Here is a 72,089-nt window from a genome sequence, read left to right on the forward strand (position 1 = left end):
AAAAAACCAATCACTACTACTACTATAATTATTCTTAGTAACAATACAATTCATATCAATTAATTTTTATACAACTTTCGCTATTGAAATGGTTGGACGTGTACATTTCTTCTATTACAAAGTGTCCAACAACCATATAGACACGTAACCGTTGTGATCTGAATTTAAAGTCAACCCTAGCAACTAGTTCATATCATCACAATAATTAATAGCAATCGCTCTTAGGAAAGAATTAAAATCAATGGATAATACATGTAGTCATATTAATACGAAAAATACTTGAGTACGTCCTAAATAGTATTTGTTTTTATGTAGTCTATCTAAATCTTCAATCATAAATTACCACATAACAATTTTTTTTTCTTAAAAATTAAATATATGTTTTTAACATGTTTTTCCAATATAAGAAAAGAGATTGTACGGACATAGGTACTTCGACTACATTCGAACATTATTCTATTAAAGTAGTGTATCCGTCTTGAATTGTCCAAAGTTTTATTATGTCAACGACAACATGAAGCCGCCCTCCCAATAGTTTAGTACGATAGAGCCCATCGGTTGACTTTCACAAACCCTATATTTCAATCATATTTAATTTCCCAAACGTTAAAAATTTGAAAAATCCCAGGTGCCCAAATATTTCTCCTAATTCAATCTACATAAGGTGTGAAAATGTGAATTAAAAAGTAATCAATAATTGAAACAAACGTGTCAAATAGCCACTGTGAGCAGGTGAAATCTCCACCCTTCAAACCTCACAGCTTCCAACACGTGTCGTTTTCTCACAGCCGTCCATTTTTTGTGGGAAGCTTTTTCAAAGTGTAGTTCACCAACTTCTCTGCACTTAATTACACACCCATTATCATTATCCTATTTTCTATGGGAGAGACGTGTCTTTTTGAAGTAGTTTAAAGCCCATTAATAGCTGAAGAATTATGCCCAATTGTTGATCTTCGTTTATTTTTTTGGCCTTCTAATGGCTGTAGGCCGTGCCAATTCTTTGTTTTTGGCTTTCGCTTTTGCATGGCTCATTAGGGCTTGCATGGCCGGTCAAATTGGTTTTAGATCGAGGTTGCTAGCTAGTGATCGAAATCAAGTGTGGTTTTCTGATAATGGCACATTTGCATTTGGATTTAGTCCGGTGAGTAGTAGCGGTGGCAACGTCGGTGACCGATTTCTACTTGCCATTTGGTTTGCGGAGCTTCCGGGGGATCGAACTGTAATTTGGTCGGCTAATAGGTTGGTCATTATTGAAATAGTTGTAGCATGTTTATTCAAGCTTTGAGTGTTGTTGTTTTCTTTGTTAACCTTTTTATGTTGTTATACATTAAATTTTGTATGGTGAAGTTTCATGGAAAAAGTAAAGTTTGTTCATTTTTAGCTTAGTTTGCAACACAAACACTCGTTCATTCCAAAAAATAGGCTTAGTTTCTAGAGGAAATTAAAAATTAGATTAGTATCATAAGCTAGAGTTCTGACTTTTTTCCTTCTTATTTTTTCTTTTTATTACAATAAAATAAAACATATGACCAAGAGAGACGTTTATTGCTGATATCGTTGATATTTCGACGATAGGGAGAAAAAGACTTTTTCTACCTATATCTTTGTTAGAATCATCTAAATTCATCATCGATAATATTGAACAATATTTCAATCCCTAGTTATAGATTAATATACTCGTTAACATGAATATAACTTAACTAATTTATGCATGCATTATAATTTTTACAATGAAGTTGGAGTTTCATATCCCTACTTAGTATTCCCACATATATCGTTGTGCTAACAATAATACACATCATGAATTTGCAAACCTATAAATAGTAATTTAATTATTTCACAATTTTAACACAAAATTATATACATTTTCAGTAAACTAAATTAAATTTTCAGTAATCTATTTGAATCTTTTTTAATGACGAAGATTTTGATAAGATTTTCAGTAAACTAAATTAAATATTCAAATTTTTATTTCATCAACCATTTGAATGTAACTCAACTAGTTAAGATAAGAGTATTAATTAGGAAGTTAAATATCTATCCTTTCGAATGTGATTAAACTTTATATATATATATATATATCACTTTTATTCAATGAAAAGAAAAATTACAATTATTTTTTAAAAAAAAAAAAAAAAAAGGGAAAAAACACACAAGTTACCGAACCTATACTCAATGAAATATCCTTTTCAAGATTTATTGAAAAATATTCACTGTTTGTTAGAACTTTGGACTCAACTGATATATTACTTTTTTTCAAAAAAGAAAAAGAAACACAAGTTCAATTATTATTAACTTTTTCTTTTTTTGACGGAAAAGAAAGTCCAAATGGTTTCCAGAAATAGGAGTTTTCTTTTTGTTAGTAACAAACTACAAAGGGAAGAAAATAACTTTTTTTTTTTTAATAATAATAAATGTGAATAAATTTGAACTTAATTATTGTAGAATATAATTTTGAGAAGAGTATACGACAAAAAGTCCAGAGTCCACATTCTCCCAACTACCTGCTTGCTAAGATTGTTGATTTTGTTACTTGAAATTCATGCGAATAACATAATTTGATCCAAAATTTTGAGCGATGGTTTTAAAAAAAGTGTTTTTCTAATGCCAAAATCTTAAAAAATAATAATAAAAAGATGAAATAAAATAAAAAGATGAAAAATAACCATAAAGAGATGAGTTCTGATGTTTGAACTTCATCAATGGAAGAACACAGTCGTTCCATTCATCTTTGAAGAACAAAAGCTTATTAAAATCTGCCTTTTTTTTCCAGTTCCTCTGCTCTTCGTTTAAGCGACCATGTTTCATTTCTTTCTCAATCATTTACTTATAGAAACTCTCCAGTCTCCAAGAATGCGATTGTGGAACTCGACGGCACCGGGAACCTCGTCCTCACCAACGACGGCAGCGCCGCCGTCTGGTCCTCCAACACCTCTGGAGATGGAGCAGAGTTTGCTGTCATGTCGGAATCCGGAAATTTCATTCTCTTCAACGCTGAACGAAGCCCTGTTTGGCAGAGCTTTTCACACCCTTCTGATACCCTTCTCCCAAATCAACCTCTATCAGTCTCTTTAGAGCTCACAACATCCAAATCCCCTTCCCATGGCGGATATTATACCCTAAAAATGCTCCAACAACGCACCACTCTCAAACTCGCCTTGACATTCAATTTGCCTGAAAGTTACGAGGGTTTGCCTGAATCTTACGCAAATTACTCATACTGGTCGGCCCCTGAAATTTCCAATGTAACGGGGGAAGTCATCGCTGTTTTAGACGAAGGTGGAAGCTTCGGTGTTGTGTATGGGGACTCCTCTAATGGTGCGGTTTATGTTTACAAAAACGATAACGATAATGGCGGATTATCGGCATCGACAAATCAGTCTATTCGTAATGTACGGACACAAGTTGTTCGACGATTGACCTTAGAGAGTAATGGGAACTTGCGTTTGTATCGATGGGATGATGATGTTAATGGGTCTCGTCAATGGGTGCCGGAATGGGCGGCGGTTTCAAATCCTTGTGATATTGCTGGAATTTGTGGAAATGGGATTTGCTATTTGGATAAAAGCAAGACGAATGCGTCTTGTTCTTGCTTGCCGGGGACTTTCAAGGACAACGGCGGCAGCCAATGCTTTGAAAATTCATCGTCGGTTGGGAAATGCGGTGGCCAAAATCATCAATCTCCCTCGACTCAGTACAGGATTTCTCCTGTTCAGCAAACAAATTACTATTATTCTGAGTTCTCTGTAATTGCAAATTACAGCGATATCAACACAGTATCGAAATGTGGTGATGCTTGCTTAACTGATTGTGAGTGTGTTGCTTCTGTTTATGGGCTTGACGATGAGAAGCCTTACTGTTGGGTGTTGAGAAGCTTAGATTTCGGTGGATTTGAGGATGCTGGTTCGACTCTCTTTGTGAAGGTCAAGTCTAATGGCTCAATACCAGAAGCCAACGGGCCAGGAGCTGAAGGAGATTCTTCAGGAAGTGCTAAAGAAAAGGCTACGGTAATTCCTATTGTTCTGAGTATGGCTTTTCTGATTGGGCTGCTGTGTCTGTTGTTATATTATAATGTTCATAGAAGAAGAGCTATGAAGAGAGCCATGGAGAACTCTCTCATCTTGTCTGGTGCTCCCATGAGTTTTACCCACCGTGATTTGCAGGTCCGGACGAACAATTTCTCCGAGGTTCTTGGAACAGGTAACCCATTTGCAGTGTTTTTAAGGCCTGGTTCAGTATTTTCTCGATGATTTTGATTGAAAGGTACTTTTGGTTTTGGCTATGGAAAAGTCTTTTTTGCATCATCCAAATATAGTGCATGGCTGGAAGTGATTTTCAAATTTTTAAGATCACTTTTGTCAAGTTTAAAATCACTTCGAAACACATCCTTAATCATTCCAAATCAATTAAATGTTTAATTATTCCATGAAAATTTCACTAAAAGGCTATTATGTATTTTTTTTAAAAAAAAATAAATAAATGATAAGGCACTCAAATTTAATTTATATTAATTCTTACATTTTAAAGAAGTATTACATATTAACGACATTTCTTTCTTTCTTTTTTTTTAAACCTCCAATATTTAGCATATAAATGGATATTTTATCTCAAATAAAAACGATACCACTTTTTTTTTAGAGTTCAATTTGGACCTTAGAGGAATAAGCTATGATGAGTAAAGAAATATACTTTAAAATGTATTTTTCGTACTATTAAAATTGATTTTGAATAGTTAAAAACACTTTTCGAGTGATTTTGAAAATGACAAAGATGATTTTAATCATTTTTGAATACTCTCAAACATGACATTCTCTAGGAAGAAGAGCAAATCTGAAGTGCTAGATGCATGCTTTAGGTCCTTGTTCAGTGTTTTCATGGGAAGTTTTGATGTTTTGTTTATTTTTAGGGGGATTTGGTAGTGTATATAAAGGAAGCCTTGGAGATGGGACTCTGGTAGCTGTGAAGAAACTTGACAGAGTTTTCCCTCATGGAGAGAAGGAGTTTATAACCGAAGTTAACACAATTGGATCTATGCATCACATGAACTTGGTTCGGCTCTGCGGATACTGCTCAGAAGGATCGCATAGGTGAATTTTCCTACCCCATAGCCCATAATTCATAAAAAAAACTTGTTTCAACTTTCAATGATTGTTGTTTAGAAGCTGTTTTCTCTTGTATTCAGCAAGTTCATTTTCACTGCTGACATGTCTTTTTAAAACGATTTAAGCCCTTGTTTTCAATGATCTCACTCTTTACTACTACCCAAAAGCTTGTTTTAATATAAGTTTCAAAAACAGATGCACAAGAAGTTAGTTTTGATGGCTGTTGTTAATAAGTTGAGTTGCTTTCTCTTGTTTTCTTTAAGTTTGTTTTCATGGATTATTGAAGTAGTTCATACTTTCAAGGATCATGTTCTTTATAAGTTATCTGGAAGTTGAGTTTGCAAAGAGTGTCAAAGACATGCAAAAGTTCTTTTTATCAAAACAATGTCCAAATAGGCTCAAGCGTTTCATATCAAATTCTGGATTGCATGTAGAATTTGAACTGTATCTAAGTACTCATTACATTTTTCAGGCTTTTAGTTTATGAGTTTATGAAAAATGGGTCATTGGACAAGTGGATATTTCCAACGCATCATAATCAAGACAGAATTTTAGATTGGTCGACTCGGTTTCACGTAGCTGTTGGCACAGCACAAGGGATTGCTTATTTCCATGAGCAATGCAGGAATAGGATCATACACTGTGATATCAAGCCAGAAAACATTCTATTGGATGAAAACTTTTGTCCCAAAGTTTCAGACTTTGGTCTGGCTAAGCTGATGGGAAGAGAGCACTCACATGTTGTAACAATGGTGAGAGGGACAAGAGGATATTTGGCTCCAGAGTGGGTTAGTAATCGCCCAATCACTGTTAAAGCCGATGTTTATAGCTATGGAATGCTTCTCTTGGAGATTGTTGGTGGCAGGAGAAACCTTGATATGTCTTTTGATGCTGAAGACTTCTTCTATCCTGGTTGGGCTTACAAGGTTAGCTTCTAAATCTTGCTATCACTTCAAACCATATAGTTTAAGTTGTTTTCACCTCGATCACTCTATATTGTTTCAAAAGTTCCATTATAGTTTGTTATCAAATCAACAATGAAAGGTAGATAGAAATTGTAAACAGTACAAGAAATAAAGATTTACGTGGTTGACTAACAGTGTATTAGTTATGTGTAGATGGAGGGAAGGAACTGCTTTATTATTAAAGAGAAACTATCAAATTTTAGATTAAAGAGGGGCCTTAAGGTTAAAGAGTTTATATTAGATAATAGATTCAAGACATTTTAACATAGTTACTAGATTAAAATTTTCAAACATTCTTGCTGCTGCCAAATGTTAATAGTTTTCTTACTTGCCACATTTTGAGGGGAAAAAAGTGGATTTTGCGAATAGGATTTCGTGCAAGACTCAAATTCTTATAGAGTTGGGCAATTTAACTTTCACATGGAATGGTTACAAACTATTACCATGTGGTAATAATTGATAACTAAACGGAGAACAACTAATACTACTATGGTATTTTAAGCAAGATGTGGCATTTGAAGTTGTCGAAATGTCATCAAGCGATTCCTTGGTGTAAGGTTATGATACTAGAGAGATTTGCTGTCCGGATAGAACAACCGATGGTTTCACAAACTTATATCACATGGGGATTTTTTTTCTGAACAGGAGATGAGGAATGGGACGCATTTCAAAGTTGCAGACAGGCGACTAGAGGGTGCAGTGGAGGAAGAAGAGCTTATGAGAGCATTGAAAGTTGCATTTTGGTGCATTCAAGATGAAGTTGTCACAAGACCGACGATGGGCGACATCGTGAGGATGTTGGAAGGATCGATGGAAGTTGACATGCCGCCAATGCCACAGACAGTGGTGGAGCTGGTTGAGGAAGGATTGGATCAAGTCTATAGAGCCATGAAAAGAGACATCAACCAGTCAAGTTCCTTCACCATTAATAGCCATCCTTCATCTTCTTTGGCTACCTGCAGTCATTCCACAATCTCTCCAAGATAGTTAAAATGTAACACACAACAAAGTTTTGTTTAGAACATCAGAAGTAGGATCCTGCAGTCATTCCACAATCTCTCCAAGATAGTTAAAATGTAACACACAACAAAGTTTTGTTTAGAACATCAGAAGTAGGATTCTGCTCTGTATCTATAGCCAATATATATTTTTTTTTAAAAAAAAAAAAAAAAAAAGAAAACTATGCGTAGATGTCTATTTGGAATGACTTTATGAGTACTTAAAACTTATTTTAAGATTTATAAAGTCATTTCAATCAGATCATTGGTCATCATCTTTGACCCATTTGTAATGTAAAAAGTTGATTGCATTATGCTCTTACACCCAAAGATAATACAGTTTTGGATGTTTCTATTATATTCGGCCTAACCATTTTATTATTTTACTTATGTAAAATTAGATTGATAATTGAGCTAATGAGATTAAAAAATGACGTTCAACCTGCTATTTTGTTGATATCATATGATTACTTTACGATGAAAATTACATAAATATAAGTACATAAAGAATAAACCAATAAGGAAGCAACTAAATTAGCCAAGATTTTGCTAATGTACAATTTAAATAATAGACATACGGTTGCATCCACCATAAAATTCAAGGTAGTAAAGTTGAAACCAACGTAGAAACAATAACCCTATCTACGATGATATTGTTTGACATATATCTATCATTTTGATTTTCTATAAAGAACTTTGGACTATTAGATTCGTTTTGGATAAAATTTTCATAAATCTTTAAAGAGATTTGTCTTCCTCCAAATAAAGACTTCATATACTTCATTTTGATCATTTTTTTAAGGACAAATTATTAAGTGTTTGTTTAGAATTGTTAGTAACTCAAAATTGTAAATTAGTTTTGAATTGGTCTAGTCAATTTCTAGTTTTTAGGAAAAATAGTTAGAGGTTATTTTTAGTTGTAATCAAGTCTTCTTATCTTGATAGAGTCTGGGATTAGTTGCTAACATTGTGGAATCTATTTTTAGATTTAAAATTGTATTTATATGGAACATTTTAGAATGAAATGAACATATTTCCCAGTTTCTCATTTCTCTCTCAATAGTTAGAACTATAGTGGTATCAAAGTTGAATTCTTACGGGACTTATGAGTAAGAGTGAGATATCTCTAAGAGAAACTGAGTGATACACTTGTGAGGATTGAGTGAGATGGAGTCAGGACTGAGCAATCTTTCTTCATTAACCCCACTTGTGTTTGATAGTGAGAATTACCAAGCATGGGCTATCAAAATACAAGCCTACATAGAGGATTGTGATTATTACGAAGCAATTGAGCAAGACTATGAGATTGCTCCACTTCCTGATAACCCAATAATACATCAGATCAAGACTCACAAGAAGAGGGTCACCAGGAAGGCAAAGGCTCGAGCTTGCCTATATGCAGTTGTGTCTCCCACCATATTCAATAAAATTATGGCCTTGAAGTCGACAAAGGAGATCTGGGAGTTCCTCAGAAGTGGGTATGAAGGTGATGAGAGGATTAAAGGCATGAAGGTGTTGAAGTTGGTGAAAGAATTTGAAAGAATGCAAATGAAGGATTGCTAACAAGGCAAGAGCATTAGGATCGATTTATCTAACAATAGATTGGCTCAGAAGTAGTCAATGCTTTGCAAGCACAAGAGTAGAGAAGATTGATGAGGCAAGAAGGAAGTATTGAGGGGGCACTAAAAGCTAGAGTGCAGCAGAGAGAAGAAGTGGAAAGAGAAGAAAGGAAGTGGCAATAGTAGCTCAGAGTCTACTGCAAAAGATGTTGGTGGGGAAGTAGAATCATCCACATTTCAGGTGCTGGAGAAGGCCAGATGTGAAGTGTATGCACATTGAACGATTCTGTAAGGAAGCAATGACTCAACAGCAAGGAGAAGCACATACCATAGTACAACAAGAAAAAGATCAACTCTTTGTGGCACTTGTTTCTCATCAGTTACTCAATGTGATGGTTGGCTGGTTGATAGTGGGTGTACCAATCATATAATAAGTGACAGCATTGTTCAAGGACCTTGATAATGAAGGGATAAAAGCCCTAATACAGCAAAAATCACATAACCAAACTCGTTATTGATTTAGGATTTTTGAAATATCCACACACTAGGAAATTCAGAAAAAAATACAGATACCAAATTACAGCCTACTGCAAAATTTTCCTAGCTTAAGCGTGCAATTAACTTTTCTATAAAAAAGGGATAGAAACCTTACCTTTATAGAACCAAATGAAAATCCAATTCTCCAATGGGATTTCATGAACACCACCAAGAGAGTGCACTCTATTCTTTGAAAATTCTTAAGATAGAATTGGTTTGTGGGAACCAATTCTAATTGGGATTGGATAAGGAGAATTCGAGAGGGAAAAGATTTACAGAACTGTTCTATATATTGTGTTACCTATGATAAAAAGCACAGTGCCTTTTGATTAAAAGAGAGAGGAATGTGAAAGAACCCAGATTCATATAACTTCCTATGTGAGAGTTATCTAATTTTATTAATTAATTAAATCTAATTTAATTAATAATTTCATTTAAATCGTATTTAGATGAAATATCTTTCACATAACCTATAGTTTTAATTCAGTTAATTTAATTAGATCAAACTAAATTAAATAAGTATTTAATTCTTCAATTAAATAATTACCAAATTAAATATCAAATATTCAATTTAACTTTCAAATGAATCATAATCAGTTGTATTTCTCTCATAACCTATAGTTTTAATACGCATCAAATACACGTTAATTTTAATCTATTGTTTTAATATGAATCTAATTCATATTATATTAATATTTGAACTCCTTCAAATATTTAATTCTCCTATAAATTAATTTTGAATCATATCTATAATTAAATTTATATTATAAAGTTTAATTAATTAAAAAATAAACTTTATATTATAATGTATCATTATACGTTATATTATTTCCCTAAGTGAACTTGAAAATTTCAAACTCTATTCAAGGCATAGTTACCTCAATTCCAGCTAGGAAGGAAGGGACCTCATGAACCTACAGATCAAAAGTTTCAACGATGTGAGATATTGACTAAACTCATTAATCAAATTAATCAATATTCGTTAACTATGGGTACACTCCACTAAAAACTGTGCACTCTTCTCACTGCAAATATAATTTTGTGTCAATATAGACCAATAATAGTAAGTTAGTCCTTCACGAGTGTTTGTAACACCAGTTGGGTCAAATTACCATTTTACCCTTGGGTTACCTCTATATCCTTAAGTACCAGTGATCTTTAATGAACAACCTGTTTATGATTCAACCATTAAATAGAAACCCTCTTGAGCCAGTGAGAGAGTAGGGCTCTTTGTTCAAGTTCTAGAGACACCACTTAAAGGAACACTCATCTATTTACCCTAAAGTCGGGAATGAGTGAAATTCATCTTGTATTATTATGTTCCCAGCTCCCCACTCGGTTTTGTCTCCAAAATGGTAGGCTTATTAAGTCAGTGAACTGGCCACTCTCACCCATACAAATCAAAGAACAATCCCTCATTAACAGGAATTCATAGTATACTCAGGATTAAGACTAAGTTACCTATGTCATCCTATTGAAATAGAAATATAACTAGTCAATAGTGTTACATCTAGTGATTACTATTGCATGGTCCGGTCTTATGCAAACTCATTATATAGGATACCCCACGCATGTCACCTACAGGAACGTATTGGATCATTGCATTTGTATCAAATACAAAGTGGATCGCATTCATATTGTTACCAGGATAAGATACCTAGTCTTATCCCTATACTATAAACCCTTTAGGTTATATCTTGAAAGTTGATCCCTGTATGTCGCCACATATAGTTATAATATGTAAAATAAAAACTAACATGTTAGTCATATCAAGTTACATATAAACTATATATCGTCAACGTTCAATACACAAGATATATATTAGGTATATTATACATATACGCCCGTATACATGAAACTTATAGAAGACGATTGTCACGAATAATAAGTAGAAAACAATCCCTACCTTTAACTCAACAAGAAAAGGGTAATGTTTCGTACTAATAACGTATTATGAAACTAGAATATCATAAAAACAACAAAAACAAAAACAACACAAAAAAATGGAGAGTAAAGGAGAGAGCTCTTTTATTTTCAAAATGTGAGAGGTGTGTTTCTAAAGGTTTGCACACCTTTTATTTATAGTATCTACAATGGAGTAGGCACCAAGTAAAGAGTGTTGAAAGATGAAGAGTCTAATGACTAATTAAGAGGAAGAACAAGTTAGTGGCAAGATTAAGTAATTAAATGAAAAATTTAATAAAAGTCATAATATTTACAACAAAAAAAATGTGATCTCAAACAATAAGGGAAGATTTTGTCGACTATAATATAGGAATGCCAAAATATAATTACGGTTTAATAAAGAAATCGGTGAAGGTATTTTAGGATTAACCAAAAAACTGTCTCACTTGCAAGGAAGACATTTTGCTATAATTCAAAATAGTACCACGTTTTGCTATTTTTTTCCAAATGCGAGAGTATAATGAGTGGTATAGGTCTGAATTTCCGCCTTACCCATTGTTGGGTTAGGCCCATTTCTAAAGTAGAAGCTTAGTGGGTTACGCTTCAAGGCCCAAGATGATAAAGCCCAGTTACTAGTCTAGTTTCACATTTCTAATAAAAGAAAAAAAAAAAAAAAATTCATCGTCTGATTCCGCTGCCTTTCCCAGCTCTCTCGTTCTCGTTCGTCCTGCGTATGAACATCTCAAATCTAAGGCATTCTGATTCGTTTGGGTTCGACTATGTTCAATTCTTCAGCAATATATGGAGGTAGGGTTGCTAAACGTGATTTTCTAGTACATTATTATTTCCATTTATATGTCTATTTGTTCTTGAATTTTATCATGTCATGAAGTTGAAACGTTTTGCTAATCTTGCCTTCATTGGTACTTTGGCATCAGTTGATTTGATCATGTTAATTTCCTAGAACTAGAAAGTGTTTCTTACAGCTGGTTGTCAAGATAATTAATGAAGTTTGACTTTGTTTAGTTCTGTCTTGCTTAATCATTTCTAGCTCATTCCTTTTTCTAGCAAGTAACCGTCAGTGTCTTGATCAGTCTTTGTGGAGTTGATTAATTTTAGGGGACAACTGAAATATTCTACAACATATGTTGTTGAAAAATTAGTTGAATATGCAATGTCATTAACTGCATGATTGAACCGATGACTGGGAAAATATGTGCTTACAGGTTGCTTCTTGATCAGTAGGCCAATCTTGATTTCTAGCTGAACTTATTTTATTTGCCATGCTGCCGATTTTCTTCAATTAACTTATACATGGTTTAACTATCTATGTGCAGTAGTATTTGAGTGGAAATCAGGCTCAAGTGTATTATTGACTAGTGTAGCCTAAAGGTCCTGTATTTTGAATTGTGGACCGTAATGGAGAATATGCAGTATGCTGAGGAGCTCGTGAGGGAGTTCCTTGTCTTCAGGGGGTTTACAAGTTCTCTACAATCTTATGAGAGTGAGCTGAACACAGATATTGGAAAAGGGTTCCAAGTGGACAGGATTTTAGATTTAATCTTCTCAATTTATATACCCAAATTTGAGGCAGAAAAGTTGGTGGGGCTACTAGGTTTTTTCAAGCAGTGCCTTGCTTCATCATCTGACAATACACTTCTATCAACTGTGTCAAAATTGGAGGTTTCCATCCTTCGTTATTATATGGTACATGCCATACAATCAGGAAGGACGGATAAAGTTCTGGAGTTTCTGAAAATAAATGGCAATGATCTACTGCAGAGGACTAAAGATTGGACTCCATGGTTTGGTGGGTAGAAAATTTCTATTAATCGAGCTTAAATAAACTAATTTTTTCTGTATTCATATGAGTGGGTGGACATTTTGCAGCCATGCCATACCTAAAGAATCCGAAGTTTGATCCCAATTTTCGAGTTTATTTTACAAAGGAGTGGTATGAAGCGCTGCATGTTTCTGTAAGGAATTTCTTCAGTGAAGTCTTCAATGGTACTCATATCCTGCATATAATTGTTGTAATGTTCGTAGTCTTCAATATCAAGAATTATGATTTTTATGTTTAAGCTCTCTTTACTGCTTGTTATATTTCTCTAGCAGTCAGATTTGATTTACTCTCATGAAACCTTGTCTTTTAGGGTGTTTGTATTGGTAATTCACTAATTTTTCCTTCTGTAGCTAAGATTAGGACTGTCGGAGCAGTCCTTGGCATTCAAAATTTAAATATGTTCTTTCAACTCTGTTTCTGCAGAATAGTTTTTTGTGGAGTAAATTTAGGTCGATACTATGGTTTATGGCTTTATGCAATGGAGACTGGAGAGTTCTTTCTGGCTTATGTTTACCACAGAAAATATGTATTTCATTCTAATGGAAAAATAAATAGAAAATCAAATAATAGGAGAGAGTAATTTAGGGAACTATTTCTCTCAAAATTTGTTTGTCCTTTCTTTTTTTTTTTTTTTGTATTTTTCTTTTTACTCATTCCCTCCTCCAAACATAGATCCTTCATGCAAAGCAACATATATTTGATAGTATGGGCATTAGGTTATTATTAGAGGACTCTTAAAATTGGTAAAATGAGGTTTATGATTTTACTGGAAGTCAGAAAAAATTTTCTTAACAAAACCACGCATTCCTGCCCTGCTAAAGCTCAGTTCAGAGAAGAATACAGTCAATCATCTGAAAAGAGATATAAAGCAGTTAAATCTTAAATTGGCACAACTTCAGGCTTTATTGGAGGAAAAGGAGGCTCATCTTTGCCACTTAAGAAGGTAAGTTTTTTTTTTTTTAATTTTTTAAGAGGATACAATAAGTTCAAAATCTGAAAGATAGAATTTTAACCCCTCGCTAGAACTAGTCTTAATATCTCATTGATGCCAGCCTGGTGAACGGTTCTTCTAGCATGATGAACGAAGAGAATGCTACTTCATCAAATGACGCTCAGGAGACTTGTCCCCCTCCAACTACACAAGTTGGGGAAACACAAGTGGCTCGAGATCGGGTTTTAGCTGGCTCTGACAAGTATACTGCTTCAAATGAAGATTCAAGTTCTTTGTTAACTATTTGCTCCGGAGACGGTGAAGTTGGTGACCCGAGTCATAGTTGTGAAGATGGTCGTCAAATGGGTCTGTAGCTCTACTTTAGAGTATTTTATTTCTTCTATTGACAAGGTTTTTTTTGACAATTTTATAAAGTATTAGAACAAAAAAATAAAGGTCGACTGCACATTATATTATGAAAAGAAAGGTTCAATTGATCTTGTTACAAAATATTTAAACTCCTAAATAATGAAAGTAATAATTTCTTTTGTCGACATATTCTCAATATTTGATTACATTGAATCATAAAATAGTTAAATATGATAATAAAAATGTGTTGATCGGTGATATCCTAACCCTGGAGCAACTTCCTGAAATTAGGGAAAGGGGCAGGATTTAAAATCCACAGGTGGTTAGGGATGGGGTGAATCCTTGACTCTAATGCTATAACATCGTGAAGCAATTAGTTTTTCATTTTAGTGCCAGTGAAATCTTACATTTATCAAAGAAGAAACCATGCATTTATGTATCAAATAGAAAAACAACCCAGTTTTGATCGATTCTACAATAATTTTATGCAATATTTTCCATCTTCATATTATTTTGATAGCCCCCTAGTGATTAAAGTATATTGTCGAAGAAGAATTGGGAGAAGAATATGTAAGTAGTATTTTTGTAACAGGTGAGTGGGACCCAGATTTATTTGATATGGATACAGTTGAGGGGAGGGGTTTATAGTGAGAGAGTGATTCTGTTGGAGATATTTGAGTCATTTTGTGGGTTGTTCTCCAAGTGAGACTTGGGAAAAGCAGTGAGCTCTCTAATCTTCTTTGGCTATTCTCTTGACACAAATAAAATGGGTTTCTATCAATCTTCAGCGACTTTTTGTTCTTTTCTTTTCATAAAGAGGTATCACATTTGTATGAATAATGTGCCAGTGAATAGCGGAGAAGTCCACGTACAAGAAGACTTTCCTGAAGTGAAAGTAGAATTTCAGGTAATACTACTACTAAAATTTCATATTGGCATTCAGATTCAGTTTAACCTATAACTTACACCTTTACAGTTCGGTAATTACATTTCTTGTGATTAGATATGTCCATATACTTCTCTATCTCTCCTTACAATGGAGTTTTTTACTCATATTACCGTGGTAAATAGGAGACATTTTTGGGCCACACAAGTCCAATCAGTCGTTGCCGTTTTTCTGCATCTGGAAACAATGTAGCAAGTGCTTCTTTGGATGGTACAGTCAGGTATAATACTCAAGGTATTTGAGGCGAAAAATTGAAGGGAGATACATTGAAAATGGGTTGATAATTAAGTAATCTTGTATCTCTCCTTCAACTGAGGGTGTCCCTTAATGGTTAAAATACCATTTTGGTCTTTGTATTTTGGATATAAATTTTAAATACTCAAATATAATTTAGCTTAAAGTTAGCCCTTTGAAGTTTATTTTTATTGAAATTGGTCAAATAATAAAATAATTTTCATATAAGACAAGACACTACATGAATATGTTTATAAAATTTATAGGGGGACGACTAAAAGAAACCAAATTGTTTTTGGAAAATCAACAATAAACTAACATGAAGAACTATTTTTAAGATTTATTAAAAGTAGACAAATAAATTTGGACATTGGAAAATATAGGGACTAAATTAAAACAAGTCTCAAAGGACAAGAACTGAAAGGGGATTTTAACCAAATTTAAATGAAGTCCAGATGGCTGTTTGTCGCTCCTTTCCCCCTCTCTTCTCTGCTGTTGGTTTTCTAATTCATTATCTTTTGATTCAATACGTGTAAAATAGGATATGGACATATGATTCATCCACTCCAGCATCTAGAAATGCAACAATTTACTGTGGGGCAGAGATTATGTCACTTGACTGGGAGTGTAAATCCGATCGCCTAGTAAGTTGATATGGAAGCTTGTGTTACATAGTGAATGCATATATTATTTCTGTATAAAAAAATTGCACTTATTTTCGTGAGTTTAACCAGAGGCTCTTGTATTTTGCTTTTGGCAAAAGCTTCTAATAGGCACTGCTGATGCGGGTGTTAAAGCATGGAATGTTGATGCAAAGAGAGTTGTGTGTGATCTCAACACAACTGATATGTTCCCTAGGTTCTTTCAGTTGATACTCTCTGTAATTTAATTCTTCCCTTTCCAAGTGTCTCATATATTATTATGTTGCAGCGTGTTGGATATCAAATGCAGTCCTGTTGAATCTATTTTCGTCTCTGCAGCAGCATCTAGAGGGTATTATCTTTTCTCATAATATCATAATCTTTCATGTGTTCTGTAAACTAAAATTGGTTTCAATTTTTTACATTGATTTTTTTTCCTTTTTTTAGTACAAACAATAGGGGTGGGAGATTCAAACTACAAAAGTCACTAAAACATATTATATGCCAATTGAACTATTGGCCGATTTTTGATATTGATGATTCTTTCGAATTGTATTTCTATGCAAGATTTTTTAGGGCATTGTTTCCCATCTTATACTTCATTATAAAATCATTCTTGCATTTCCTTTTGTTCCTTTTGTTCCTTTTCCCTTCCATGAGGAAAAAAGTGCAAGAGATTTTTAGGAATGTGTTGTCTTTGTAGGCATGGTTCACCTTATGTAGATAGTTTGGGGTTTGCTTCACTCACAGTTTGGAACATGAGAACTTGGAAGTCAATGGTATGGAAATGCTTTCTGTTGGAACTTAAGTTTGCTTTAGCTTCAATTTGCTATTTGGTGCCTTGACTATCTTTTGGTTTCTATGAAGACAGTCCTTCCTCTGGGTAAGGATCCACCTGCAATCACTTCAATGTGCTTCAATCATAACGGGAAGATTTTAGCAGCTGCTGCTACTGATGGAATGATTCACATGTTTGGTATCCTTCCAATACATTTTAAGTGCTAAGTTTTCTTGTAAGGCTATATCGGTATTCATTTTTTTAAATTGAATATTTTATTATTAGTGTCTTTCATTTTATTTTTATTTTTATTTTTATTTTTAATATTGATATTATTATTTTTACATTCTTAGTTAATTGGAACTAAAAAGTCAGGAATGATTTTTCTGTACGTTTTGAATGGATCTTGGAGTTTATATATGTGCTTTGATGGTTAGATGTAAGGTTGGACAATTGCCGGGTTAAAAGATGGGTTCCCCACTAGAAACCTAGAAATGGCAGAAGACTTCCACTCATTACATGCAGCTCTAGATCCGGGCTCGGACTAAATCACATGGAGAAGTGTGGAAATTTACTAGTATTTACTTCTTTTTTAGTGGATTATACAAGTAGGGAAGTCGTACAATCCTGGATCTGAACCATAAATGAGTGGATAAAACTAAGTGGTTTGTGGAACTTTGGTAGTCCCATTAGTGGTGAGCTGCATTAACTTTTTTGACTCATACGATTTCAAAATTCTAGACCTTAACTAGGTAAAGACATGTCTGCTTGTCTACAAATTACAGGGTGGCCGGCACATGATTCTGCCATTAACTCAATTCTTTTTGGGCCGGATGAAACTAGCATTTTTACCTTAGGGTCAGACGGGAAGGCAAGTAGTTTTATCTACTCATTGTTCTGGATTGAAGTTCTATTGATGCATTGATAATTTTATTTTGATCTTTTAACTCTTATTGGGTTGTAAGATGATATATATTTCTGTGGTCAGATATTTGAATGGAGCTTGCATAATCAAGGTCAAGTTCTGTGGTCAAGAAATAATAGCAGGTACTTTCATTGGTTAGAAATAAAATACCGTAGGGTATACAATTTTAACTCTTTATGAGGATTTTAGCAATAATAATAATTTATAATTAGCACTTCTTGTTGGTACTATTAAATTTTCTTTTAGATCATAGAAATCTTTTTATTGATGACAAAGACATACAAAGACAGAGGGGTGTAAAATCATCTCTCAAATGAAAGCCCTTGGACGTTGGAGTTACAGAAATGTATTTCAATTAACACTAAAGGGAAAAAAAGGAGTATTTTGAGAAATTGCTACTGTGGGAAAATCAAGTGGAAGTCACATGAAATGGAAAAATATGTTCTTTTTTCTACTTGCTATCTGTGGGTCAAATTTATAATTTTTGTTTGTTTTTGTTTTTAACTTTTTTTTTTTAATCCATCATAACGTTTCTGTTGATGGACGTTTTTGCAGTCCTGTTGCGTGCTCATGAATGTGAAGAAGGGAGAATTTCCTGATAGACGAATGAATCAATTTTGTGTTTGGCATGATAATGTTGAAGATAGCTAGTGAATGTCAATCTATGTTTGTACCATGTAATTTATTGCTAATCAATACCTTTTTATCTTCTTTAAACAAAATTTTTTCTGTGCATGTAAACATATCCTGAACTTCACAGAAAACTACACGTTTCAATCTTCTTTGACTACTGTCCACTTTGATGCTGTTTTCCTTGACAACATCATATACTAAACTATTCTTGAACTTGGCTTAGTAGTTATACTTTGTTCTGTACCTTGGCTCGGGGTACTTAATAATATGTTTGAGTCTCTTTTAACAGGTTTTGCGATTCGGAGAGCTCTCTATCTTTGAGACATGAAATGGCTTTGGATGCAAATGGGAAAAGACTCTTGGCTACATCAAATTCAGTGAGAGCTCCCATATACCAGGTTCATCATCTTCTCCATTCCTTTCATCTTGCATTCAGTAGCCCATAAAATTTTAATTTTGTTGGTACGGAAATCTTGTATATAAGTATAAATCAATTTTGAATTGTAAAGAGAAATTCGAAAGTGATCTTGAATATGACAAAAGTAATTTTAATCATTTTAAAATTGAGTTGTGAAAGGTAGCGACTCCAGCCAAAACTTGTTTAAGGACTATATCCTAGACCTATTTGTTCTTGAAATTGAATTCCTTCCATTCAATATAATGTTTGTTCTTGAAATTGAATTCCTTAGGTGGGTGGTCGTGTGGGCGGATTGAAAACTCTTCCACACACGGCAGCGATAACGACGGTTGATTGGCACCCAACTTTACCCGTGTTCTTGACTGGATCTGCGGACCACTCAGTTCGAGTTACGTCTATTTCTTGAAGGCCTTTCGTTTTGCTTTTGTTTTTGTGATCAGTGCTTTGATCGATTAGTTTGTGAGTGATTCTCGTGTTATTCTGCGTATGATTCGATCTTAAACCTTAATGCTGTCTCCTTGTATTTATTTTCATTAGTTCATTTTTCAGAGAGAAGTTCGCAGTGATGTATTATTTTTGGTTAATAGTGGGGGATTTGAATTGTATCATGTGATAATTTCTCACAAGAAACATTATAGAGCAAATAATATAGTGTTCTCGATTGGTGCTTTCATTTATTTAATATAATAATTGCAAAGATGAATGATCAAATTTCTGACTTAGAGGTTGATAGTAACAATGTTTTTGCCAATTAAGTTGAGCTCATTTTGGTGTTTGCTCTTACCGGCGCTGAGGTTGATTGTGTATAATCTTGTTTGGCTTTGTTAATTGGTTTAGGTTGGTCTTAATTTTTAAACTGAAATTTTATGACTCGTTCTTGCTCTTAACGTTTTGAAAGATGAGAAAAATGATAAATAATTTCGTAAATTTCAAGTGCAGATCCCTTGTTTAGCTCATAACTGCTAAGCAACATTCGATAAATTTCATTACTCTTACCCCCCAAAAAAAAGACATTTGCTTTCAATATTAAACCACCCTGTGGCGAGACTAAATACATCCAGAATATTCATCTTTTTAAATTTATCTATCAAAACAAACCTAATTTACTGGATTCTCTCGATTAAGGTGAAGGTTTAAATTTACATCATCTACATTGTAATGAATAAAAAAAATTAAATTTTCTGAGGTTGGTAGATTGGTAGGAGTTTGGTAGACTTTTGACAAAAAAGAAGTCACGTGGGTTGTTTATAACATTTGTTTTTTAGATAAATAACAGTTTTGGTATTAACTATATGTTTAATAGCCAAATAAAAACAACAATCAATAGTGGCAAATCCTAAATAAATAAATATATATAGACACATATACATTTGTTAGCGGAAATGATATATCTAAATTAAGTTTAATTATTACATTGGCAAAACATTCTAAGTCACACGTTAAAAACTCAATTAAAAAGTGTTGAGTAATGAAAATTTATTGTCATTCTCCTTTCTACCTTAATAATCAATTCAGGTTACTTTTCAAATGATAATCATGGAGTGGGGGTTAAAAATATGTTATTCACAAAAAAAAAAGAAAAAAAAAAGAAAAAAAGAAAAAAAACATTTTAGAAATTAAATTTAATGCAAAATTTCGTTATATATTGGGCCTTGAAAAAAGGGGAAAAGGGTCGTGGTCAGGCCCAAATGTAGGCCCATCAATTCGACTATTTGAAGCATGTGTCATCACAGAAAGGCGAGTTGAGTACACGTGCTGACAAGCGCCCCCAAATATTATTTGTAAAATGTTAGTTCTTGTTCTTTAAAGAGCCAAACCGCCGCTTTGAACGAAGAAGCCCAACCACGCTGCCAGCTTCCCCAATTTCTTCGATACAACCGAAGCTCTCACTTACTCTCACATTGTCATTGGTAAATTCGCCTTAGGATTGTGGCGAAATTTTCTACGTTCGACTCATCAACCATTTCTCCGTTCATTTCTCTCTCCGTTAAATCTCTCCTCCGGACCCTTCTCCTTTAGTTTCTCTCTCTGTTTTTGCTTCTCTTCGTAAAATGTCACAGGTGGTTGCTACCAGGTCGATTAACAGCACATTCCTGTGCCCTAGTTCGGGATCTGTGCAAGAACGAGTAGACAGGGCTCGGTTGTTTGGTATTGGCTCTAAAGTGTTTGCGCATGAGAAGAAGAGTTGGAATTTTGTTTACAGGAGAAGTCTAATCACATCCAAAAGAGCTGCTCAAGCTGAAGTTGTTCCGGTATCACCTGAGGATGTTCAGAAGGTTTGTGATCTTCTAGTTTGTTAATTTGTTTTTTAAAAGGAAAATATTTTTTATTTGCTTGTTACGAAAAAGATTTTGAGGAAAAATGGGGAGATGGAGTGGGGAGATTTGAATATTGAAAAGACGTGGCTTAAAAGATTACGTAGTTGTTTGGAAGGTACGTTGCATTCAGGAAGCAAAATGGTGTAGTGTTTTTGTATAGCAACGAGTTGTATGGATCCATAATTTCGCATAGCTCTTGCATTTAGTTGCGTTGAGTTTTTGTTTAGCTGAAAATTTAGTATTCCTGTTGCTGTCTCTGAGAAAGTAAAGATACAAGAACTGGTTTTTCTTTAATCTCTGAATTAGGAACATGCACGTGTCTACACACACATACACACATTCATACGGTTGCTCGAGAAGCATCTTCTAGTCTTCTAATTTTCACGTGTTAATACCATTCTGAATCTTGCTTATCAGGCAGATGAGCAATTTGAACATATACGAGCAGTTCAACAGCTTGGGGATACACCGGTTGGTATGTGGTCGAAGCCAACAGTTAGACGTAAGACAAAGATCGTGTGCACGATTGGACCTTCGACTAACACGAAGGAAATGATTTGGAAATTGGCTGAGGCTGGAATGAATGTTGCTCGATTGAATATGTCTCATGGAGATCATGCATCTCATCAGAAAGTTATAGATTTAGTCAGGGAATACAATGCCCAATCACAAGACAACTGCATTGCAATAATGCTCGACACCAAGGCAAGTTCGTTTTCATATTTCTGCATGTTCAATACATTCATTTCATTAACCTAGCAACAAATGTTTTCCCAGATAACTATTTAATTTTGCTGGAAATCACAAATACTGTATTTCCTTTATCTTTACCCTGCCAGTGAATAATAGTATAATGGTGTACAACTGAAGTTGCAAGAATTTTCTAAAAACAAGTCTGCAGTTTGGACACTACCATGGGTTCTTAATTATATTTCCTAAGTATTGTTTCATTCTGATATGTACCTTCCTTGTTCTTGTGCCTTGTGCCATTTTGATATGTACCTTGTTCTTGTACCTTGTGCTTTAACTTTCTTTTTTACTATTTTTTTTATTATTATTTTTAATTATTGTTTTTTATTTTGAAATTCAGGCCATTCCAAAAATACAAATTAAGTTTGTTAACTGATGAGATGCTATTGTGAAATGTCATTGAAAAACTTCTGTTTTTATTTACATTTTTTTCTCTTTTAAGGTTTATAGTTTTTCTTGTGCTCAGTTGTGTCTTCTAGATTTTTTTTTACTTGATGTAACTACTGAGCGACTTCAGTCCTGTTTAATTTTTTAAAATAAAACTTTAACTATTTATTTCATTTTGTCAGGGTCCCGAGGTTAGGAGTGGTGACCTACCACAACCAATATTGTTAGAAAGTGGACAGGAATTCACTTTTACCATACGGAGAGGTGTTAGCACTGCAGATTCTGTCAGTGTGAACTATGATGATTTTGTTAATGATGTTGAAGTTGGGGACATGCTTCTTGTTGATGGTATGCTGGTTTTTTCTAACATATTTGTTTTCCTTTTTTATGTACATTTCTTTTGCTACTAGTGTGAAACTTTGTTTAGATAGATTACTGGGTTACATTCCATGTGGTAAAGTCTTGGCTTTGAAGCATAGGAATATTGTGTTATATGAGAATGAGAGTCAAGTGTGCGTCAGTTCTCTTTTTCTTTACTTTTTTGATACATTTATGTTGCTTCTGTTTTCTCACGGTGCATGCTAATGCCTTTTTTTTTTTTCCCCTTTTTTGATCTCAAATGTGTTGTAAACTTGCCTTCCTATTTTAAAATAATGATTGATGTTCATTCATCTTACAGACTCACATCACAATGCTATTACTAGTTGAAATTATATAAAAATAAAAAACCTTTTCATGATCAACTCGCTCATTGTGCAAACATTGATTATAGGTGGAATGATGTCGTTGATGGTGAAGTCTAAGACAGAAGATTCTGTCAAGTGTGAAGTTATTGATGGAGGAGAGCTCAAGTCCAGGCGTCATTTAAATGTTCGAGGGAAAAGTGCTACGCTGCCTTCAATTACTGGTTGGACTTTGAATTAGCATATCCTACAGATTTCACCTTTTAATGAAGTTTCCAGTTTTCTTTTTTCTTTTTTCTTTTTTTGCCTGTGACTCAATGAATATATTGTACTGCTTCTTGCAGAGAAGGATTGGGATGATATTAAATTTGGAGTTGACAACAAAGTTGATTTTTACGCTGTCTCTTTCGTCAAAGATGCGCAAGTAGTTCATGAGTTGAAGAAATATCTCAAGAGTAAATAGCTTCAGATCTTTATGTTTGTGCTTATAAAGTCAATTTGGATGCTGCATTCTTGTTAGTCTGCTAAACTTATTAACTTCTCTGACTCTGCAGGCTGTGATGCTGATATTCATGTGATTGTAAAAATAGAAAGTGCAGACTCCATACCGAATTTGCATTCAATTATTACAGCTTCGGATGGGGTAATTATTTGATTTTTTTTCAATTTTGTTGATAGTTTGGGGCTTGGTTGCTAATTGAAGGACAAATTCATTTCTTACTATTTTAGGCAATGGTTGCCAGAGGCGATCTTGGTGCAGAACTCCCTATTGAAGAGGTTCCACTTCTGCAGGTAGTTAAATTTCCCAATAAAAGAAAAAGCAGCGATATTTACAGTAGAAGGGATGTTTAGTGTTTCATATGTCAGACTTTCTAAACATACTTGATCGGTATGAAGGAGGAGATAATCAACCTTTGTCGAAGCATGGGGAAGGCTGTCATTGTGGCTACTAACATGCTTGAGAGTATGATTGTTCATCCAACACCAACCAGAGCAGAAGTATCTGACATTGCTATTGCAGTTAGAGAGGGTGCTGATGCAATCATGTTGTCTGGAGAAACTGCTCATGGAAAGTGAGTTCTCTCTTTAGTTCCTTAGTATGCTATTAGTTAACCTGTGATTTGCTCATACATTTGGGGCCCATTATATCGCTTTTGAACTCTTTAGTTCCTGAAGATGCTATTTAGCCTTATGCTGTCTGGCTGAATGAAATTGTTTCTTATCCAAGAAATTTCAGGGAGTTTTGGTCCAGATTATGTTGTTTCTTTAGATCTTGCGATGGTTTTCAAGACTAAGTGTTCTGTGGTGGATTCAGCAGAATGATATGATTCTGCAAGTCAAAAATTCATATCGATTAATTAATTTGACCTGACCAGCTAGAATGCATGATGTGCAGATATTGAGCGTATTGCTTACAATTCCCAAAATAAAAAAGAAATAAATGAATTTTGAATAAATAAACACACTTCAACTGGCTTCTTTTGTTGTTTTGGTGTCTATTTGATGAGTTCACATAAATAAAGTATTTTCATTCATTTGATCAACCGGTTATGCCAATTTCCAGATTCCCATTAAAAGCTGTGAAAGTAATGCATACAGTTGCTTTACGGACTGAAGCAACTATAGAAGGTGGTCGAATGCCATTGAATCTCGGTCAAACATTCAAGGTTATTCAAAAATTAGTAAATTTATGTTACTTTGATATGAACATGATTTCTTTAATAAGAACATCATTTCTCCCGCTTCTGTTCTTTTATTATTTCATTTTTCATCATGATACTGACTTGGTAACTTTGCTTCTAAGTAGAACCATATGAGCGAGATGTTTGCTTATCATGCAACAATGATGTCCAACACTCTTGGAACCTCAATAGTCGTCTTCACTAGAACTGGTTTCATGGCTATCCTCCTCAGCCATTATCGACCATCTGGCACAACATTTGCCTTTACAAATGAGTGAGTTGCTTGTGTTCTTGAGAACCAGTTATATGCTATGTGACTTAGATATGTTTTCATTCAAGATTCTGATTTTTCCTTTCGTTGCTTTTGTTTTTGTCTGACAGAACCTTAACTACTTATGCTTATCAAACTGCTTCATTAGTCATTTGTTTCCTTTTTCTTTCCTTGATGTTTTGTGTTAGTACTAAACGATTTTGATCATTCCTTTCACTGTACTCAAAGTACGCGTGTGCTCTTGTGGGTCTGATGAAGTAAACAGCACACACAATTATACAAACAGTCAAGTTCATTGTTGATGAAAATGTTTGCAATTTCAGTATTAATCCACTGAGGTTGTTTAAGCTACTACCCTTAGGATCTAAAAAAAGGGCCAGTATCATGGATGAAAATGTTTTCTTTCCTGTATGCGCTCAATTGAGTTATTCTTATTCATGAAATTGAAATGTACCATTTAGTCAGATACTAGGATTTCAGCTGTGATAGTTTCCTTAAATACCCTACTGTGGCTTGCAGTAAAAGGATACAACAGAGGTTGGCTTTGTATCAAGGAGTGTGCCCCATATACATGCAGTTCTCTGATGATGCTGAGCAGACCTTTACTGATGCCTTATCTATGCTGCAGGTATTGGCCTATCCGCCAATTTTGTTTAATTTTTTTTTTCTACAGAAACCTTTTAATGGCTTCTCAATATAACGCACGTTGGTAGTGATTCGAAAAGAGTTAAAAATAACTTTTGTCATTTTCAAAATTATTTTGAAACATGACTTCATGACTTCATTCAAACCAACATTGATGAGAAGAAAGGGTAAAATTAAATATTAAATTAATTTCGAGTGATTAAAGACATATTTTTTAGTCATTTTGAAAACATGCATGGGAATGTCTCTGACTCATCGAGTTTGTCGTGTACAGAGACAAGGAATGGTGAAGGAAGGAGAAGAGGTAGCACTCCTTCAGAGTGGCAGACAACCCATTTGGCGGTTCCCATCTACTCACAATATTCAAGTCCGTAAAGTGTAGAGTAAGAGAGCCAAGAAACGTGAAAAACGCCACTTAACTATTCTGTCTTTGATTATTTTTACATTTCTCCCCCTCAGTATGTGAACCTCAACATTTCCTTATTCATTTTCATCTACGAATACGAGATGTGCTCTAGCTTGTTTTCTGGGTTATGTAGCCTAGCTTAGCCCTGATAAAAATTTTGGCTTACGTAGCTCCCAATCTCTTTTTATCGATAATTTTCATGTAATTGAAGTGCAGCCTCCGACTCTGAACTCGACCTCATTATTTTCTGTCAATTCAATTCAGGGCTTAGGCTTATCATACTATATTATTTTCTGATTTGTTTGTGCTGCTACAGAATCTAGTTGATCTTTAGAAATTCTTATCTGAAAGAAAATGCTAGTTTGGTAATGGGTTTGATCTTTGGTGGAGCATTAGATTAAGGTAGTCAGTTCAGGGGTTGATTTAGATTGGATTAAGCTTCTTTCTGATTTAGAATATTGAGTTCAGGATATTCTCCATTTTAGTAGAGAAGAACCTTTCGGAAAAAGTTCAAAAACTGACTTTTTACTTGTCTCTTTTCTCCCGATTATTCTTCACTGGTACATTTTCTTGCAAATCTCTTTATGCACACTAGTCTCGAACTTCTTTCGACGTTTATAATTATTCTCATTAGCATCTTTTTGCACCTAGTTTTTCCTAATTGCATCCTTACATTGTACCTTTAAATGCTTTCCGTTGAACATTTGTAGAATATCTCACTTCAGCTACTTGAGCATGGCTCAATGGTTAAGGCGTCAATTATGATTTTAAACATCAATGATATGAGAAAAAAAAAAAAATCAAGTACTTGAAGAGTGCAACGGATATGAAAAATATAATATAATAATATTTTTATATAATAATGATAAATAAATAAGAACTAAAATTATGAAATAATATAACTAAAGCATAAAATAATCAAGATCATAAAATTGGATGATATGGAAATGGGTGGAAGAGGAATTCTCATAAATGGAGGCGTGTTCTTAAGATCCATCAAATGTCAGTATTTATAGACAAAGTGACAAGATGTGGATTTGCATGGACATTAAGTATGAATAATTATATGGCACATGAATAACATGAATGGTGATACACGGTTTTTGGGACACCAAGCAATGTGCATCTATTTTCTTTTATAATATTCATAATACTCCCTTTCAGATGTTTATATATATATATATATATATGTCTTGTTAAAACCTTACTAGGAAAAACCTAATGGAAAAAATCCCAAGAAAAAGAGTACATATTTCATATAATACATACTCCTAAAAAATATAATATATTTACTCCATTCATGAAAATATTAGTTAAGATCTCTGAGTCGCTGCATTCTAATATTGTGCACCAATGTTTCAGTTGGTAATGCCATTGTAAATAAGTTTTACTATTTCTTTATCTCACTATATTTAAAATTAAATTTGAAATTTCACTTCATAATCATTTTAATTATTTGAATGTTGAATTAAGTTCTTCAATGTGTATATCATTTTAAGATCCACCAAAGACTATTATTTATAGGCAATTTGGCAAGTAAGGTGTGGACTTACATGGACACCAAGCATGAATTACTACAAGGTACATGGACAACATGAATGACTACATATGACCTTTGGGACACTAAGCAATGAACATCTATTTTTTTATTATAATATTCATAAAACTCCCCATTAGATGCCCACATATATATATGAAATATGCCTCGTTAACATCTTACTAGGAAAAACCCAATGGAAAAAAACCCTAGTGAAGGAAAAAGGGTACATATTTCATATAATACATACTCCTAAAAGAATACAATATATTTACTCTCACTCATGAAAACATCACGTAAGATCTCTAAGTCGCCGCATTCTAATGTTGTGCACCAATTTTTTAAAAGTTGCGGTTGATAATGCCTTTGTAAATAAGTCTGTCAGGTTATCCTTCGAACAAGTTTATTGTACAGTGATGTCTCCATTTTCTTCAAGATCATGAGTGAAGAAAAGCTTCGATGAAATATGTTTTGTTCTATCTTCTTTAATATATCCTCCTTTGATTTGGGCTATGCAAGCTGTGTTGTCTTCGTTTAATATTGCTGGAAGATTTTTAGAAGACAAGCCACATGTTTCACGAATGTATTGAGTCATTGACCTTAGCTATAAACATTCTTGACTAGCCTCGTGAATTGCAAGAATTTCAGCATGATTTGAGGAAGTGACCATTATAGTCTATTTCATCGATCGCCATAATATAGCAGTTCCTCCACATGTGAACAGATAACTTGTTTGAGATCTAGTTTTGTGTGGATAAGATAAATATCCAAAATCTGCATAACTAACTAGATCAAAATTTGATTTATTTGAATAAAACAAACACATATCAATTGTTCCTCGGAGATAACGGAGTATATGCTTAATTTCGTTCCAATGTCTTTTTGTAGGAGAAGAACTATATCTAGCTAATAATCTACTGAAAATGCAATATCTGGTCATGTATTATTAGCAAGATACATTAGTGCATCAATTGTACTAAGATATGGTACTTCAGGACCAAGAAGTTCTTCATTATCTTCTTGAAGTCGAAATATATATTTCTTTATATCCAATGAACGAACTTCCACTAAAATATTTAATGGATGTGCTTTGTCCATATAAAATCTTTTCAAAATTTTTTCTGTATAAGTTGATTGATGAATAGATATTTCATCTGCTAAATGCTCAATTAGCAAACCAAGGAAAAATTCTGTTTTTCTGAGATCTTTCATTTCAAGTTTTTTCTTAAGATATTCTATTGCCTTTGAAAGCTCTTCAGGAGTTCTAATTATATTCAAGTGATCAACATATATAGTTATAATAGCAAATCCTGATTGTGATTTCTTTATAAAAACACATGGACATATTGAATTATTTTGATATCCTTTTTTCAATAAATATCTACTTAGGCGATTGTACCACATCCGTCCTGATTGTTTCAATCCATATAGTGATTTATGTAACTTTATTGAATACCATTCCTGGGAATTTGATTTTTATGTTTCAGATATCTTAAATCCTTCTGATATTTTCATATAAATATAATTATCAAGAGATTCATATAAATATGTCATGACTACATCCATAAGATGCATATTCAGACTTTTATACACAGTCAGGTCAATTAAATATCTTAATGTAATTGCATCCACCACAGAAGAATATGTTTTCTCAAAATCAATACTAGGTCTTTGTGAAAAACCTTGTGCAACTAGTCTTACTTTATATCTCGTGACCTCATTATTTTCATTTCTTTTCCTCACAAATGCAACTAGTCTTACTTTATATCTCGTGACCTCATTATTTTCATTTCTTTTCCTCACAAATACCCATTTGTATCCCACAGGTTTAACACCTTCTGGTGTTTGGACTACTGGTTTAAATACCTGACGTTATGAAAGTAAGTTGAATTCTACCTCGATTGATTCTTTCCATTGAACCCAATATTTTCTATGTCAGCATTCTTCAACAAATTTTGGTTCAGGATCCCCATTTTCAAATATAATATCAAGAGCAATATTATACGCAAAAATCTTGTCATTAATTACATTAGTTTGATTCCATTTGTTTTTCTTGTCATGACATAGTTTATTGAAATCTCATTATTATCTTTAGGTATTTTACCTTCCTCACTAGTCATGTCGATGATTTCTTTATGGGAATTTACATCCTCAACCAAGTCTTTTCCACTATTAATTATTTCACCTTCCTCACTAGTCATGTCGATGATTTCATAAGTAATGGTGTTGCAATTAATTGCAAATGTTTTATAAATGATTATGCTAAACCATTTTGTGTATGAACATGAGCTACATGATGTTCAACACTTATTCTAATTGACATATAATAATTATCAAAAGCTTGGGATGTAAATTCACCAACATTATCAAGACGAATGATCTTAATTATATAATCAGGAAATTGTGCTCTTAACTTAATTATTTGAGCAAGTAATCTCGCAAATGCAAGATTTTGACTTGATAATAAGCACACATGTGACCATTTGCTAGATGTATCTATTAATACCATAAAATATCTAAATGGTTCACTTGGTGGGTTGATGGGTTCACATATATAACCATGAATTCGTTCTAAAAATGCAAGTGATTCAGTCCCCAACTTTAGCTGGTAATGGTCTAATTATCAATTTTCCTTGAGAGCAAGCATCACATGATAATTCATTAGATTGAAGAATCTTCAGGTTCTTCAACGGGTGTCCATTTGAATTCTCAATAATTCTCCTCATCATTATAGATCCTGGATGACCCAATCGGTCATGCCAAATTGTAGATATGTCTAGATTCATGAACTTCAGGTTCATTGTTGCATATGTTTCAATTACTCGTATATGAGTATAATACAATCCAGAAGATAAAGCACGTAACACTTCGAAGATACTTTTTTCATTTGAGACAGTGGATATGATATATATATTTCATATTATTCTTACTATCAGTTTCAATATGATAACCATTGCAACGTATATCTTTAAAACTTAGAAGATTTCTCTTTGATTGACTAGAGAACAATGCATTGTCAATTGTAAATTTTGTTCCTCTAGGAAAAATAATATTTGCTTTTCCAAAACCTTCGATCAAGTTTGCAGAACCCGATATTGTATTTACTTTTGCTTTCAGCATTGTCAATTTGGAAAAGTATTTTTTATTTGTAAGTATTGTATGTGTAGTTGCACTGTCTGCCAGACATAGATCTTCTTTGCTCATTTTTGAAACACCCAACATACGAAAATGATCAATATTTCTTCATTAAAAGAAAATAATTACAATAAGAAAAACAACACTTAAATTATACAAAAATTACTAAAAAAACATGAATATAGATAAAAGAAAACAACAACATTAAGTCTAGATATTCTCAAAGTAAAAAAAAAAAAAAAAATACTTGATATGCCACCAACTATGCCAATATTCTCTTCAGAAGATTCAAAGAAGTCCGCCACATCCAAATTTGTCATATGGGATGGGTCAAATATGTTATTATCCTGGTATGCAAATTTTTTTTTCCACATTTTTCTCTTTTTCCTTCAGGGAGGCTTGATAGAGGTCAACTAAGTGTTTTGATGTACGACAGGTACGCGACCAATGCCCAGTCATTCCGCATCAGAAGCATTTATTTTCAACACTCTTTGAATTTTATCTTATGGAGCTTTTCCTTTGTAATCATTATTTTGTGTGGTTCTTTTGAAATTTAAATGATTAAAACGATCACCACAAAAATAATAATTATTTCTTTCTCTGCCACAACGATCTCGACTGCTACCACGATTATTATTAAAATTCACAGCATTTACTTTAGGGAATGGTGTTGTTCCGGCTGGTCAAGATTCATGATTTTTCATCAATAACTTGTTATTTTATTCGGCCACAAGAAGACATGAAATTAATTCAGAATACTGTTTAAAACATGTCTCTCGATATTGTTGCTGCAGGAGCATATTCGAGACATGAAAATGTAGAAAATGTCTTCCCTAACATATCGACATCAATAATTTTCTCTCTGCATAACAACAATTTTGAATTGATTTTAAATAATCTGCAGTTATAATCACTTACTGATTTGAAATCTTGTAGCCTCTTGTGCATCCACTCATAACGAGCTTTAGGAAGAATAACTGTTTTTTTTTTTTTTTTTTTTTTTATGATCATACCTCTCTTTTAAATTTTTTTACAAGGGTCTTTTATTGTAAGATACTCCATTTTCAACCCCTCGTAGATATGATGACGAAGGAAAATCATAGCTTTTGCTTTGTCCCGACTGTGTCATATTTTTTTCTTTAATAGTCTCCCCAAGATTCATAGCATGCAGGTAGATTTCGGCATCAAGTACCCATGACAAATAATTATTGCCGTTAATATCAAGGACAGAAAATTCTAATTTTGTGAGATTTGTCTTGACGGCACTATCATAAAATATTGTACTTATGTTAGAAATTTAATAGATATTGAATATACAAAATATTAATTATAATGAAGAGGGAAAAACTGATATACCTTTAGGACCTACCTTTAGCGAGGAAAACGACAAGAGCTCGTGCTGATAACGTGTTATGAAAATTGAGGGGCGCAACGGGAATACGGATATGAAAAAATATAATATAATAATAATAATAAATAAATAAAAACTAAAATTATAAAATAAAATAACTAAAACATAAAATAATAAAAATCATGAAATTGGATAATATGGAAATTGGTGGGAGTGAAATTCTTACCAATGTAGGTGTGTTCTTAAGATCCACTAAATGCCACTATTTGTAGGCAAAGTGATAAGTAGGATGTGGATTTACATGGATACCAAGCATGAATAATTACATGGCACATGGATAATTTGAATGATGAAACATGGCCTTCGGGACACTAAGCAATGTACATCTATTTTCTATTATAATATTCATAATAGTACTAACTTTGTATCAACTCCTATTATTCAATATTTAACTTGAATGATTTATTAATTTATTATTTATTTATTTAGTTGACGTCACATAATTCCTAAATGCTAATATTGTGGCAAATAATGAAGCGAGGTCACATGGAAAAGTTTATATATTATCGTACTCTAACTCTCATTTTTGCTTACTATGAATGATATATAAAATTTCAGCCAACCGCTTTAAAAGTTTCATTATCTTTTTCTTTTTCTCCTGATTCTTATTTTCTTTTGATGGTAGTATTTGAAATGGACTGAATTAGCATGATGTTTGCCCGTCATCTATAGCATGGTTTTCAGTTTGATCTTCGAATGATGTGATTTTATTTAATAAATTAACATCCAACTCTGATCTTCAACGCTTCCAATTTATTTTTGTTCCAATTGTGCCAAAAAAAGAAAACAAACAACATTTATTTTATTACCAACTCCATTGGAGGATTATTACAATAAGGGCACATTACATATATAGGGACACTTGGAAATACAAGCATCTTTCATGGAAAGAGACGAACATATAATCCAGACAACCACATACATAATTTATTTAGTAGACTCTATATTATATCCAAACTCATAAGTAGCTTCACGTTTCATGTATATATATATATATACACATATATTAGACACTTTTGATAATTGCAGTACTATATCCAGTCTGTTTGTCCCAATATCGTGACCACAACATTACTCCTCCATACCTTGGCGACCTCTTTATTTTTGGAAGAATTTGCGAAGTCAACACACGAGGTGGAATGTATCCACTTCCTGCAGCTCCTCTTGCTGCTGGCAAGCCAAGGAAGATCTTCCCCGATCCCCTCACCGACGATGTCCAACGGTTCCATGACGATATGAGCTTGTTGATGTTGCCAGCTTCGTACTGGCATGGGCCATTGTTGTAGAACTGAACCCAAACGTAGTCAAAAAGGCCTGTGTCGAGGGCTTTGCCAAGAAATTTATCTGGGAATGGACATTGAGGAGCAGCTGATAAGTAAACTCGTTTGTTTGGCTTGCTGAAGCCCTTCAGGTACCTTGCAAGGTATTGCCAGTTTGCAGTGGAACCGAGTTCGATGTCGAAGTCTATTCCATCCAACACCGCATCACCCAGCGGGCGAGCTGATGATCGGCCACCAAGGTAGTTGTTGTAGAGATACGTTGCGAATCTTTTGGCATCAGCAGGTGAAGCTAGGGAATAGCTTCCAATGCCACCTCCAATGGAGAGAAGAATTTTGATCCCTTTGCTTTGACAAAACTTTATGTTTCGGCTGGCTACCTTGCAGCCGCCATTCGCAGGGTTGCAATGTCCGGAGAGGTTGATCGACGGTGTGCGGCCGTTGCCGAACTTGTTGAGAAAAGCAAGCATAACATACTTGTATCTTCCTGTGGCGCATGCTTCTCTTAGAGTTCCTTCTGCACCACTTTGGCCCCAGTAGATGGCAATGCTGCCTCCATAGGAGGTTGAGACATGAGCCAAGAGAAGGAGAGATAGAACTGGAACAAGGCAGCTAATTTGCAAACTTGTAGCCATTTTTGTTTTGATAGATTTTATCCTTTGCTTGCTTGCTTTTTATAGGGTTTAGAAAGCTTGTGTTTGAAAATTTCCACCATGAAACTGATATAAAAAAGTAAAGAAATGTGTTGCAGATTATGATTTTTATATCATTATTGTAACATTGCTTATACTTAAAGTCTTTGACATGGACAGAAGGTGTCATTAGTTTAATTACTATTTAGGCTTAAAGATAAGAACATAAACATAATTTAGAATATGAGAGTTGAATTTTAAGCGGTTGACCTCATAAATTAAATTTAGGACTAATGCAATGGGCAGGCCCTCAACATGTTTACGCTATGATACATATTAAAAAAAAAAAAATTAATAGGTTTTCCAGCTATTTGAATAAAGTAATTATAGAAATTAAAACCCAATGTATACTAATTTTCTATAGAATAACATCATTTATCATCCAAAGAGAAAATCCATCTTTTTTTTTCCTAGTATCATGAAATTCAATATATAGATAACAAATGCACACTAGAGAAACATATACTTAAGGATATAAAGATTTCACTTGGAAAATTCTTTTAGATTAAAGGGAAAAAAAGTTGCATATGCAATGAAAATGTAATACAAAAACTTCAAAGAAAGAAAGGAAAAAAAGAAAAAAGAATAAAGAATAAACAAATATATCTCTACCATTATTAGATAATTCAAACTTTCTGCATTTAAAAATTAAGTTGAACTAAATCCTTTACAAGCTTCCTATTTCCAATGTTACCTTAATACGTGTTGGAGCCTATATTTTTTTTATATATCATTATTAATTATTTGACAGTTGTTTATCAATAAAAAAACAATTAATTAAATAAAATTACCACTTAAGTTAAGGTACATGTTAAGGTGTATTATTATTAATTATTTGACCGTTGTTTATTTTTTTTTAAGTTTTAAGGGCATTTTTGATATTTTGGGAAGTTGAAGGGTATTTTTGATATTTTGAAAAGTTTAAGAGCATTTTTGAAAAAAAAAAAACACTAACGGTCTCCATCTAAAACTAACAGTAAAGTTGTTTTTTTTTTTTTTAACTATCTTTTTTAAAGTTCAAAGGTATTTTTTTTTCAACCTTTTGAAAGTTCAAGAATATTTTTATACAAAGTACAAAGTTTAAAGAAATTTTTTTTTAATAATTTAACCTAAAAAAATTCTCAGTGAATTAAATGGGGGAAAAATCTATTCCCTGCATCCCGTTCCGTTTGTCTTTTTAAATTTATTATTATTATAATTATATATTTTTATAAATATGTTAAATTAGGTGTAATGTAGATGTCCACTGTTAGTATCCATTAGCATGTGTCACTTATCCATTACCCATGTGTGTTGTGCATTTATCTTAAGAGTACACACTATTGGTGCAATATAATTCACCTCATCCATTATCCCATGTGTTGTCCATGTGTCTCAAGATTACATACTATTAGTGTTCATGTAATCCACTTTCTACTTGCCAAATTACGTATAAATAGTGGCATTTGATGTGTTTTGAAAGACACATATTGGTGATCAATACAAAAAGATTGGAAAAAGTAGAGAAATCCACCCTTTGTTATTTTATTTATTTTGTATATTTATATATTATATTTATTTTATTTATATTAGTATTATATTATATTTTCTCCATATCTATGTTATCGTTGTGCATTGTTGTGCTCCTCAAATTCACAATATATATAAAATTTTAATTTCAAAATTTATTATTTAATGACCAATAGAAAATGGGCATGTTTGAAATATATGCATGGTTGAACATTTAGTTCTATACATATAAGTAATTTGATAGGTAATTATTTAGTTCCACCGGTAGGTATAAGTAATTTTTATTTAAATTAAAATCCTTTATGTGAAATTAACTATTTAAATAATGAATTTTTTTGGTAGAAAATTAACTATATAACTAACATTTTCAATAGAATTTATTTAATTTAGCTGATTTTTGAAAAACATATACCTTTTTGATCCCTTAGTTTTAGGTTTAGCTTTCATTTGGTTCCAAGGCCTCGTAATATTACACTTTTAGTTATTAAGTTTTGAGTACAATTTCAATCTACTCCTTAGATTTTGAAATATTACAAATTTATATCCTTAAAGTTTGAATTTTGTCAATTTGGTCCCTAGCTGGGTTTCAAGTTTTAACTTCGATTTTTCACTAAATACTCACTCTCCATCTTTATTTTTTATTTCTATTAATTAGTTTTTTATAAAATCAAGAGAATTATAATTAGTTAAGTCTCACTATTAATTAATAGACTTTAACACCAAGGATTGAAGTGAGTATTTAGTATAAAAAAATCTAGGATGAAAGTGTAAAATTTTAAAACCTAGTGACCGAATGGAAATTAGCCGCAAAAACATTGGAACCAAAAATTTATCTTCCCCTTGATTTGTTTTCTTAAAAAACTAAATGGTGGATAATTGATCGACCAATTGTGTATGAATGATATTCTAATATTTTAAGTGATCTAGTACAAGTATATACTGCAGTAATAAACTTAGGAGCATTCCGAGTATTGTATTCCAAGAGTCTAGAGTGCCTTAATTTATGAAATAACAACAATAACAATGCAAGTCGATGGTAACAAGTGAAAATAAGTGAGATTTTGGTTGATGTTGAATTTAAAAGTAAACAGTAGATGACAATAGAGATTTACAGTAAGGTTAATTTTTTTAACTCTCTTTTTGAAAGTTCAAGGATATTTTTCAACATTTTGAAAGTTCAAGGATATTTTTATACAAAGTGCAAAGTTACACTTTTCCCCCCTCTAATTTAGCACCCCAACATAATTTTTAGTAAATTAAAGAGGGAATATAAAAAATTAAAAAAAATAAGGAAAACTATCTACACAAAATACCAAAATTATAATCTTCTTTGATAGAGACTGATAGAAATCTATCAGTGTCTATCAGTAATAAAAACTGATAGAAGTCTATTACTAATAGGCGCTCATAGAAGTCTATCAGTGTTTTTTTTTTCTATTTCTGTAAATAGTTTGACATTTTTTCTATCTGTAAAATTTTTCTTAAATTATATGGGGAAAAAATCTAGGGACAATTGCAACTTTAATAAAAAAAATTGAAAACTAGGCACTTGTCCCTAGGTTTTTCTTTTTCTTTTTTTTTGCAAACATGTCAAAAAAAAACTTCCGCTTGAAAATTTGATAGCTATTTGATTTCTATTTAATAGCTATGTGATTGCTATGTTTTCATACCTGCAATTACAAAAAAGTTGAAGTCATGGTTTTGGTTTCTTAAAATATATTTGACATACAATGTAGTTTCCAAAAATCTATTCCCTGTATCCTGTCCCATTTGTCTTTTTTAATTTTTTATTATTATTATTATTTATAAAATTCTAATTTCAAACTTTAATATTTAATGACCAATAGATGATGGATATGTTTGAAATATATGCATGGTCGAACATTTAGATTTAAGTTCATAGGTAATGATTTAGTTCTACTAGTAGATTTAAGTGATTTTTTTATTTAAATTCAAATACTTTATGTGAAAATTAACCACCGAAAATTTTTGGTAGAAAATTAACTATATAATTGACATTTGCATTAGAATTTATTTAATTTAATTGATCTTTGTAGAAAAAAAAATTTGTTTGGTCCGTTGGTTTTGCATTTAGCTTTCTTATGTTCCTAAGTACCCTAATGTTACACTTTTAGTCTTTAAATTTTGAGTTCGATTTCAGTTTACTCTTTAGATTTCAAAATGTTACAAAATTATACCCTTAAAGTTTGAGTTTTGTTTCAATTTGGTCCCTAGCTAGATTTCAAAATATACACTTTTTAACTTTGATTTTTGACTAAAAACTCATTCTTATCTTTAATGTTAATGTGTATTAATTAGTTTTATAAAATTAAGAGAATTATAATTAATTAAGTTTTACTATTTCTTTATCTCACTATATTTAAAATTAAATTTGAAATTTCACTTCATAATTATTTTAATTATTTGAATGTTGAATTAAGTTCTTCAATGTGTATATCATTTTAAGATCCACCAAAGACCACTATTTATAGGCAATTTGGCAAGTAGGGTGTGGACTTACATGGACACCAAGCATGAATTACTACAAGGTACATGGACAACATGAATGGCTACACATGACCTTTGGGACACTTAGCAATGAACATCTATTTTTTTATCATAATATTCATAAAACTCCCCCTTAGATGCCCACATATATATATGAAATATGTCTCGTTGACATCTTACTAAGAAAACCCAATGGAAAAAAACCATAGTGAAGGAAAAAGAGTATATATTTCATATAATACATACTCCTAAAAGAATACAATATATTTACTCTCACTCATGAAAACATCACGTAAGATCTTTAAGTCGCCGCATTCCAATGTTATGCACCAATTTTTTAAAAGTTGCGGTTGATAATGCCTTTGTAAATAAGTCTGTCAGGTTATCCTTCAAACAAGTTTATTGTACAGTGATGTCTCCATTTTCTTCAAGATCATGAGTGAAGAAAAGCTTCGATGAAATATGTTTTGTTCTATCTCCTTTAATATATCCTCTTTTGAATTGGGCTATGCAAGCTGTGTTGTCTTCGTATAATATTGTTGGAAGATTTTTATTAGAAGACAAACCACATGTTTCACGAATGTATTGAGTCATTGACCTTAGCCATAAACATTCTTGACTAGCCTCGTGAATTGCAAGAATTTCAGCATGATTTGAGGAAGTGACCATTATAGTCTATTTCATCGATCGCCATAATATAGCAGTTCCTCCACATGTGAACAGTTAACCTGTTTGAGATCTAGCTTTGTGTGGATAAGATAAATATCCAAAATCTGTATAACTAACTAGATCAAAATTTGATTTATTTGAATAAAACAAACACATATCAATTGTTCCTCGGAGATAACGGAGTATATGCTTAATTCCGTTCCAATGTCTTTTTGTAGGAGAAGAACTATATCTAGCTAATAATCTACTGAAAATGCAATATCTGGTCATGTATTATTAGCAAGATACATTAGTGTATCAATTGTATTAAGATATGGTACTTCAGGACCAAAAAGTTCTTCATTATCTTCTTGAAGTCGAAATATATATTTCTTTATATCCAATGAACGAACTTCCACTAAAATATTTAATGGATGTGCTTTGTCCATATAAAATCTTTTCAAAATTTTTCCTGTATAAGTTGATTGATGAATAGATATTCCATCTGCTAAATGCTTAATTAGCAAACCAAGGAAAATTTTTGTTTTTTTGAGATCTTTCATTTCAAGTTTTTTCTTAAGATATTCTATTGCCTTTGAAAACTCTTCAGGAGTTCCAATTATATTCAAGTGATCAACATATATAGTTATAATAGCAAATCTTTTTTCAATAAATATTTACTTAGGTGATTGTACCACATCTGTTCTGATTGTTTCAATCCATATAGTGATTTATGTAACTTTATTGAATACCATTCCCGGGAATTTGATTTATATATTTTAGGTACCTTAAATCCTTCTGATATTTTCATATAAATATAATTATCAAGAGATTCATATAAATATGCCATGACTACATCCATAAGATGCATATTCAGACTTTTATATACAGTCAGGTTAATTAAATATCTTAATGTAATTGCATCCACCAACGGAGAATATGTCTCCTCAAAATCAATACTAGGTCTTTGTGAAAAACCTTGTGCAACTAGTCTTACTTTATATCTCGTGACCTCATTATTTTCATTTCTTTTCCTCACAAATACCCATTTGTATCCCACAGGTTTAACACCTTCTGGTGTTTGGGCTATTGGTCTAAAAACCTGACGTTATGAAAGTGAGTTTAATTCTACATGATTCTTTCCATTGAACCCAATATTTTCTACGTCAGCATTCTTCAACAAATTTTAGTTCAGGATCCTCATTTTCAAATATAATATCAAGAGTACATTATACGCAAAAATCTTGTCATTAATTACATTAGTTCGATTCCATTTTTTTTCTATCATGACATAGTTTATTGAAATTTCATTATTATCTTTAGGTATTTCACCTTCCTCACTAATCATGTCGAGGATTTTTTTATGGGTATTTACATCCTCAACCAAGTCTTTTCCACTATTAATTATTTTTTTGTTTTCGAAGATTTTTATCTTTGGAATCCACTGGTCTATCACGCTTCTGGTGTGTTCCAGACTCATTAGTGACAACTTGTTGTATTGGGATATTAATTTTTGATCGAATATTTGTAGCTGGTATATGTGACTTATTTACTTTATTTGCATATATAAATGCATCTGGTAATTGATTTTCTATATTTTGCAAATGAATTATTTTATGAACTTCAAGTTCACATTGATCTGTATGGGGATTTAAATGAGATAATAACGATGCATTCTATGTAATTTCTTTTTCCAACTTCTTAATTCCTCCCCCTAATGTTGGAATATTTGTCTCATTAAAATGACAATCAACAAATCATGCCGTAAATATCATTCGTCAGGGGCTCAAGATATTTAATAACTGATGGAGAATCATATCCAACATATATTCCTATCCTCCTTTGAGGACCCATCTTAGTGCGTTGTGGTGGAGCAATTGAAACATATACTGCACATCCAAAAATTCTCATATAGGAAATATTTGGCTCATGACCATAAGCTAATTGTAATGGCGAGTACTTACGATAAGCTATTGACCTAATGCATACAAGTGACGCTACATGCAAAATAGCATGTCCCCATACAGATGAAGGAAGCTTAACTCTCATAAGTAATGGTTTGTAATTAATTGCAAACATTTTATAAATGATTCTGCTAAACCATTTTGTTTATGAACATGAGCTACATGATATTCAACACTTATCCCAATCGATATACAATAATTATCAAAAGCTTGGGATGTAAATTCACTAGCATTATCAAGACGAATGATCTTAATTGTATAATCAGGAAATTGTGCTCTTAACTTAATTATTTGATCAAGTAATCTTGCAAATGCAAGATTTTGACTTGATAATAAGCACACGTGTGACCATCTACTGGATGCATCTATTAATACCATAAAATATCTAAATGGTCCACTTGGTGGATTGATGGGTCCATATATATCACCATGAATTCATTCTAAAAATGCAAGTGATTCAGTCCCCAACTTTAGCTGGTGATGGTCTAATTATCAATTTTCCTTGAGAGCAAGCATCACATGATAATTCATTAGATTGAAGAATCTTCAGGTTCTTCAATGGGTGTCTATTTGAATTCTCAATAATTCTCCTCATCATTATAGATCCTGGATGACCCAATCGGTCATGCCAAATTGTAGATATTTCTAGATTCATGAACTTCAGATTCATTGTTGCATATGTTTCAATTACTCGTATATGAGTATAATACAATCCAGAAGATAAAGCACGTAACACTTCGAATATACGTTTTCATTTGAGACAGTGGATATGATATATATATTTCATATTATTCTTACTATCAGTCTCAATATGATAACCATTGCAACGTATATCTTTAAAACTTAGAAGATTTCTCTTTGATTGACTAGAGAACAATGCATTGTCAATTGTAAATTTTATCCCTCTATGCAAAATATTATTTACTTTTTCCAAAACCTTCGATCAAGTTTGCAGAACCTGATATTGTATTTACTTTTGCTTTCAGCATTGTCAATTTGAAAAGTATTTTAATTTGTAAATATTATATGTGTAATTGCATTGTCTGTCAGACATAGATCTTCTTTACTGCTTTTTGAATCACCCAACATACGAAAATGGTCCATGTTGCTTCATTTAAAGAAAATAACTACAATAAAAAAAAATAACACTTAAATTATACAAAAGTTACTAAAAAAACATAAAGATAGGTAAAAGAAAACAATAACACTAAGTCTAGATATTCTCAAAATCAAAATAAACACTTGATGTTCCATCAACTGCGCCAATCTTCTCTTCAGGAGATTCAAAGAAGTACGCCACATCCAAATTTGTCATATGAAATGGGTCAAATATATCATTATCCTGGTATGCAAAATTTGCTTCCACATTTTTCTTTTTTTCCTTCAGGGAGGCTTGATAGAGGTCAACTATGTGTTTTGACGTACGACAGGCACATGACTAATACCCAGTCATTCTGCATCTGAAACATTTATTTTCAACACTTTTTGAACTCTTATCTTGTGGAGCTTTTTCTTTGTGATCATCATTTTATGTGGTTCTTTTGAAATTTGAATGATTAAAACAACCACCAGAAAAATAATTATTTCTTCCTTTGCCACGGTCACTACCTCGACCACGATTATTATTAAAATTCACAACATTCACTTCAGGGAATGGTGTCGTTCCGGTTGGTCGAGATTCATGATTTTTCATCAATAACTCGTTATTTTGTTCGACCACGAGAAGACATGAAATTAATTCAGAATACTGTTTAAAACCTTTCTCTCGATATTGTTGTTGCATGAGCATATTTGAGACATGAAATGTAGAAAATGTCTTCTCTAACATATTGACATCTTTCTCTCCGCATAACAACAATTTTGAACTAATTCTAAATAATGTGGAGTTATAATCACTTACTGATTTGAAACCTTGTAGCCTCAAGTGCATCCACTCATAACGAGTTTTAGGAAGAATAATTGTCTTTCTGATGATCATACCTCTCTTTTAATTTTTTTCACAAGATATGGGGATCTTTTATTATAAGATACTCTATTTTCAATCCCTCGTGGAGATGATAACGAAGAAAAATCATAGCTTTTGTTTTGTCCTGACTAGATGTCGTATTTCCTTCTTTAATAGTCTCCCCAAGATTCATGACATCCAAGTGGATTTCGACACCAAGTATCCATGACAAATAACTATTGTCGTTAATATCAAGGGCGGAAAATTCTAATTTAGTGAGATTTATCATGGTAGTACTACCATAAAATATTATACTTATTTTAAAAACTTAATAGATATTGAATATGTAAAATATCATTAAATTTATTAATTATAACGAATAGAAAAAAATCGACATACCTTTAGGACCTACCTTTAGCGGAAAAAATGACAGGAGCTCGTGTTGATAACTTGTGAAATTAAGGAGCACAATGGAAACACAAATATGGAGAAAATATAATATAATAATAATAAAATATAATTTAAAATAAAAAAAACCAAAATCATAAAATAACTAAAAACATAAAATTGAATAATGGAAAATTTAGTGGAATTTAAAGTGGAACTCCCACAAATGTGTATATCATTTTAAGATCCACCAAAGACCACTACTTATAGGCAAAATGACAAGTAGAATGTGGACTTACATGAACACCAAGCATGAATTACTACAAGGCATATGGACAACACGAACGGTGACACATGACCTTTGAGACACTAAACAATAGACATCTATTTTTTTTATTATAATATTTCTAATAAAATGAAAATTTCGCAGGGATGAAAAAATAAAATGGAGTGCCGAACACAAAAGTTATGGCGCTCCACCCTGTCCTGTAAACATCTTTATTCAAAAACCAGAAAAACGTTTGCTTTGTCTTTGATACGTTTGTACAAATTAAACCTTCTTTTGATTAATATAAATGAATATTATCAATCGAGACGTTACAATTTTTGTTTTCAAGTAATATAGTAACTGACCAATATAATAATAATTCAATGATATATAATCAATGGGCGGTTAATGACAGTCTCTTGCATATTAGAAAAAAGAGAGAAACACCTGATTAAAGAGAGGAAGAGAATGACTGAGAAGTATGTTCCATGTGAGTGTGTGAGCCTAAATTTTTTTAAATGTGTGACCTACCGTACCTTTTAATAACTTATAGCTGAAGGTTTTAAATCTATTTATATATGACTAATAAGTAGATTTAAAATACAGATCCTTTTTAGGTTATTCTTTCTTTTTTTACACAACCATCATGTGTAGAGAATCGTTAGTTACATTGCTATTATTATTATTTGACAATATATGAAGGGAGAATCGAATAACCTTTAATCTTTAATCTTTAAGGTTAGATTGTATAAACACTATGTTCCATGTCTGAAAGAATGAAAAAAAAAATGATCATGGCCTCCAAGCATTATAAAAGAAGCATACGCATTTGGTTTCCAATCACCCCAAGTTATGAACACTTTAAAATTTGGTACATACTAGTTCAGTTGTATGAAGTGGTGTGATATAATTCTTTGAGAGAGTGCTCTTGTAGTTGAGATTTGGGAGAAATTTCTCTGTGATTGTAATAATTTTTCATAGTGAAAATTTTCTAGTACGGGATTCTTTCTCCGGCTTGAAGTTTCTTCACATTAATTCTTGTATATCCAATTTTATTGTTTTGTTTTAATTTTTCCATTATTTTTTTACTTATTCCTGCCATAGCAATAAAAAGATTTTTTTTTTTCAACAAGAATGTGTTACATGTGAGAGTATAGACCATAGAATAGAGTAGAGGAAGAGTAAAAGACATTAGAGAAATGATACAGGGAGGGAGAATACCAAAGGGTAGTTCCATATATTGACAAAACTTCATTACACAATAACAATGAGAGAATGAGAGTGCAATATTAATTTTCCTTTTCTCGGAGAGGCTATTTATAATATGTTTCTCAACATAAATAATTTTGTTTCAGAGGCTATTTCATAATATTGTTAATTCATTCTAACGTGCAAAATTGATAAATCAATTTCCATATTTATATTTTCCAAAAATCTATAACCTTCTCTAACTTTTTCCCATACATTCTCTAATGAAATTTTGATCGAATCATTTTTTTATAACAATTATTTTTCTCAAACTTTATCAAAAAAGATTGATTAAAATATTAGATGTGATTTTAGTAATATAACATTTTAAATAAAGCTTTTTTCAAATATAATAGAAAAGCACAAAAATTTACATAAATAGCAAAAAATGAACCCAGCCCAAATAAAATCAATATAAGTTGACCAAAAGCCCAACCCATGGTAGTGAAATACCAAAAAAAATCCTCAGCCCACACAAAAGTCGGATCACCCCCAACCCACCCACTCGGATTACCCATCCAACCCACGACTAATCGTCTTCCCATGTCTTCTTTCAACGACAATGACTTCTTCTTCATCAAACAATACACGATAACCATCTATCGCTCTCTATCGGCTGCTTCTACGACTTCTCCTTCTCCCGCTGCTTCATCTTCTTCTCTCGCTGCTGCTAATGCTTCTTCTTCATCTTCTTCTTCCTCTGTTGCTAATGCTTCATTTTCTTCTCCCGTTGCTATTGTTGATTCTTCAAGATTACAATCTATCATCAAATCAACTCTTCAAGATTTCTTTCTCTTGTCTTTTCTTTTCATCAACTCTTCTATTTAATCATATTTATTAAACTTTATTAAACCTAATTTTGTGTAAATAGATGGTAAGCACAAAATAAAAAGTGGTCAAAGTTGAATCATCAACAAGCAAAGGAAGCAAAGGAAAAGGGAAAAAAAATAATGAAAGTTAAATCATCAATAAGCAAAGAAAAAGAAAAAAAAATAAAATCTGAGGAGAAAAAGAAGGTAAAACCAAAGTAGTGGTAGAGAGTGATAGTGTTCTATCACTATCTATCACAAATAGACAGTGATAGAACCATTAAACATTGTGTTGGTTATTAATTGTTGTTGATAGATATTGCTAATGGTTTGCACTCTATATTTTTTTGTTCACCAAGGAATAGAAAGTGATAGAACCACTACACGATGTTAATAATGTTGGATTTAGCATGCAATTAGCCGAAGAAATTAGGATCTTAAGCACTCTAATTCCTTCATGCAAGTTCATAAACTAAAAATAGAGTTTTGAATATATACCTTTGAAGAACTCTTCAATCTTCAAATCCCGCTTGAATCTTCACTCCAAATGCTTGTAGACCACCACTTGATCTTCCTTAATATCCTCTAGGACCTTAGATTGGATTGTGAAACCCAAAATGAGTTGGAATTGAAGGGAATATTTGAGAAGAAAGGTTGGTTCTTGGTTCCAAGGTTGAAGAATACTTCTTCGATAAAAAATTTCATAAAATTTTATTTTCATTTTTTTCTTAGCAAATTGGAGTGAGGATTTGTTCAAATGCATCATGTAATACCTTTGCATAACATGATGACACTTCAAACATTTAGGTTGTTTGTTATTAATTATTTCATTACTTTAGTATATAAGTGTTTTGTATGTTTAGTAATGAAATAGAAATTGCATGATGTATGACACTACTTTAGATAATTTTATAAATGTTATAATTTTATTAAGTATGTCAGTCGATGCAATGTATGATTTTAATTTCTTTCATTTATTTTATAATTATTATAATTAAATGAAATTAGAAATTAAAATCAATAATTCAAAATTGCATGCAAACTTAGGTAAAATCATTTTTAATAGTTTTAAAATATGCAAACTTAACTCTTTAACCTAGTTGGACATTCATTAACTATCGGGTCCCTCCACTAAAACCCAGTAGTTGCACTCCCTTCACTGTAGTTATATTTTTGTCCACTCGATATAACCATAATCAGTAAGTCGACTCTTTACAGGTTGTTCATAATAACGGCTAGGTCAAAAGCTATTTTACCCCTAAGATTACATTTTGTTCTTTAAATCTCACTGATCCTCTAATGAACAATTGGTTTGTGATCCAATCACTAAACCGAGTCTTTTTGGGCCAATAAGAGAATGGGGCCACTTTTTCAAGACCTAGAGTCAATACTTAAGGGAACTGAAGGAACTCTTGTGAGGAGAACCTTGAGCGGAAGCGGATGGACCAAATTCCACAAATTATCGAATACTAAGTTTACAGTAAACATACAAACATATATGCATTTAAATTAAATTACAGCATGCTATTCAAGAAAAAGGGTTTCAAGAATTTCACATTTGAAGACCTTTTTCTTCATGAATCCTCCCTCAAATAGACACAAACTCTTTTGAAGACCTTCTTCAAAATAACCTCGAATAGAAACCCGGACACAACCACAATGGAGTCCTCGGTATTCTCAGGTTGAGAACCCAGGAGTGGTTGGCTCTGACTATTTTGGTTAGGACAGAAAAGTTTTAAGGTGGAGGAAGAAGATTGAGAGCTTTTATCAAGAACACTCAAAGATACAGAACTATTCTATAGAAACTCTCTCAATCGCTCAATCAAGTTCAACGTTGAAGAAGAAGAAAAAAAACTGTTTTTCTTTTATTCTCCTCTTGCTAAATTGAATAACCACCCCACTAAAGCATGTGGAGAGAAAAGATAGGGAAGAGAGTTGTAATTCCCTTCCTTATTATTCAAATAATAATAATAAAATAATATAAATAAATATGATAACTAACTTATCATATTATATTTATATTAAATTATATGCTATATCAAATATAACATATAACCTATAGTTTTAATATTGTATCATATACAATATAAACTATAGTTTCTTTTCTCTATTATAAGGCATTTAATATAAAATATATTTATATTAAATTTAACAACTATGAATCCCATTCATAGAAAAAATATATTTGAATCTCAATCAAATATTTATTTCCTCCCATTAATCTATAACGTATCAAATACATTATGACAATTATATCATATATAATTGAAACTATTTAATTATATCATATATAATTAAATCCTTCTATTAACTTAAACAATTCAAATTAATCCAAAAATTTATTCTCAACAAAATCCTTTTGAGCTACCAAGGGGACCTCATGGACTTACAGTTTGAAGCTCCAACGGTACATGAATAATTAATTAAACTCTTTAATTACATTATTCACCATCTGTTAACTGTCAGTCACTTTACTAAAAATCGACAACTGCACTTTTCATACTACAGATATATTTCTGTGTCCATTGGATATAACCAATCAATAATACGATGACCCTTCATAAATTTCTTGTAATTACAGTTGGGCCAAATTATCGTTTTTCTCCTGTAGTTACCTCCAACTCTTTAAGCCCCACTGATCCCTCTAATGAAAAATAGATCATAGTCCCACTATGATTAACCCCTCACAAGCCAGGAGAGGGTGTGACGCCACATTGTTCAAGAGCTGGACTCAGCCCTTAAGGGAGCAATTTATTTACTTATCCCTACCTGAAAGGAGTGAATTCCATCTTGTGTAGCTACATTTCTAACTCCCCAATCAGATGAATCCTCAAAATGGTAGGTTTGTTGAGTCGGCGATCTGGCCACTCTCACCCATACAAATCAAAGAACCTTCTTTATAGGCAAGAGTTCACAACTCACTCAAGATTAAGGTCATGTTACCTATAGTCATCCTAGTGAAATGAAAGTATCTATTATGAATGGTGTTATATAATGAGACTAAACATTTCGTGGTCCGGTTTTATACAAACTCCTTTGTATAGAATATCCCCGCTCATATGTCTATACATGAATGATCAGAATCATATCATTTGTAGCACTTTACAACAATTGTAACACCTATAAAACAGGTCATACTCGTAGTGTCATCAAGATAAGGTACCTTGCCTTATCCATCTACTACAGATCATTTAGGTTATCACTTAAACATGATCCACCCATATGTCTCTACATACATGTTTAAGCTACAAGTTAACCTTGGATGTTAGTTTATTGGTTTGTGCTTAATGCAACTAAAATATGGAATAAAATATCATATATTTTATCAAATAAACAATGAGTTTGTTCAAAACATTTACAAACTATAGGATCCTACGAGATTTAAGGCATCGATCCAATAATCTCCCACTTTTCCTAAAGCTAGTAGGGTATACAATATAGTCAAAATACAAAGTACACAAATAATAAACTAGGACATAATACGTGCCTAGTACAAATCTCCCACTTGCCCTAGTCTAGACCTGGTCTATCCCATAGACCCATACTCTACAAGTGACCCTCAAACACCTTAGCTATAAGGGCCTTTGTAAACGGATCAGCAACATTGTGCTCTGAAGCTATCTGCGTGACGATCATGTCCCCTCGATGCACAATTTCTCGGATGAGATGATGCTTCCGCTCTATATGCTTCCCGTGCTTATGACTCCTAGGCTCTCAAAAATTAGCCACAACACCACTATTATCACAATAAAGTGTGATGGGCTTTGCCATGTCTAGAACGACTTCCAGATCAGTCAAAAATTTTCTGAGCCAAACAACTTCCTTAGCAGCTTCACAAGCTGCTACATGCTCAGCCTCCATAGTGGAGTCAGTGGTGCACCCTTGCTTGGTGCTTTTCCATACTACTGCCCCTCCATTAAGAGTGAATACTAATCCTAATGTGGATTTCCTAGAATCCTTATCAGTATGAAAATCAAAGTCCATGTATCCCGTAAGGATCAAATCCTTAGAACCATACACGAGCATGTAGTCTCTCATTTTCCGTAGATACTTGAGGATGTTTTTAACAACAGTCCAATGATCTAATCCTGGATTAGATTGATATCTACTGACTATCCCCACTGCATAGTAGATGTCAGGTCTAGTATATAACATCGCATACATCAAGCTGCCCACAGTCAATGCATAGGGGATCCATCTCATTTTCTCAACCTCTTGAGGTGTCTTAGGACATTGTTCCTTAGACAATGTAACTCCTTGCCTAAAAGGCAATAAGCCTTTCTTGGAGTTCTGCATTGAATATTTAACAAGCAACTTGTCAATATACGACGCTTGAGACTGAGCTAGCATTTTGTTTTTTAAATCTCTAAAATCTTAATACCTGAACAAATTGAGCCTCTCCCAAATCTTTCATTTGGAATTGGGTCGCTAGTCAGTTATTAACCTCAGTCAGTAAACCTACATCATTCCATGAGTAAGATATCATCTACATATAATACTAGAAAGACTACTGAACTGTTGACGATCTTCTTGTATATACAAGGCCCATCAATGTTTTAATCAAAGCCATAAGATTTGATCGCAGTATCAAACCTTATATTCCAAAATTGAGAATCTTGCTTCAGTTCATAAATGGACCAATTAAGCTTGCAAACTTTTTTCTCTTAACCTTAGGTTATAAATCCCTTGAGCTGCTCCATGTAAATGGTCTCTTATGAAGGAATTCATATTGAAGAGATCCTTGAGCAGAAACGGATCATCCAAATTCCATTAATTATTGAAAACTAAATTTACAGTATACATACAGGATATATGCATTCCAAATAAATTACAACATGTTTGATACAAGAAAAAGGGTTCAAGATACATTACCCTTGAAGAATGTTTCTTCACGTAAATCTCCCTCGAACAATCACGAGTCTCGAACGGACACATAAACTCTTGAAGACCTTCAAGATTTTCTCGAACCAAACAAAGAGGACACTACCACAATGAGCCTTTGGTATTCTTGGGGTGAAAACCTAAGAGTGGTGAGCTCTGACTATTTTGGTTAGAAGGAATAGTTTGAGTGTGGAGGAAGAAGATTGAGGAACACACAGAACTTTTCTACAATCTCAATCGTTCAGCCAATACATTAATCGTTGAGGAAGAAGAAGAAAACCAATTTTCTTTTATTCCTCTTGCCATAAAATCAAATAACCACATACTAAGGTGGTTGGAGAGAAAAGAGGGAAGTTATTATTCAAATAATAATAAAATAATATAAATAAATATGATAACTAACTTATCATATTATATTTATATTAAACTATATGTTATATCAAATATAACATATAATCTATAGTTTTATTATTGTATCATATACAATTTAAACTATAGTTTCTTTTCTCTATTTTATGGCATATTTATATTAAATGTAACAACTGTGAATTACATTCATAGAAAATATATTTGAATCTCATTGGAATATGTATTTCCTCCATTAAACTATAATGTATCAAATACATTCTGAAAATTATATCATATATAATTGAAACAATTTAATTATATAATATATAAATATAATTAAATCCCTCTTATTAATTTGAACAATTCAAATTAACCCAAAAACTTATTCTCAACTAAATACTTTTGAGCTACCAAGGGGACTTTATGGACTTGTAGCTTGAAGCTCCAACGATACATGAATAATTAATTAAACTTTTTAATTATATTATCCACCATCCATTAACTGTCGGGCACTCTACTAAAGACCTACAGCTGCATTCTTCGCACTACAGATATATTTCTATGTCCATTGGATATAACCAATCAACAGTACGATGACTCTTCACAAATTGCTCGTAAGTACAACTGGGCCAAATTATTGTTTTACCCCTGTAGTTACATCTAACTCCTTAAGTACCAATGATCCCCCTAATGAACGATCATAGTCCTATAATGACCAAACTGAAGGAAATCGGACATGAGGATTTTCATGAGCAGCAGAAGGATCGTTCCAAATTTCATTTGTATATGAACATTAACAATTACAATCAAGAAACAGAAACATACGATCATGCACAAAACGAAATTACAACATGCTTTTCTAAAGATCAAGGGATAGAACAAATATATCTTTGAAGACTCATCTTCAACACCCTTGATCACGAACGCTCAAACAATCTCCAAGACTGCAATCAAGAACGCTCGAACACTACGACCGCTACACTGCATGATCAATGCGACCATGAACACAACGAACGCAACTAACGGCCTCCACAGAATCTCGACTATGTTGAGTTGAGTACGACACCACTACAATGGCTAGCTTGGTATTCTCGATGTGAGAATCTAGAAGTGTGGGCTCTGTATGGACTTGGTTAGAGAATGAGACCGCAGGAAGAACAATCGTGTAAACGATTGAGCAAGTGGGAGATGTCAAAGTCTATCATATAGACGATGCCCAATCATTTAACAAACGCTATGCGATTGTTTAGCTACTTGGCCAGCTGAGTGATCTATCGTATAGAAACACTCCATGATCGTCTAGTCTCTCTTGAGCTGTCGTTTAGCAAATCTAATTTACTTAACAGCCTCTGTGAGTAATTTCCAAGAATGGAAATCTCAAATACAACAACTACTAAATTTAGAAAAATATTTTTCCTTTTATCTCACGGTGACCATGAAACTACCAATAACCTCCGACTCAATTGATTATTAGAGAAAAAAAGAGATAATTATCCAATAATTAATATTATTATAAATATATATGATAACCAACTTACCATAGTATATTTATAACCTATAGTTTTAATATTTCATCTCATGAAACATATAAACCATAGCTTTTTTTTTTCTCTTTCATGGTCCTTAATGTAAATCTCATTTACATTAATCCTCCACTTGTTGTATCTCATACACCATACCAATCATATAATATATAATTGAATTACCTCTTGTCAATTTGAACATTTCAAATCAACACCAAGAACTGATCCTCAACTTGAATCCATTGAGCTATCAAGGGGACCTTATGAACCTGTAACTCGAAGCTTCAATGGTACGTGAATAACTAACTAAACTCTTTAGTCACGAGATCCACCATCTGTTAACTACCAGACACTCCACTAAAGACCGATAGCTGAACTCTCTTTACTATAGATATATTATATGTCCATCTTAACCAATGATCAGTGCAATAACCCTTCATAGATTGCTCGTAAGTACAGCTAGGCTAATAACCATTATGCCCTTGTAGTTATATCTAACTTCTTAAGTACCATTGATCCCTCTAATGAACATAAGTCATAGTCCTACTATAACTGAGTCCTCTCTTCCAAAGAGAAGCTTTGGCCACTATGTTCAAGCCCCGAAATCAGCCCTTAAAGGAGCAATCTATCTATTTACCCCTGCTTTGGGGAAGGAGTGAATTCCATCTTGTGTAACTGAGTTCCCAGCTCCCAAATCAGACAAGTCCCCAAAAAGGTAGGCATGTTGAATTGGCAATCTGGCCATTCTCACCCATACTAATCAATGGACCACCCTTAAAGGCATGAGTACCCAAAACACTCAAGATTGAGGTCATGTCACCTATGGTCGTTTAAGTAAGATGTAAATCTCCAGTATCAACGGCGTTATATATAGAGTTCAGTCATCTCGTGGTCCAATCTTATACAAACTCTTTGTATAGGACACCCTCGCTCACATGTCTCCACATGAATTGTTAGGATCTACCATCTGTAGTAGTTCACAACACTTGCAAACCTCCACAAAGTGGGTCGTATCCGTAGTGTCACCGGATCAGGTATCTCACCTTAATCCTTATACTACAGACCTATTTATGTTATCACTTAAGACATGCTCCACTTGTTTATCTCATATACATGCTTAAGTTTACATACATAACCATGGAGCTTTGTCTATTGGATATGAGTAAATGCCAAAATAAAATAACTCTTATTTTATTCAGAACAATGTGTATAGATTACAAACTACGAGACTCCGGGAGAATTAGGACACCTATCCCAACATAAACCCCACTCAGGCCAGGAGAGGGTATAGCAGCACATTGCTCAAGACCCGAAATCAGCCTTTAAGCGAGTAATTTATTTACTTACCCCTGCTTCGGAGAATGAGTGAATTCCATATTGTGTAGCTGTGTTCTATGCTCCTTAATCAGACGAATCCATAAAATGGTAGGCTTGTTGAGTTGCCGATCTGGCCACTTTCACCCATACAAATCAAAGAACTGGTCTCATAAGCAGGAGTTCACAACTCACTCAAGATTTAGGTCATGTTACCTATGGTCATCCTGGTGCAATGTAAGTCTCTATTGTGAATGGTGTTGACTAAACATTTTGTGGTTCGGTCTTATGAAAACTTTTTTGTATAGAATATCCCCATCGCATGTCTAATACATGAATGATCAGGATCAGATCATTTGTAGCACTTTACAACAATTGTAACACCTACAAAGCGGGTCATACTCATAGTGTCACTAGGATAAGGTTCCCAGCCTTATCCATATACTACATACCATTCAGGTTATCCTTTAAACATGATCCACCTGTATATCTCCATATAGATGTTCAATTTAAAACGATAACCTTGGATGTTAGTTAATTAGTTTGTGGTTAATGCAACTAAAATATCACATATTTTATAGACAAAGTGAATAAAATATCATATATTTTATTAATCACATAAGAGTTTGTTCATACAATGTTTACAAACTATAAGACCCTACGAGATTTAGGGCATCAACCCTAACATTCTCAAGATTGTCATTCAGAAAGATAGTCTTGACGTCCATCCACCAAATCTCATAGTTATAATATGAGGCAATGGAAAGGAGTATTAGGATAGATTTAAGCAAGGAAATAGGTGAGAAAGTCTCCTCATAATCAACTTCCTCAACCTGGGTATAACCCTTTGCCACTATTCTTGTAACATCCCACACCTTTTTATTTATTTATTTATTTTTTATGTAAAACTTTTTCCCTTTTCCGTAATTGTCCTTAGTTGAAGGACATGTTTGGAATTCTGAATTTAAAGTATAAATGCGAGGATTTAAGTGTTTTCGTGGAATTTATTCAAAAATTTTTCAATTTGGGAAAAGTTATGGCAGAAATTAATTATTTTTGGAAAAAGGAAAGGAATTAAATAGTATAAAGTGGGTTAAGGAAAAAAATCTAATTAAAGTTATACTATTTTCCTTTTATTATTATTATTATTATTTTTAAAAAGGGCCCTCCCCCTCACGTTCTCCCTCACCCATGCGAGCCCTCCCCCCCCCAACCCCGATTTCTTCTTCCTTGCCGCACGCCCAGCCGCCGCACCCAAGATACGCCGCGCCTCCCTCATTGCCCAGATCCGCCACGCCTCCCTTTGCCACACAAGCCAAACTTGCCGCGCCACCGCCGTTCCAGCCCCTGACTGCCAGACACCGTTTCTATCTCCCAACAGCTTGAGCCGCTGCCGCTTCCAGCCGGTTTCTCCATCGTCCATCGTCGCGCTGCCTATCTTCTGTTCCGTGGGTCTTCGTCAGACTCTTAGATTTTGGTAAGATCTATTTTATGGTTGGGTTTCTTGAAAGATTTTGAATGCCCACTAAGTTGGATTAAAGATTAAATTAGTCGCATTATCTTTATTTTAGATTTGAGCCTGGAAAATTATAGCAGCAACTGTCCAGCAAATTCAAGATCGTTCGACAAGAGTTTTCGGTAAGAGTTATAGTCCTTATGGTTGGTTTGTGTGCACGCTTTGATTACTGAATTAAGTTTGACTTAACCCTTGTATCTTGAAGGTTTCAAGTTGTCGTCCATTGGGATTTAAAATCTGTTAGAAGGAGATTTTGGAGTCGAAATCTTTCGAGTGTTTGTTGATCAAGTTTCGTGTGGGTAAGTTAATTGGTGAGCATTGGATTCCATTTGTATGTTTGGGTCCTGGTTCCATTACTGAAATTTAGTATTATGTATGTATTAGGGGACTCAATTAAGGACTTATTTGGTTGGAGATCATTAGCTTGGATTAATATCTAAATTTGACTTCGAGGTAAGTAATCTTATCATTGGAACCGCCCATGGGCCAGGCTTTAGTTGTATGCTAGCATGATAAGTGTATGTTATGGTAACTGTTAGCATGTTGATTGACAGTATGACTTGAATCAAAGTATATTCTGGCACAAACTCTAATTGTTTACATACATACCTAAGTGCTTGATCGTTAGTATGTGATAGTATGTGTTTTCATATGTCGATGTCTGATCTGTTGATGTTGAGGCATACTTGTATGTTGTGACTTTATGATATAAGTTATACATGGATGATGTATAATATGTTGTTAAAAATTATGGATATGTGATACAGCCATGGTATTAAGGATTTTTATGTATGCTTTAGAACCATACAATGTTGAATCTTAGCATGTTAAGACTATGTGAATGTCCTCATTGATTAGTTAGATGCTCACCAGTTTGTGTTTCCTTCGGTATTCACCAGTTTGTGTTTCCTTCGGGATTCACCAGTTTTGTGGGCATACTTAACTACAATAGGATAGGACTCAGTCTCTTATTTGTTACATGTATTTATGTGTCATATGTGGGTATCTAGAGGACACAGATGCCTAGCCTGACCCTAGTGGTGGGGTTACTTACTGAGTATTTTATACTCATTCTTTCTTATGTTGATGTTTCAGGTAAGGGTAGAGATGCACTAGCGATGGCGCAGCAGAATTCATGATTGAGCCACTAGGACTAGTTTTTTTTATGCTTCCGCATCATGACATTTAGAGTCCTTATTTTTCCCTTAATGTTTAGTTTTATCATTTTAAACTTATTATTAAGGATTATTTCTTTTATATACCTTTAATAGTCTTTACAAATTATGGGTACCTTATTATTGTATTAACAATTGCATTTAATAAATGTCTTTTGAACTTTTCTTATTTAATTAGTATTTATTTCAACATAACTGGGCGTCATTTTAAATTATATGCATGCATTTATTTTAGTAACGACCTAACCTAAGTCTTAGGGGGTCAGGTCGTTACAATTCTAGTCTTGAAGGTTTGCACATTCCCATCAGAACCCTGTTTTCTCTTATAAATCCATTTACAACTTATAAGTTTAACCCGATCAGGTTGATCTACAAGATCCCATATGGAATTGAAGTATATATACTCCATTACAAGATCCATCGCTTTGATCCATTCATCTTTGTCAATATCTTCAATTGCCTTCTTGTAAGACAATGGATCCTCAACTTCACCATCAGCTACCATAGCCAGGATTTCTATTAAACCCATATAGTGACCAAGTGGGTTCACCACCCTCCCACTAAGTTGAGGTTTCCTCAACACTTGAGGTGGATTTAACCTACTGGAAGTTCCTGTTGAAGTTAATGCCCTAAACTCTCGTTGGATCATGTAGTTTGTAAACACCTGTATCGAAAAAACGCTCGTGATGTAATAATATGAGATATTTTCTTCACTGTTGTCTATGAAACATGAGATATTTTATTTGCTTTACCACAAACCAATAAACTAAGATCTCTAGTTGTCGTTGTAACTTAAACATGTACGTGGAGACATATAGGTGGATCATGCCTTAAGTGATAATCAAAATGGTCTGTAGTATATGGATATATGAGGGAAACCTTATACTGGTGACACTACAGATGTGGCCCACTTTATAGATTGTTACAAGTGTTGTGACATGCTACAGATGGTCTGACCCTAATCATTCATGTAGAGACATGCGAGCGGGGGAGTCCTATACAAAGGAGTTTGTGTAAGATCGGACCACAAAGTGTTTAGTCTCGTTATATAACACTGTTCATGACAGAGAATTCACTTCACTATGATAACCATAGGTAACATGACCTTAATCCTGAGTGAGTTAGGAACTCTTGCCTTTGAAGGCAGTTCTTTGATTTGCATAGATGCAAGTGGCCAAATTGTCGGCTCAAACCTACCACTTTGAGGATTCATCTTATTTGGGAGCTGGGAGCTCAGCTACGCAAAATGAAATTCACTTCTTCCCCGAAGCAGGGGTAAGTAGATAGATTGCTCCTTTAAGGGTTGATTCCAGAGCTTGAATGATGTGGTGCCACACACCTTCTCATGGCCTGAGAGGTGTCCACTCATAGTAGGACTATGAGATATTGTTCATTAGAGGGATCAATGGTACCTAAGAAGTTAGATGTAACTACAAGGGCAAAACAATAAATTAGCCCAGCTATACTTATGAGCATTTGTGAAGGGTTATTGTACTGTTGATTGGTTATATCCGATGGACACAAAAATATATCAGTGGTGAGAAGAGTGTAGCTGTCGGTCTTTAGTGGAGTGTCCGACAGTTAACAGATGGTGGATCTCGTGACTAAAAAGTTTAATCAACTATTCACATACCGTTGGAGCTTCAAGCTACAGGTCCATAAGGTCCCCTTGGTAGCTCAATGGATTCAAGTTGAGAATAAGTTTTTTAGTCAGTTTGAAGTATTCAAGTTGATAAAGGGGAGTTTGATTATATATGATATGATTAAACTGGTTCAAATATATATGATATAATTGACATGATGTATGAGATACATTAATTGTAGGAAAAGGATATAAATATGATTTATATCTAGTAGAGGAGAAAATGACTATGGTTTAAATGTAGCATATGATGTGATATTAAAACTATAGGTTATAAATAAAATACGATAAGTTAGTTATTATATTTATTTATTTATAATTAAAACAATTATGAGATAATTGTTGGTGGTTTTCTCTTTAACCGTGCGTGAAAGTGGGAGGTTGCATTCAATTTTCATAACTAAAAGGATAAAATGAAAAATGTTTTCATTTTTAAAAGAATTGGATAATCGTTTCAAAGTTGTACACCCACCGTTTAGCTCACGAGAGCCTAAATGATCGTGTACACGCATATCTACCTAAACGATCGTATAGATTTTACTAAGCAATCACGCGCCCAAGCGAGATTACCTAAACAATCGTCTAAACGATCATACCTATTTTACTACTCGATCGTGCACCTTTTCTAAATGATCAAGCACAAGTCTATACGATAGACTTTAACTAGACACTAACCTCTCCCACTTGCTTGGTCGTTGAATACGATCGTAGTTTCTTCCTTCCCTCTACCAAATCCAACAGAGCCCACACCTTCTGGATTCTAACTCCGAGAATACCAAGGTCACTAAATGGTGGTGTCCAAGTTGCTGCTTGTTCATGTAGAAGACTATTTGTTTGCTGAGCGACAGCAAAAGATTTGGTTAGATGATTAGCTTGGCGTTTGCACCAACAACGAGAGGTGTTATTCTTGACAAGAGCGAGAGATAAATAGAGGAAGAGTTTTTCAAAGGTGATCTCTTATTTCTTTGTATTTAATATTTTGAAAGCATGTCGTAATTTGTTCTGAAATGCATAACTTGTATGTATGTTTGTGAATGCTTGTATTTCTGTCACAATGAATTTGAACGATCTTGCTTCCACTCATAGGTACTCTTTGATAAGAGTTTTTTCAGTTCCTACTTCAACAACTCTTGTTGAGGTACTAGGTTCTTCAACAACTCTTGTTGAAGATTCAGTAATTTCTTTAGAAATTTCATTAAACATAATCTTACTTCGAGGCCTGTGCTCCCTTATGTGGTCTTCTTCAAGAAAATTAGCATTTGTTGATACAAACACTTTGTTTTCTTTAAGATCGAAGAAGTAACCACCTCTCGTTCCTTTGGGGTAGCCTACTAATAAGCACAATTTTGTACGTGGTTCCAATTTCTTAAGGTTATCCTCAAGTACGTGTGCTGGGAAACCCCAGATTCTAAAATAGCGTAAACTAACTTTACGACCATTCCATAATTCCAAAGGTGTTCTAGCAACACTCTTGGATGGAACGCAGTTCAAGATTTATGTTGCAGTCTCTACTGCATATCCCAAAATGAGTCAGGTAAGGAAGCGTAACTCATCATTAACCGAACCATGTCCAACAGGGTTCGATTTCTCCTTTCTGATACACCATTTTGCTGAGGTGTACCAGATGCTGAGAGTTGGGATACTATTCCATGTTCTATCAAATAGTTTTGGAATGTTAAATCCATCAACTCTCCACCTCGATCAAATCAAAATGTTTTAATCGTTCTGTTTAATGCATTTTCAATTTTAGCCTTGAATTCTTTGAACTTTTTAAAAGATTCAGACTTATGTTGCATTAAATAAACGTATGTTGCATTAAATAAACATACTCATATCTTAAATAATCATCAGTAAAGGTGATGAAATATCCATAACCTCCCCTATCTTTTGCATTCATCGGACCACAAAGGTCTAAATGCACTAACTCTAAAGGTTCTTTGGCCCTGTGACCTTTTCGAATAAAGGGCCTTTTAGTCGTTTTGCCTTCAAGGCATGACTCACACACAGGTAATGAATTTTCTTCTAACTCACTTAGAAGTCCATTATTCACCAACCTCTCAATCCTATTGAGATTGATGTGTTTTAGTCTTAGATGCCAAAGTTGGACATTTTCTTTAGGAGAAATTTTAAGCCTTTTATATTGAGTTGCTGCAGTCTTAAACATTTCTATGTTATGGAGGGTGTTAGTTGCTAACGTTCTTAACACATAAAAATTGTTTTCCAGTTTTGCAGAACAAATATCAACACCATTCTTAGAAATAAACAATTTATTTAATAGAAAGTTAATAGTATATGAACGTTCAAGCAAACACTTTACAGATACAATATTCCTTTTTAAATCAGGAACTACATAAACATTTTCTAAAATAAGAAATTTGTTCTGTAAAGTCAACCGGAGACCTCCCACTGCCACAACCGAGACAACGGCCCAGTTCCAACCTGCATCGTCATCTCACCAACATCTAGTTGGCACCAGGAACTAATTCCCTAAAATGAAGAACAAACGTGGTTAGTGGCCCCAGAATCTATAATCCAGGCAGAATCATCATTCTCCACTAAGCAGGTTTCCAATACAAGTAAATCATATTTTATAACACCCCGCACATTTTTTAGTAATAATGTAATTTCAATAACTTTATTATTTGGAATTTCAGAAATTGTTATTAGTTGGAGGGCATTTTTGAAATTTTGGACCTCAAGTGTAAGTGCGGGAATTTAATTGTTGGCATGAAATTATTCAATTTGAAATTCAAATTGAAAATTAATGGCAGGAATTAATTTTCTTTTGAAACGGGCAGAAATTTAATAGTATAAAACAGAAAGGAATTAAATGTAATTATATTTACTTCCTTTTTTTGTTTTATTATTATTATTGTTGATATTATTTTTTATAAAAAGTCAAACCCCACCCCCCTTTTCTTCCTCACGTTCGTGAGCCCGTCTGATGCCGCCCAAAGCCGCTGCGTCAGTTTCTTCTTTATGACCTCCGTCCACCACTACTCAAGCGTCGTTCGCTTTTGCTGTCACTGGATCTATCAATTTGGTTTGTGAAGGTATTGAGGTGTTGTTCGGTGAAGTTGGAGTTTGTTTTAGCAAGTTTTGGGGGTTGATTCAAGAATTTCATTCAAGATGAAGAAGACTTTGGTTTGTTAATTATTTGGACTTAAAATTGGAGGTTTGGAAGGTGAATTCGAATTGGACCACACCTTAGGCTTGATTAAGGATTCAAGAATTTCACAAAGATTCAATTGCTTTTTGGTTCGACCTAATATCAAGGTAAGTAATCTTACTACTAGAACTGCCACAGGTCAGGCATTAGATGTATGCTAGCATGTTAAATGAAGGTTATGGCAGAATGACAACATGAAAGATTGATAGTATAACATGATTAAAGTATGTTCTGTTACGAGATCCGAATTATTTATTTATGCACATAGGCACTTAAGTGCTAACATGAGATGGTATGTGATTCCATATGGTTGTACATGTTGAGGATTATAAGACTGGTTACAAGGATAATTTTGACTGTTATGAGATTTAATAGACCGTTTAGATAAGATATATAAACATGTGATAATATAACTGAAGCATGTTAATGTATGAGCATGATTTAGAATTTTATGAAATATATTAAAAGGATGATTGGGCATAACCCTAAATTATAAGTTAAGCGGCACTACTACGAAAATGTCTTAAAGTTAGGTGAAAGTTGGAGCATTTTGTTGATGTGCTTATTGATGTGATTTATTATGAAAATGTGTAAGCTATATGATGTATTATGAAATTTCAAATGTTTGATTGTTACATGAGTTAGTGCATGAAAGTGATGTACTAGAGTGGATCCATTAATACTAGATTAATTACGTATGTTGAGGTTAAGTAGCCTAACCTTGATCAAGAGATTTGTTAGAAGATTCATGATTAGGTGAATGTTATATGTAATTGAAGTTAGATGCAATCTCTTTTCCTTTCTAGACTATGTGACTGCATGAAAATATGCACATCCAAAGGTGCTAGTACATGAAAGAGATGTACTAAGGCTGGTGTGTATGAAAGTGATACATACCTAGAGGGTACTGGGGTGTACAAAAGAGGTACACACTCAATGGGTTATGTGTATACGAAAGAGGTGTATGCCTAACCATGTGTACAAAAGAGGTACGCATCCCTACATTTACAGAGAGGATTTGGGGTGTATGAAAGAGGTACATACTCAATGGGTTATATGTATACGAAAGAGGTGTATACATAACTAGATGTACGAAAGAGGTACATACTTAGTAGGTTAGGTGTATACGAAAGAGGTGTATACTTAACCATGTGTATGAAAGAGGTACACATTAAGTGGGTTATGTGTATACGAAAGTATGCATAACCATGCGTATGTAAAAGATTGTATTTCCTTCGGGATTCACTAGAGGTCGTGGGTTCTACGGGACTTACTAGAGATAGTGGGCATACTTAACTACAGTAGAATAAAACTCAATTTTTCATGTATGTATGTGTCCCATGAGGACTAGAGCAATTTATATGTTTCACCAGAGGTGGGTATCTAGAGGACATAGATGCCCAGCCTGACCCCGGTAGTGGGGTTACTTACTGAGTATTTTATACTCATTCTTTCTCATGTTGTTGTTTCAAGTAAGGGTAGAGATGCACCGGCGATGGATAAGCGAAATTTGTGATCGAGCCACTGGGACTAGTTTTTACGCTTCCGCTCATAAGATTTAAAGTTCTTTTCATGTTCCTCTTAAATTTTAGTTTTGATGCTTAAAACTTACTTTTAAGAATTGTTTTTCAGACTTATTTAATGTCCTTTATAATTTATGGGTACTCTACTATTGTTTTAGTATTTGCACTTAATGAAAGACTTTAGAACTTACCTTATTTAATTAGCATTTATTTTGCCGTAACCGAGTGTCATTTTGAGTTCCATGCATGCATGTATTTAGTAACGGCCTAACTTAAATCCTAGGAGGTCGGGTCGTTACATATTTACCTTGTTTGACCTTCTTCTTTTCTGCCAAGTATTTGGGACAGTTCCTTTGCCAATGCCCATCTTGGTTGCAATGGAAACAAATTCCCTTTGCAGCCTTGATCGGTTTTCTGCCCCTTTGAGCAACAACTACAGGATTAGATTTCCCCTTTCCACCCTTCTTCTTCTTTCACTTTTTGATGTCAGAGGAAGAAGGTATAGACTTAGTCCCAGAGGTCGAACCTTTGCTTCTTAAAAGATGAAGCAACATTTGCTTCACCCATCTGTTTCTTGCTTTTCATCAAGGATTGAAAGGTCTTAGCTCATTCAGTAGAGTGGTCAGGTTATAGTCGATCCTATTCAAAAGTTCATTACTATGGAAATGTAGGAAACTTTCAGTCAAAGATTCCAAAATGAAGCTAACCTGACTGGCTTTATCGATGCTTGACCTATTCATCTCCGCCACATTAAAGTGGACCATCATGTTGAAACATGTTCTTGAATAGATGCCCTTTTTTGCATACGGGCATTGAAGATGTGTTTCAATGCATCATGCCTGAGCTGTATGGACGGTTGACCGAACATTCCCCTTAAAGACTCCTTGATCTCATGAGCTGTGAGCATGAGCTCATGCTTCTTGGCCAAGACTTCGTTAAGACTTGTCAAGATATACGCCCGAGCCTTATCGTTTGCTCGTGTCCAATGCTCGTTCGAGGAGCATTGGAAGCTGGAACGGGAGTCCATGAGGACAAATCGAAGATCATTGATGATCAGTATTGTATTGATGTTGTTTTTCTAACTAATATAATTTTCTCCCATTAATTTATCCACGGCGAGCAAGTTTAATGTATCAGTAGCCATAATAAAATAATTGCTAAAAATGAACAAACTATTTATTATTAGTTTATTTTGCACTAAACTACTCAAACAATCAATTAGTTTTAGCAAAATTTTAATGTACCCTAAGTATCATCTAATTTTACAATAATGTTTCAGTGAGGCAGGACAAAAGTCACCATAAGGTGATCAAGTATCCCTTCACTGAAATGAGACATTCTCAACTATTAGACAGAAACAACACCTTGTTACTGTGACTAATAGTTACCATTGTTCGGTCTAGAATCTATTAACTCGCTTAATAATTCTTGTAAGTGTAACCCCTTATTTTAGGTTTTAGGGTTCCGCCCCAATAAACCAACCGTAGGAAAAAACCAATTGGGACATGAAACTAAAGCAACACTATCCATTTCTGGAGATTGAATAAAGTGTCATGCAATACTGCCATCCTTTAGGGGAACATCCATGATGCCACGAGGTGATGCATGAAACTTTATTTAACCTAATGAGAGAGACCGAGGGATGTGCTGTCACACGTCCCGCTCCCACTTACTATAAACACTCTCTGCATTCACCTTGTTATTGACCTACCCAAATGCCACCTGTAGGGGAACACCCATGGTACCTCAAGACTGAGTGTAGATCTCAGGTGTGAATTTACAAGGAGAAACATGTAGAAGATAAAATGAAATATCATATACCCATTTTTCTCCCACTGGGTGTTTTACCTTGGGTTAATTAACTTAGAAAAAATTCAACTACTGATTTGAACTAAGTGAACGTTTAATTTTCTAAAAAACAACACTTGTCTTTGATGATTAAACAATTTTGATTAAAGTCTCATTAAATTCTTTAATAGATTTTGATCAAACTTGCATGCATGTAACAAATCTATCTAATTCACCTTTCCAGGTAGATTCCCAAGTAGGGGTGCGACATTTTCGTCAACTTAAGTACCCCAGTCTAGTCAGAACCTGCCTTAGACAAAAGGTCCCTTATAAATATATTTGTTACATATTTAATCTTTTATTAAGAATCAATTTAATCCTATTAAATAGATTAAAAGATTAAACTAAGATTTATAATCTGATTAGAAATATGATCTTAGGTCTATCTGAATCATGTTGTAAAACAATTTTAAAAACGATTATAACCTAAGGTTTGGATGCAACTCTTAATTATTGATTTTAATTCTAATTTCATTTAGTTATAACGATTATAAATAAATGAAACAATTAAAACATTCATTGCATGCTTGACATACTTTAGTTAATCATAACATTTATAAAATAACCTAAGATAGTGTCATGCTTCATACAAACTCAATTAATTACTAACATATATAATAATTATATAATAAGGTAATGAATCATACTATGGCACATTTCTATACATTCATTCAGCCATATATTATAACAATTATAATATAAATGATGCATGGATATGTGATAAATGCATGCATACATATACTATAACATTTATACTATATGATGCATATGCATGCTATATAATTTAAATCATGCATATATATATTATAACACTTATAATATAAAATGATGCATGAATTTAAATACATAACCTATGGTGGGTTTTACAACTCTATGACATACAATATGACTTATAATAAAAATATACATCAAATGTATATTTAAAACTAACAGTTAATGGACATAGGACACCTAAAAGGAACTTAAAGGCTAATTATTACAAGAATAAGAGCCATCTGGTTCGAAACAAGTAAACCAGGTCTTGAACCGCTCGAATCGAACTGCCCACTATGGAACTCTCTGCAGTGATTGTGTAGCAAACAAAGTAGTAAAAGCTGTAGAAACTTGTTGCACGATCATGTAGCAAAAGCCACATGATCTTGTAACATAAGCTACACGATCGTTTAGCAAAAGCTACATGATCGTGTAGCAAAAAGCTACATGATCTGTAGAAAAGCTTTCTTCCTCATCGAAACAATGCTTTGAATTTCTTCTTTGAAGCTCACCAGGAATAGCACAAGCGACTTAAAACATTAAATATAGACTCTATAGCATAATTATGCCCAAAATAGGGGCCTTTACAAACCAAATTTGTAAAATAATAAAGCCTTAAAATTAAGTATCCTATCCTGAAATATCCATCAATAAAATCACATTCATTACTAAACCATTTATCGCATGAATCATGAACAAAATGCAGAAGATTAAAATCCACCATTACTATAAAAAATGATTCAATAAGAAATCAAATTTGGGATCAGTAAACCAACTAACCTGGCTTTGATACCAATTGAAGGATCTCATTGAAGAAAACTTTGAACGAAAGCTGGATCGTTCCAATTTTCATTTCTCATAGAATGTAATTTTTACAGAAAAGAAAGCACAAATTATGCATTTACATAAATTATAGCATGCTTAATTAAAAAAAAGTTTAGGGTTTCAGAAACCGTTGCCATTGAAGACCTTCTTCAAGAATCCCTCGATCAAGAAACGAACACTACGAAAATCGCGACCTTGGTATTTTTAGATAGAGAATCTAGGAGTAGTGGGCTCTAATAATTTTGAAATGAGGGAATGAATTTTAGAGAGGAGGTGAGGGAAAGGAAAAAGTCAGAAACTTATAGAGAGCACACTTTTCTCTGTTCAATAATGTATTTTTTATGACTTCCTTTCTTTGTCACAATGATCAAGGAGAGTCTCCTATCCATAAATAAATAACACCATCCATCCACTTATATGAGTGGAGAGAAAAGAGAGGGAGAGAGTTATAACTCCCTCTTTTATTTAAATTAAAATAAACATTAGTATATATATGATAACTAACTTATCATATAATATATATATATATATTAAATTATATATTATATCAAATATATGATAACTAACTTATCATATAATATATATATTAAATTATATATTATATCAAATATAACATATAACCTATAGTTTAAATATTGTATCATATACAATATAATCTATAGTTTATTTTCTCTCTCATATGGCATTTAATATAAATCTCATTTATATTAAATTTAACAAAAATGAATCCAATTCATATAAATAATATTTGAATAATTTTCAAATATTTATTTCCTCTCATAAATGTATCAATTACATTATAATAACTATATCACATATAATTAAAATAACATATAATTAAAATAACTTAATTATATCATATATAATTAAATCCCTCAATTAATTTGAACAATTCAAATTAGTCCAAAAATTGATTCTCATTTAATCCTATTGAGCTACCAAGGGGACCTCGTGGACCAGTAGCTTAAAGCTCCAACGGTACATGAATAATTAATCAAACTCTTTAATTAAATTATTCACCATCCACTAACTGTCGGGCACTTTACTAAAGACTGACAACTACACTATTCGCACTACAAATATGTTTCTATGTCCATTGAATATAAGCAATCAACAATACGATGACCATTCACAAATTGCTCGTAATTACAACTAGCCAAAAAATATCGTTTTGCCCCTATACTTACATCTAACTCCTCAAGTACCATTAATCCCTCTAATGAATAGTAGATCATAGTCCAACTATAACTAAACCTCTCTCGGGCCAAGAGAGGGTGTGGTGCCACATTGTTCAAGCCTTAGAATCAGCCCTTAATGGAGCAATTTATCTACTTACCCTAACCTTGAGGAAGGAGTGGATTTCTTCTTGTGTAACTGTATTTCCAACTCCCAATTAGAAGAATCCCCAAAATGGTAGACTTATTGAATCGGCGATCTGGACACCCTCACCCATACAAATGAAAAAACCACCCTCATAGGCAGGAGTTCACAACTCACTTAGGATTCAGGTCATGTTACCTATGATCATTCTGGTGAAATGTAAGTCTCTATTATAAACAGCGTTCTATAATGAGACTAAACATTTCGTGGTCTAATCTTATACAAACTTTTTTGTATAAAATATCCCCATTCACATGTCTATACATGAATGATTAGGATCATATCATTTATAGCACTTTACAACAATTGCAACACCTATAAAGCGGGTCATATTCATAGCGTCACCAGGTAAGGTACTCATCCCTATCCATCTACTACAAACCATTTAGGTTATCACTTAAACATGATCCACTCGTATGTCTCTACATACATGTTTAAGCTACAAGATAACATTGGATATTAGTTTATTGGTTTGTGGTTAATGCAACTAAAATATGGATTAAAATATCATATATTTTATTAAATAAACAATGAGTTTGTTCAAAACATTTACAAACTATAGGACCCTACGAGATTTAGAGCATCAACTCAAACACGTAAAAGTGAAGAACTCGTTTTAAAGAGATCCTTGAATGGAAGCAGATCGTCCAAATTCCATTTTAATTGAAAAAACAAATTTATAGTAAACATACAAGATATAAATTCTTAAATAAGTTACAACATGCTTTTGGTAAAGAAATAGAGTTCAGGAGATAATACCTTTGAAGAACGTTTCTTCATGTAAAACCCTCGAACTGTCACAAACTCAAAAACAACAACAAACTTGAAGATCCTCTTCAAGAAATCTCGAACCAATAGAAGACACAACTACTGAGAGCCTTCGGTATTCTCAGGGTGAGGGTTCAGGAGTGCTCGGCTCTGACTATTTTGGTTTGGAGTGAGTGTTTGAGTTTGAAGGAGGAAGGAGATTGAAGAAGAAACACAAAATGATTCTGTGAAATTTTCTATCATATAGTAAATGACCTTCAATCATATAATCACTGTGGAAATCTATTTGGAAGAAAAGAAAAAATAAATTCTTTTATTCCATTTTCCATAAAACCACTTAACCACCCACTAAGGTGGTTGGAGAGAAAAAAGGAAATATTATTTAAAATAACAAAATTAATATAAATAAATATGATAACGAACTTATCATATCTTATTTATATTAAACTATATGTTATATCAAATATAACACATAACCAATAGTTTTAATATTGTATCATATATAATATAAACTATAGTTCATTTTCTCTATTTTATGGCGTTTAATATAAATCATATGTATATTAAATTTAACAACTATTTGAATCGCATTCAAATATTTATTTCCTCCAAATAAACTATAATGTATCAAATACCATTATAACAATAATATCATATATAATTGAATCAATTTAATCATACATATATAATTAAATTCCCTCTTATTAATTTAAACAATTCAAATTAACCCAAAAACTGATTCTTAACTAAATCCTTTTGAGCTATGATGACGAGAAATTGGAAGTCAATTTTACTCGACAACCAACTTCCCTTGGACGCGTTATGCGATGCGTGTTCCTAAGATATGTGTTGATAGTCATGCGTCGATGGTCATACGTTGGAATGAAAATTGCGTTAACTGCATCCTGCCATAAATTTTCTTGCATTCACACTAAGTATAACATGAACGCAAGTTTCTTGGGTAATTCGAGGTCGAACACAGGGACTTGTAACTATATGTTTGTGGTGATTGTGCATGCGGCGGTTGAATAAAAGAATGGAGGGGATATTGCTACGTTAATCCTACTCCTACTCCTATCTAACAGACAACCCAATGAGAATATGCAAGAAAGGTAGAGATGCGACAAACCTTGACATGAAATAAATGTGTGGGAAAATAGATAAAATGCGGAGATGTTTTCATTGCAAAACTTAAGAGTGACCACAAGAGCAACCTTAGTCAATGCAAACTAATGCGATCATGCAACACTCATACAATAGTACGAATGCTACAGCTTCTAATGCTAGAACGCACGCGATGTATGTGCAAAGGTGTCTATAGGGCCTACACATAAGCCTCTAATTCTTGTCTATGCAATGATACACAAACAAGGCGACCACATATCATCATTTCTATTCCTAGGGTGCATGCGATGCAGTGTTGACAAACAAAGCTTATCTCTAAGTCCCTATCTCTTGCTTATGCCGATCTAATCTTGCTCTATCGAGTCTAGATTCTAACCTAACTCTCTTGAGTCATTAGGTTCTTTCTTTAGACTCTCTCTTGAGTAGCTCTAAAGGGGTGTTGGGCACAACATAAAGCAGGACAAATGCATGAACTTGGTTGACGCAAGATTGTTACTATCCCTAGTGAACAACACCAACATTGCTTAATGCGTCCAACCACTTACCCTCCCGGGTAGTTGATTGTTGCTGACTTTACTCATAGACAAGCAATGTGTTAGCCTATAGACAGGCATTGCAGCAGCTTCTCACTAAGCAAATAAGGTTACTCACACACTTGTGCAATGCACACCTCTCAGTGGGTTGCTACATGTTTCATATTCCTAATTCACATGACTAAGTATGCAATACCCAAGCACTCCCACTAATTGTTGCAATGAAAGTAAAGATGCTAAGCAAGAAGATGGAAATGAAGTTGAAGAAATAGAAAAATGCATTGAAAAACACATTGTATTAATTTCTTAATTCAAAATGTCATACAATACACTTTAGGAAAAGAAAGGAAAAAGAAATGACCGGCTGGAAGCAAAGCTTTGCTTCCAGCGGATGTGCGTCAAGGCTGCAGATGATGCCAAAGATGGGCGGAGGCGCTGACTCTCTCGAGATCTAACTCTGGTCGAAGGCTCCAGTCGTCACTCGGAATGGATGAAGAAGGTGAAGAACTCTCAGGTGTCTTCTCACACATTTTGTCTGGATTGCGGGAAAAATCCCCAGTTGAAGGATAATCTCCGGATGATTGAATTTCAGCTCATCGGCCTCTATTTATAAAACTTGGGTCGCTGACAGCATTAATTGGACTGCTCTGAGTCTGACATTCGGCGTGTTACTCCTTTTCTGAACCTTTGCCACTAACAATATGGTAGGTGAAATGTCAACATCATCTTTTGGATTTTCTCTAGGTAGATGCGTTGATGCGTTCATTCCACCTACCTTACGCTGATCCCGTTAGTTTGGTTGTCGCGTAGCCGCAATCATTCAATGGTCGCATTCGCTTAATACTGCAACTCTACATGATGACCGCAATCGCTTGACGAGTGCAACTCCCATGTGATGGATGCATACGACTGATTACCGCAACAACCATGCGTTGATCGATGCGTTTGCCTTTGCGATGGAATGTTTCTCCGCATGCAATTGTCTATGCAGTGGTCCGATTTCTGCATTTGCGTTCATTTCCTACATTTGCTACAAAGATAGAACATTGAATGCATAATTAATGCAAAATAACGAGTTAGCTGAGATTCGACATGCTGATCGACGCAAGCTCATATTCTCATGAATTCCTATCATGATCGACGTATATTCTGCCTAACAACCTTCATAATTCTAAGTAAAAGGCCTAAGATTTCATGCATTTCTGCATGTCATTAAGCTACCAAGGGACCTTATCGACCTGTAGCTTGAAGCTCCAACAGTACGTGAATAATTAATCAAACTCTTTAATTACATTATCCACCATCCATTAACTATCGAGTACTCCATTAAAGACCAACAGTTGCACTCTTTGCACTATAGATATATTTATGTGTCCATTGGATATAACCAATCAATAGTACGTGACCTTTCACAAATTGCTCGTAAGTACAGCTGGGCCAAATTATCATTTTCCCCCTATAGTTACCTTTAACTCCTTAAGCCCACTAATCCCTCTAATGAACAATAGATCATAGTCCCACTATGACTAAATTCCTCTCGAGCTAAGAGAGGGTGTGACGCCACATTGTTCAAGACTCGGAATCAGCCATTAAGAGAATAATTTATCTACTTATCCTTACTTTGGGAAAGGAGTGAATTCCATCTTGTATAGCTGCGTTCCCAGCTTTTCAATCAGACGAATCCTTAAAATAGTAGGCTTGTTGAGTCGACGATCTGACCACTCTCACCTATACAAATTAAAAGACCTCCCTCATAGGCAAGAGTTCACAACTCACTCACGATTAAGGTCATGTTATCTATAGTCATCCTAGTGAAATGAAAGTTTCTATTATGAACGATGTTATATAATGAGACTAAACATTTCGTAGTCTAGTCTTATACAAACTCCTTTGTATAGAATATCCCCGCTCGCATGTCTAATACATGATGATCAGGATCAGATCATTTGTAGCACTTTACAACAATTGTAACACCTACAAAACGGGTCATACTCGTAGTGTCATCAGGATAAGGTACCTAGCCTTATTCATATACTATAAACCATTTAGGTTATCACTTAAATATGATCCACTTGTATGTCTCCACATACATGTTTAAGTTACAACGATAACCTTGGATATTAGTTTATTGGTTTGTGGTTAATGCAACTAAAATATCACATATTTTACAGACAAAGTGAATAAATATCATATATTATTAATCACATAAAAGTTTGTTCATACAAGATTTACAAACTATAGGACCCTACAAGATTTAGGACATCAACCCCAATAATCTCCCATTTATCCTAAAGCTAGTGAGGTATACAAGATAATAAAATTACAAGTGCACAAAACAATAAACTAAGGCATAACACGCCCAATACAAGATCTCCCACTTGCCCTAGTCAAGTCATGGTCTGTTCCATAGACCCATACTCTACAGGTGACCCTCAAACACTATGGTCGTAAGGGCCTTCGTAAATGGATCAACAATGTTATGCTTCGAAGCTATCTTCATGA

The 72,089-nt window shown here is 33.5% G+C and overlaps 4 protein-coding genes across 7 annotated transcripts; 3 read left to right on the top strand and 1 right to left on the bottom strand.

Moving 5' to 3' along the window:
• Positions 1-913: 913 nt before the first annotated feature.
• LOC120087538 (Protein kinase superfamily protein) lies at positions 914-7,423 on the top strand. Of its 4 annotated transcripts, XM_039046219.2 has the most exons (6): positions 914-1,239; positions 2,774-4,007; positions 4,164-4,200; positions 4,907-5,087; positions 5,575-6,028; positions 6,713-7,423. In XM_039046219.2, the coding sequence occupies exons 1-6, from the start codon at positions 977-979 to the stop codon at positions 7,052-7,054; spliced, it is 2,511 nt and encodes an 836-aa protein (XP_038902147.1). In that variant the 5' UTR covers positions 914-976; the 3' UTR covers positions 7,055-7,423. The 4 variants fall into 4 exon arrangements, with proteins under 4 accessions (XP_038902147.1, XP_038900644.1, XP_038901380.1 ...); XM_039044716.2 differs by having other exon boundaries at positions 915-1,239; positions 2,774-4,200; XM_039045452.2 differs by having other exon boundaries at positions 915-1,239; positions 2,834-4,200.
• Positions 7,424-11,729: 4,306 nt separating this feature from the next.
• Positions 11,730-19,466, top strand: LOC120087923 (uncharacterized). Its single transcript, XM_039044939.2, has 16 exons — positions 11,730-11,873; positions 12,404-12,876; positions 12,957-13,079; positions 13,711-13,852; positions 13,962-14,206; positions 15,058-15,116; positions 15,281-15,375; positions 15,931-16,033; positions 16,153-16,247; positions 16,320-16,382; positions 16,734-16,809; positions 16,898-17,006; positions 17,567-17,679; positions 17,797-17,855; positions 18,656-18,764; positions 19,056-19,466. Exons 2-16 carry the CDS (start codon positions 12,486-12,488, stop codon positions 19,188-19,190), a joined length of 1,917 nt encoding a protein of 638 aa, XP_038900867.1. The 5' UTR covers positions 11,730-11,873; positions 12,404-12,485; the 3' UTR covers positions 19,191-19,466.
• A 1,057-nt stretch (positions 19,467-20,523) lies between these two features.
• Positions 20,524-26,210, top strand: PKP-BETA1 (plastidic pyruvate kinase beta subunit 1). The gene is made up of 12 exons (XM_090316300.1): positions 20,524-21,060; positions 21,520-21,807; positions 22,422-22,587; positions 23,012-23,146; positions 23,267-23,377; positions 23,477-23,565; positions 23,652-23,714; positions 23,820-23,995; positions 24,487-24,589; positions 24,730-24,878; positions 25,395-25,503; positions 25,795-26,210. Exons 1-12 carry the CDS (start codon positions 20,836-20,838, stop codon positions 25,900-25,902), a joined length of 1,722 nt encoding a protein of 573 aa, XP_090172426.1. The 5' UTR covers positions 20,524-20,835; the 3' UTR covers positions 25,903-26,210.
• Positions 26,211-32,791: 6,581 nt separating this feature from the next.
• Positions 32,792-33,948, bottom strand: LOC120067517 (hevamine-A). Its single transcript, XM_039019068.2, has one exon. The coding sequence runs from the start codon at positions 33,919-33,921 to the stop codon at positions 33,016-33,018; it is 906 nt and encodes a 301-aa protein (XP_038874996.1). The 5' UTR covers positions 33,922-33,948; the 3' UTR covers positions 32,792-33,015.
• Positions 33,949-72,089: the final 38,141 nt, after the last annotated feature.

This window comes from Benincasa hispida, chromosome 1 (assembly GCF_027475165.1).
Source record: "Benincasa hispida cultivar pf3 chromosome 1, pf3_genome.v1.1, whole genome shotgun sequence".
Lineage (NCBI taxonomy): Eukaryota > Viridiplantae > Streptophyta > Magnoliopsida > Cucurbitales > Cucurbitaceae > Benincasa > Benincasa hispida.

Excerpts from the sequence above, each read along its gene's own strand:
- LOC120087538 (XM_039044716.2), top strand. The coding sequence starts at position 977 with ATGGCTGTAGGCCGTGCCAATTCTTTGTTTTTGGCTTTCGCTTTTGCA. Across the intron at positions 4,201-4,906 it reads CTCCGAGGTTCTTGGAACAG|GGGGATTTGGTAGTGTATAT; the intron begins GTAACCCATTTG and ends GTTTATTTTTAG. Across the intron at positions 5,088-5,574 it reads TGCTCAGAAGGATCGCATAG|GCTTTTAGTTTATGAGTTTA; the intron begins GTGAATTTTCCT and ends TACATTTTTCAG.
- LOC120087923 (XM_039044939.2), top strand. The coding sequence starts at position 12,486 with ATGGAGAATATGCAGTATGCTGAGGAGCTCGTGAGGGAGTTCCTTGTC. Across the intron at positions 16,248-16,319 it reads ACAACTGATATGTTCCCTAG|CGTGTTGGATATCAAATGCA; the intron begins GTTCTTTCAGTT and ends ATTATGTTGCAG. Across the intron at positions 18,765-19,055 it reads TGAGAGCTCCCATATACCAG|GTGGGTGGTCGTGTGGGCGG; the intron begins GTTCATCATCTT and ends TGAATTCCTTAG.
- PKP-BETA1 (XM_090316300.1), top strand. The coding sequence starts at position 20,836 with ATGTCACAGGTGGTTGCTACCAGGTCGATTAACAGCACATTCCTGTGC. Across the intron at positions 21,808-22,421 it reads CAATAATGCTCGACACCAAG|GGTCCCGAGGTTAGGAGTGG; the intron begins GCAAGTTCGTTT and ends TCATTTTGTCAG. Across the intron at positions 25,504-25,794 it reads ATGCCTTATCTATGCTGCAG|AGACAAGGAATGGTGAAGGA; the intron begins GTATTGGCCTAT and ends TGTCGTGTACAG.
- LOC120067517 (XM_039019068.2), bottom strand. The coding sequence starts at position 33,921 with ATGGCTACAAGTTTGCAAATTAGCTGCCTTGTTCCAGTTCTATCTCTC.